This window comes from Vombatus ursinus, unplaced genomic scaffold (genome assembly GCF_900497805.2).
Source record: "Vombatus ursinus unplaced genomic scaffold, bare-nosed wombat genome assembly UNPS02014818.1, whole genome shotgun sequence".
Taxonomy (NCBI): Eukaryota; Metazoa; Chordata; class Mammalia; order Diprotodontia; family Vombatidae; genus Vombatus; species Vombatus ursinus.
In genome coordinates this window covers 4,769,398-4,831,542 of record NW_020954596.1, presented here as the reverse complement: position 1 = coordinate 4,831,542, position 62,145 = coordinate 4,769,398, and the positions used below count along the sequence as shown (strand labels likewise).

Here is a 62,145-nt window from a genome sequence, read left to right as displayed (position 1 = left end):
TTTCACAAAGACTGTACCTCAGGTGCCACCATTGAGAAGATAAAGAGAGACAGAGACAGAGAGACAGAGACAGAGAGAGACAGAGACAAAGACAAAGAGACACAGAGAGACAGACACAGAGAGACAAAGACCGAGACACAGAGACAAAGGCAGAGACAGACGGAGATGGATAGACAGACAGACAGACAGACAGAGGACAGAGACAGGGAGAGAATGCCATTAGACAGATACAGAGACCAAGAGACAGAAAGGGAAATGTGGAATCAGGGGTTTTTAACCTGGGTTCTATGAGGTTGTTTTTAAAAATATTTTGACAAGTATATTTCAAAATAATTGGCTTTCTGTGTATTTTATTTTATATATTTAAAGACATTATTCTGAGTAGGGGTCCATAGGCTTCACCAGGCTGTCCAAAGGGTCCATGGCGCAAAAAAAGTTAAACATGTTCGTACTAGGTGATTGTACATTTATGTGGATTTGGAAATTGTCAAATGGCTGGACCCAAAGAGCTGTCATTAATGGTGTTCTGTGATACCATGAAAGGCAGTCTCATGCAGAGTGCCCCAGGGATCTGTTTCTTGACCCTGTGCTGCTTAAAATTTTGGCAACAAAACAATGAAGGACGGAGGATGGATGGCTTACTTGTCAACTCTGCTGGTGACACAAAGAGGGGAAGTGGGATGACAGAATCAAGATCCACAAGGATCTCTGTGGGCTACAGTGCTGGATTGAATCTAAAAACATAAAATTTAATAGGGATAAATGCCAGATATTAAACCTGAGTTCAAAATATCAGCTTCACAGATATGAGACAGGGGAGATGTAGCCACATATCACTTCATGTGCAAAAGGCTTGGGAGTTTTAGTGGGCTACAATCTGGGCACAAGTCAACAGTGAATGCAGCTGTCAACAAAATCTAATGGGATCTTTTTGCTGCTGTTCAGTTGTGTCCAACTCTTCATGACCCCATTTAGGGTTTTTTTGGCAGAGATGCTGGAGTGGTTTGCCATTTCCTTCTCCAGCTCATTTTACAGAAGAGGAAACTGAGGCAAACAGGGTTAAGTGACTTGCCTAGGGTCAAACAGCTAGGAAGTATCTGAGGCCAGATTTGAACTTGGGAAGAGGAGTCTTTCTGATTCCAAGCCCAGTGCTCTATCCACTGTGCTATTTAGCTGCCCTCGATGTGATCATAAGCTACAGTAAGAAGTCTGGGGCTAAGTTTCACTGATCTCTATCTTGCTTTGACTCTAGAATAGATCATGTTGTATTCTACTCTGGATTCCATATTTTAGAAAGGCCTTTTATAAGCTAGAGAGAGGTCAGAGGAAGATGGTCTGGATGGTATGTATCCTGAGTTCATGACATATGAGGATCAGTTGAAAGAAATGAGGATTTTTAAGGTGGAGAAGAGGAAATTTAGGGGGAGCCTAATAGATATCATCAAGTATCTAAAGGCTGGCTATGTGGAAGAGGGGTTAGATTTGCTCTTCATGGCCCCAGAGAGCAGAAGAAACAGCAGCAATGCATGGACATTGCAGAGAGGCAAAGTTTTGTTTGACATAAGGAAAAATTTCCCAACAATTGGAGCCATCCCAATGTGCCCTGGTTTGCCTGTGTGAGGGGCAGCGACGACCCTTACCCAAATTAATCCAGAGGCTTCTCCAGGTAGAAAGTAGAAAGGATTTTATTCCAATCTGGCAAGAAAGGGTGACTCGCACCAAAAGGTAGTTTGATGCAAGACCATGGGTGGTATCGGCCAAGCAAGCATTTTTATAGGTTCTAACCGCAACCCCTCCCCAGCCCCCTACCTCTTATCCCATTGGCTGGGCTTCAGAGGGCACAATCTAAAAGCCCAAAACTACCCCAGCAACAGCCTTGGAAATTACAGAATCGTTACTTTGTTTTCACCTGCCTTCCCCTCCTTCAAGTATCCTCTTAGTACATCCTGTTTGTTCATTTCAGTTCCTGGAACAATTTGCGGTTATATTTGTCTTTGCAACAATTTGAACATATTTATCTGGGCTATTTACAAGCTTCCTGACCTGGATACACATATGTTATTATTAGGGGTCTTTATCTTATTTTACTCATTTAAGTTTAGATTTTATGGGAGGTCTTCACCAATCTCACTCACCTGGAAGGCTAAGTGGCTCAACGGAGGTCTTCAGGCAGAGAGCGGATGACCCCAGTCTGGGGATGGCATAGAAACAATACTTGGTCAGGTGCAGGTTGGACTGAAGTTCTTTCTAACGCTGAGATTCTGGGCTTCTTTCTAAGTACCCAAGTCCCACAAAACCACATGATATGCAATTTGTTGTAATGACAACTATGGTTGGGCAAATTATTGTTAAGACTCAGGAAATGAGTCTTGTGAGACTGTGGCTCTCTACCATTCAAAGATGGTAGGTACCCCATTTATGGAAGTTACATGTTTAAAACCTAGGATTTTGCAGTTTTGTACAAATGCAGCTAACATAGGTAAGTGGCTAGTGTACAAAGAAGATCAATTTGACAAGTTTGCCATTTGATGAACTCTGCCAGATTTAGAATATGATTTAAGGGTTGCTCTTGGATTTGTGGGTATCAGCTTTCACTCTCCTCCCACATTCTTTTGTCCAGAAGCCTTTAATTTCACCCCAAATATCATAGCTATTTCTTAGTAAGCACTGCAATGACTGAATTTGGAAAGGCACTCAAACCAGTTTAAGTAACTCCCTAGCTCTTTGGAGACGTTCTATGTCAAATTTATTTCAGAATCTGGATGACGAAAAGAGACAACTTGGTAAACCAAGTGTTAAAAAATTTTATCTTATTTCTTTTGCTCATCTAAGTCTTTTTTTTTTTAGAGCAGCATTCTGATCATCAGAGATCAGATAACCAACATCTCCTGACTAAAATGAATGATTTTTAGTATCAGGAGACATGATGGTAAAATGGGAAATATGGAGGATTTGAAGTCAGTGGACCTGGGGTCAAATCCTTACTCTCTTACTCTTTGTGATGATTAAAAAGTTCCAGAGACATAGTTTCTGGGTAACTTAATCATTTTATTAATAAGGCCAGCACATTTATTAATAAAACAATGGTCATTTGGCTGTCTCTCTCAGACCAAAGACCCCTCATGATGGTGGGCTCACAGTTCATATGCCCTTTGAAGAGTAGGTGTTCCTGAGGGGTGGCAATCAACTCTGGTTAACAATTAATGAGAAAATGAATATTACAATGAGAGGCTGGTCTATATTACAATGAGGGTCTTGGGATAGTGACTTGGATCACCCAATTCTTGGTCAAAGAGACATCAATTTCCATATCACCTGTCTGACGAAAGGGAAAACCAACACTTTCCCAGACCTGTCTGAGCAAACACAATGAGCAAGAACCTACCCATTAGCCTAAAATTAGAGTTTTTTTTTTATTGTCGTTGATTAAATCTTAGACATCCTAGCTGGGAAATCTCTGCCTAAGATTTTCCACATTGGTTGGTTTCTGGATGAGAAAGTAGAAAAGGGGAAAAACCTTGGTTCTAATACAATTATCAATTATTAAACACTAGAGAAATACTCATTTCTCACATCTGTAACCTTGGGCAAGCCTATTTGGGCTTTAGGTCCTCATCTTGCAATGGGTAAGGTATTTTTGAGTTCAAATTTTGCCTGAGACATTTACTAGCTGTGAGACCTTAATCTCTCAGCCTTAGTTTTCCTATCTGCAAAATGGGGATATCACCTATTTCACTAGGTTGCTGTGAGGCTCAAATAAAATTACATATGTTAAATGTTTGGAAAATCTTAAAGCACCATATAAATGCTACTATTATTATTATCTGAAAAATGAGGGGGTTAGAGTGGATGGCCTGTTAGATATTTTTTCAGCTCTAAATCTATGATCTACTAAGTTCAACAAATGCAATTGAACAACACCGCTTCCATCCACATAAACATACAAAATGTCTACTCTGTATTCACATATCCCTTTGCAATTATTGCCCTGGTATTGCTGGGGTAGAGATCTATTTAAACCCATTGCTCACAGGCTCACTCCACACCTCTTCATATCTCTTTACTAAGCCAAATACAAAGACAGCAAATTCAAAGTAAAGGCATTTAATGAAACAGAACAACAGGTAATAACATGAAATGAAATCAGGTATTAAACTGCTGGCACTCATTCCCAAATGGCTGTCATCCATCCCCTGATGATCTAGAGAGTACCAGTGTCACTCCCAATTAACCCATCAGTCTTCCTAGTACAGGGGGAGGAGGCACTCCAGGCTACACCAGGCACTCACCACAGGTGTGATGGGCCCCCCTTCAGCTCCTGCTCCTGCCCACCTGCCCCTGAGTTCAACACCCACATCATACCCAATGGTAATTACTGTATCCTATTTCATTTGCCCAACTAAGCAAACGACTATGGTCATACACAATATATACAGTGTAAATGGAAGGTCATTTCAGAGAGAAAGCAATAGAGGGAGGGAGCAGGAAAGATCTCCTGAAGAAGGTAGGGATTTCTGAATGCCTGAAGCAGAAACCTCCAAAGGACTTTGAGGGCAATTGAGTAAATTGCGAGATCTCCCTCTCCCCCTCCACTCACTGGGCATTGTGGTACAATGAAAAGGGTACTGGATTTTTTTTTTTTTTGAAAAAGGGAGGTGCTAGCTGCTAGGGGGATCCACACAGATCTCTTGGGAGAGGTAGCTTTTGAGCTTAGCTTTCAAGGAAACTTGCACTCCTCTCTTACCATGCTGTCTTGATAACAGGTTCAGAAGCCCAGTGTTTAATTGTTGTCCCAGACACTTACTTGTGTGACCATGGGCAAGCCATTTAGCCTTTATACCTCAATTTCCTCATCTATAAAATGGGAGTAGTAAAATGTAAAGTCCCGTCTTCTACAATCCTGTTAATTCGAGTACCCTTCCTCTGTTATCTCCCATAAATCCTATACTGTATATATCTATTTGTACAGTGTATTTGCACGTTGCCTCCCCAAGCAGATTGTGATATCCTCAAGAACAGGGACTATCTTTGCCTTTTTTCGTTATCATCAGCGTTTAGCACAATGACTGGTGCTTCATATTGTCAGTACCGCAGAAAACAGCGTGACTTTAAGTTCCTGAACTGACAATTTTGTTAGTGGGAGCTGCCTACACCTATGCAATCACGGGTCTAGATTAACCTTTTAAAGGTAATCTAGTAGATTGGAAGCTCCCTGAGGGCAAGTAACCTGGTTTAAAAAAAAACAAAACTTTGTACTAATAAAAAAACAGAGTACACACATAACGTCTGTGAACTTCCTTAAATACGTTTATTCTAACTCCAGCTCTCCCTACCCAACAGGGTAATGAATGTAAGTAGCTAGGTCAGCCGCTTAAAATGCTGCAGCGTTCCCCTGGGAGGTACCATCATTGAAGTGATTGGGGGGGGAGATACTGTGATAGGATAATTTCCCTACGACCTCTGTCTACACATCTGCCTCTGCAACTGGGACGACAGAATGATGCTCAGGAATTGTTTAATCTCCTTCCCCCAAGCTGGGCCAGAGAGGAAGGCTGTCATCGTCAGCCCTCCCCAGTTTAAAACCCACCCCCTTGGTTTTTCAGTGGGCACATCCCAACCTCTAGTCTCTCCCACAGGGAAGGGGCGGGGGAAAGGCCAGTAGTGCGCAGGCGCCGAAAGAGGTCGCGCCTTTTTCCCTCTTTTTGTCCCGAGCCCGGGCGCCATTGGCCGCTTTGTTGTTGCCGAGGCCTCAGACCGCGGCTTCCAGGCATGGCTGTCTGGGTGTTCTGCAACCGCTGTTTCCAGCCCCCCGGCAAGTCCTCCTCGCAGTTCAGCCTGACGAGCTGCGGCCACGTGTTCTGCCACCTCTGCCTCCAGCAAGGTAAAAGAGGGGAGAAGAGGAAGGGGAGGGAGGCTTTGGGGTGGGAGAGGCCTCAGCCGGGGTTGCCGGAAGTGACGTCAGAGGCCTGCGAGGCCTCGGAGCCCTCCTGTGATGGGAAGCGCATTATCTTCCCTGAAGGTTATTGTTGAAGGCGCTGCGGTCCTCCCACCCAGCGCCTTAGGCTCCCAACGTGGGAATCATCCCGGATTCCGCGCTGTCTCCTGCGGGACATCCCCAAACTGCTGACGAGGCCAGTCAGTTTCACTTTCGTAGCATCTCTTGACCGCACCCCCTTCGCTCTCTGACGCTGCCCCCATGATGGTGCAGGATTACCTCGATTACCGATAACCGCATTAGCCTGATGGTTTTTATGATCTTTTGTGCCCTCCTGGCTAGGAGCAAACAGGAGGGTGACTAAGATGGTGAAAATGTAAGATGAGGATCAGGCATAGCAGCTAGGAATATTTTTGCCTGTTATCCTTGGTCTCATGCCCTCCTGTCTCCTTCAAGACTTTTCTCCCCCAGTCCCTTCTTTATCTCCAGTCTTCCTCTCTACTGGCTCCTTTCCTTCTGTCTTCAAACATCTTCTGTTCAAAAAAGATCTTATTTTGGCTAAAAGCCTCTTAAGTCGTCACTCATTTGTCAACTCTTGTACTTTCTGCCCTTGACGCCCGACTCAAGTGACACTCTCGAAGTCACCAATGACCTGCATTCAATCACTGTACTGCATCTCTGCGGCTTAAAAAAAAAATTTATATTATTTTTGTTTTTTTTTTATCACCTTCATTTCCAAGCATATGCCTCCCACTTAACCCTACCTAGAGAGCTATTCCATGTAGAAAGAATGAAAGCTATTCAGCAAAACTAACCAATCCATTAACCAAATCTGACTAGATAGATATAGATGTCAATATTTATTTATCTGTCTGTCCATCCTCTTTTACCTATAATCCACCACCTCATCTCTGTGGCTTTTGACACTATCACATCCTCCTTCTAGATACATTCTTTTCCTTTGGTTTCTAAAGCACCACTTTCTCTTGGCTTTCCTCCTATTCCTCTTTTTCAGTGTCCTTCACAGGCTCATTCATTCTTTAATGTTGGTATTCTAGCCTTGGACATTTTCTCATCAATTTATTTCACTCCCTTGGCTGCTACTAACACTTGTACTTAGCTGACAAGCAGATCTACAATACAGCCTGATCTTTGCCTGGCGGTCCAGGTTTAAGTCTCAAACTACACATAAGAAATCTTTACTTAGATTTCCCTCAAGCACATCAAACTTAGCATGTTTCAAAGTGAACTTCTTATCATGCACCGAAATCTCCCTGTTTCACATTTTTCCTTTTTCTGGCAATGGCTGCAGCATTCAGCCACTCACCAGTTTTTGCACTTTTGGAATTATCTGACTAATTCTTTTCCTTACCTCTCACATCTTAGTTATCAAGTTCTATGCATTCTGCTTCTATTTCTTGTCATCCCCCACTGTCACCAGTCTCTACTGTAATTCCAGGCCCTATTTATTGCCTTCTTGGGGAATTTCAGTAGCAGCCTTAATTCCTTCATCCAGTCTTCCCTCTCTAATCCATTTTTCAGATTACTGCCAAATGAATATTCCTTATGCACAAATATGATTTTGTCACTTTTTTGTACGAAACCCTTCAATAGCTTCCTATTGCCTATCAAATAAAGTTAATATTCAACTCAATTCAAAACATTTATTAAGCACCTAGTATGGGCAGTTAGGTGGTACAGTGGATAGGATAGAGCACCTGGCCTGGAGTTAGAAGGACTTATCTCCCTGAGTACAAATCTGGCCTCAGACATTTACTAGCAGTGTGACCCTGGGCAAGTCACTTAACCCTGTTTATCTTAGTTTTCTCAAATCTGTAAAATGGGCTGGAGAAGGAAATGACAAACTACTCTAGTATCTTTGCCAAGAAAATCCCAAATGGGGTCATAAAAGGTTGGACATGACTAAAATGAGTGAACAGTGAAAGTAGCAGGCTTCCTAAAAATAGGACTTTGAGGTAGGACTGACTTGAAAAAAGAATAGGGGGAGAAGAGAGAGAGTTAGAGTTCAAAGTGGAAGGGAACGAAACAGTATGAACAAAAGTATGAGGGAACAATATAGAAGGTGGGATTTTACCTGAGACTTGAAGGAAGGCAGGGAAGCCAGGAGTAAGAGGTGAGGAGGAGAGAGCATCTCAGCCACGGGGGACAGCCAGAGAAAATGCCAGGAGTTGTGAGATGGGAAGGAACAACCTGGAGGCCAGTGTCACTGGATTGTAGAGTATGTGAAAGGGAACTCGGGGTGGTTTAAAGGGCTGTAAAAGCCATAGTAAGTAATGATTGGAATAATGTTTTATGTGGTTGTTGATGGCTGGCAATTCTTCTTTAGAAAGCTGTTCATAGCAGTCAGGTCAATAAGCACTTATTAAGTATCTTCTCTGGGCCAAGAATTGTGCCAGGCACTGGAGACATAAAGGCAAAATAAAGTTGACCTCAGGGAGGTTAGAGTCTGGCAAGGGAAACCCGCTGTGCACAGGTAAGTAATTCAGGCCTGGCCCTGGCTACAGAGGTGTTGCTGACAAGGCATAGTGGATGCTCTACTTGTATTTAGTCCCTTTTTTTTTTTCCACCCTTGTCAGGTGTCGTCCCTGTACTCTCACAAAGATGCCAGGGCACTCGCTGACATGTCTTAGTGGAAAAGACATGCACAAATTGATTGTGGGATACCTCCCCACCTTATATATCTGATTTAAAAAACAAATCATAGGAACATTGTCAGTGTTGCTGCTTTAGTTGAATTCAGAGTTATATGGATGACTTTGGTCATATTATTTTTAGCACTCACGGAGCATTGAAAATGTCGTGTTCTTTTTTTCCATGTTCATAGTATCATAGATTTAGAGCTAGAAGGGAACTCAGAAATTAACTAGGCCAATCCCTTAATTTTATATATGAGGAAACTGAGGTCCTGGGAGGCTAAGTGATTTGCCAAAGGTCATCCAGCTCAGGGCCTCTGACTCCAGACGTAGTGCTCTTTCCACCATACCATTACACTCATATTCCTAACCACAGTCCAAACATGGAGAGCAGTTTTTTGTGCCATATTCATTTGTGAAAAAATTTTGTAATTTCAAATCTAATTTTATATAGTCATGTGTACCTTAAACTATTAGCCAATTTTATACATACTGTAAACTTACCTTTTTTTATATAGGTAAAAAGGAAGAATGTTTGATTTGTGGCACTCCTTGCCGTATAATTTTACTTTCAAAACAAGTAAGTTATTAGTTTTGCAATAATGTTTACTTTTAAATATGAAGATTCTTAGTCACTCCTATATTAGAAACTAACATTTATTCTATCAGTTGTACTAGAAGATTTTATTAAAATTCTGAGTATCTAAAGAATATATATTAAAAAGCTGTGGGATAATTTTTACATTATTAAAATTTGTTGATTTATAATGTAGTTGATCTCCAGGGTGTTGAAAATTAGTTGTTTAAATAATTTGCATTAGAAAACAGTTCTTGAAGAGACTTCTGAGATTTATGAGAGTTCAGTTTGGAAAAAAGAAAAACCTCAGATATAGTTCTTTACGACATTACAGAGATTTAGGCTACTTCCCAATATCATATAAAATTAGAGTTATTTTTTTTTAAACCACCTAAATATGAGGCTAATTATTGGTGAAGTCTATCTAGTGCAGTAATTTTGTTAGGATTGTGTTACTTTGTTAGATATAAAGTTAATCCGCATTGTAAAGTAGCTTCGTTGTAACTGTGACTTTTTGTGCCCTTCACCTGGACACAGAGTCCTCCCCAGAGAAAGCTTGGGCAGTGACTTGAGTTTTACATATGTCTACTGTACATACTTACTGTTACCATGTTGAAATTAAGAAGAGAGTATTTTCAGTGGACAAAGTCTATCAAAGAGAGTCCTTTCGGGTGATGGCTTTTTTTTTTTTTTTTTGAAGTTAGAGGCACACAATTTCCGAATGAGCTTGATTTACCCATAGCCATATGGAATAAGTATAAAAACTGGGTACTCTACATTCTGCTCAGCCAGCCTTGAAAAACTGCCCCATGGTGTAATAAGCATTTGAATCTGTTAGGGTGATGTAGAAACAATCAACTTATTTTTTAAATCGAGATTCTTAACTTTTTTGTGTGTTAAAGGCCCCTTTTACAGTCTGGTAAAGCTTAATACTACTGTGGTTTGTTACTTACATTCATAATTGGAGGAAATGCCTAATTTCATTTAGAGATTAGTGAAAAATAAAGATATAATTTTTTCCTATCTACTTTCATAGATTTCCCTGAAATTTATCCACAGATCAGTTAAGAACCTTGCAAAATCAGTTTTTTAAAAACAATTTGCAAACTTACATCTTGAACAACCCTATCCTATATGTGGATAATCATTTTTGCAAACAAGCTATATTTAATATTTTGCATCATTCACTTTTCTTTTCCATTTTATGTAATAGAGTCATAGAATTTTTAAAATGAAAGGGACTTTAGAGAACATCTGTGCTCATAAACTCAAGTTTTATGTTTGTTTTCCCCAAAGATTGGTTAATCTGAGAAATGAAGGACTGCATAATATACTTTGTTGGGTCTAAAAGCAGCCTAGTGAGTAGGTTCTAGTAGAACCTTCTAATTTTCTAGTTGAGAAACTGAGGCCAAGGGAATTGAAGTGACTAGACCAAGGCCATGCAATTCTAACATTAAAATAAACAATATATGAAATACTTTTGCTTTGAAATTCAAGGTCTACATATTTTTCTAACATTTTGAAATAGAATTTTAATGTCACTCAAATCCTGTATTAGAAGTAGTAATATGTAGATAATATTTGTTTCCCTCTTCAGACTGATTTTAATATTCAGGCATTCTTTATGGGAATAGATGGATTATGCAAGAAATATTCAAAAGAAACATCACAGGTGAGTTATATATGAAATATTTTCTAAGACTGCCTGTCAGAATATAAGTCCTTTTGGGATAGTGACTTATGATTCTGGCTTTGAGATCCTCTGAGATATTGCCAGTTATGTCTAAAGAGGAAAATCTAATTAAAAGACTGAAAAATTACTTTCATGGAACTTTCTTGCTGTTTTACTTTGGTCCACTTATAGAAATAGAGTGGTGCGGTTTTAGGCTGAACGTTTTTATATCAATTGTAGCTGTGTTGATGTGGTAATAGAAATCTAGATTTCAGATATTTTTAGAAATTATAATTTTTATTTCCTATGATTATTATTTCATCAAAGACCTATAATAATTATTCTTTAGTTTACTTTGGTAGATCTGAGAAACTTCTGAATCACAAAAATTAGACTTGGAAGAAACTCGTGGTTAAGAAGTTCAGCCTGTACCTGACCCATCAATCTTCTCTACAGCATCTCTCCAAAATGTGTCTGACAAGTGGTCATCTAGCCTTTACCAGAATAGACTTCCAGTGATGGCAATTCATTAACTTAGGAGGCAGAATGATTTTAGTTTTGAATATTTGTGAGCTTTTCCTTATTGAGTTGAAATCTGTCTTTGCAACTTGTACAAAGGGTTCTAGTTCTGGACTCTGAATACAACTTTAATAAGTTTAATACCTTTCCCTATGATCCTTTTTCCTGAGTTTATGTCTCTTCCTAAGGCTTGTGTTCTCTAAGCTAAGCAGCCATGGTCCTTCGACTTATCAGGTATGATTTTTAGTACCCTTTATCCTCCTCATTTTCCAGCTCTTCATCTCCTTCCTAAGATGTGGTGTCCTGAATTGGTTATGATATTCTAGATGTGATCTGGCTGCAGAGCAGAGCTTGAATGGTTACTTATTAAGGATAGGGTAGAGGGAATTCTTGCTTTAAATATAGGCCATACTCTGTGATTTAGGAGATTTTTTCCTGGGATTTTATGATTTATTGAACTTTTTCCCTCTAGAAACATGCTACTGGATTATATGAGATACATTTCTTTAAAAATAGTCTAGGATTTAACAATTGAAAAATTCCTTCACTCTTAACAGGCAAACTTTAAATAACATTGTCCTAGGAAAATTATTGTGTAATAACATCCTTAGTAGCCCATAGTAAAATTCTGCTTAACAATTCAACACACATTTATTAAGTAAAAAATGATTCAAAAGTGATAATCTTTTCTTTCAGAAAGATTGAGGTCTGGGGTGGGGGCAGTATAGTTAAGACTAGTACACAATTATAAATTGGAATGTGATGGGGCAAAGGACATGTTAAAAAAGTTTAAAAATTTTTTTTTGTTTTGGCACTAGTTACTTCCCCTTAATTCTCCCCCATCGCACATATATTAAAACCTTTCTAATAACAAAAACATTTAAGGAAAACCAACCAACACAGTGACCATGTCTGACAATTCATATTCCACACCTTTCATCTCCTACCTTTCTCTTGAGAGAAGGGGTGTTTCATCACAAGTTCTCTGGAAAGATAATGGTCAAACTTGTCCTGTTGTCCCTCTTGTTTTGCCAGACTTCAGCCTTCTTTTACTGCTGCCGTCTGCCTTAGGAAGTCTCAGCCATGTTGACTGGGTTCATTACAAACTCATACTTCGAAGCCTTTCAACTAGGTCCTCACTTCAGCAAGACAGGCCTTTTATTATACCCCCACTGATATCCTATCTCACTCCCCACAGAAGTTATTTGGAACCTTAGTTTTCCTCCTCAACACCACCACACCCCACTTCTTCCTCCCTCCTCACTTGTAGCTGAGGACTGCTTCTTAATTTAGTGAAAAAATATTGAGGCTTTTCCTTGTGAGCTTCCCTGCTCTCTTTACCTCAAAACCCTTTGGCATCATCTCCCCCTCTCTTCTCCTTTTCCGCATTTGACAAAGAGGTGGCCTTTCTTCTTGCCAAGGCCAACCCCTCTACATGTGTACTTTATCCTTTACCCACTGTCTTTATCCTCAGTCATCCTTTCTTCCCAGTCTTCAGCCTCTTCCTACCAACTTGTTTCTTCCTTGTTGCCTTCAAACATGCCTAAGTCTTGCCTATCCTTAAAAACCTTTCACTAGATTCTACTTTCCTCTGTAGTTCTTTTCTCAGCCGAATTCCTTGAAAAAATTATCTATGCTCGATGCCTCCACTTCTGTCTTCTCATTTGCTCCCGAGTCCTTTGTAATTGGGCTTTTTAGTTTATTACTCAACTAAAACTGCTGTCTCCAAAGTTAACAGTGATCACCAAATCTGATGGCTTTTCCTCAGTTGTAATCCTTGTCTTGCGTCTGACACTGTTAAGTTATTCCCTTTAAAAAAATTATCTTTCTGACTTTAAGTGGTATAAAAGAATATCTCAGAATTTTGTTTTGTTTTGTTTATTTTTTGTTTCTTTTGCTAGGCAGGGGGTTTAAGTGACTTGCCCAGGGTCACACAGCTAGTAAGTGTCAAGTATCTGAGGCCGGATTTGAACTCAAGTCCTCTTGACTCCAGGGCCGGTGCTCTATCCACTGTGCCACCTAGCTGCCCCTAGTATCTCAGAGTTTTGATATGCATTTCTCTTCTCATTAGTGTTTTAGAGCAGAGTTTTCTATGGTAGGTGAAGGTTTATAATTTTGTTTTTGAAAAGCTTGTTCATCTTGTTTGCGTATTTGTTAGGGAATAGTTGTTGGTCCTAAAAATTTTTGTTCTCTCCATAGAGTTCATACAATATAGGATAGGGTTTTTTTGGAGTGGGGAGGGCAAAGACATTGCCCTTTCCTCTATCCTGTTTATCTCAGTGAAATTCAAGATCATGCCTGCTCTTCTTTTCACCATTTTTTAAAATTTTGTTATGTTTGTGTTTTTTAAAGGACATTTTCTAATGAGACTTACTTCTTAAGATCTTAATTCATGAAAGAAGCAGTGTTGTAGGACACAGTTTATTTCCTGGTCCTACTCCATGCCCCTTTGGTTATTAATTGCCTATCATAAGGACGTCATATATCTTTCTGTTCGCACTGGATGATGGTACTCTGGACATGTACTTTTCCTGGGTTGGGACATATTTCTGGGAAGGTTTACCTTTGTTTGGAGAAGGGGGAAGGGTGTCTTTTGAGTTATCCAGTCCCCTCTAATAATACCTATTATTGGGACCTTAGGTCCCTGTTGCTCCCCCTCTGCACACTGTGTAAGTGCACTTGAGGATTCCCTTACCTGTTTCAAAATGTGCTTCTTGGTTCCTTAAACCACATCCTTCACTTCCGCTATTCTTACTCTATTGTATCACATCCCTCTAGGCAAATCAGAGATACCATGGAGACCATTTTATCCTCTCTTCTCTAAGCCATGTTGAGCAGGAGTATATTTCCTACTTCCTCCTATCATTTGCTTCTCTTGCTTCTTGAGTGACTTTCCTCTGCATTAATTTACCTTCCATTCTACAGATTTTGATTGACTTATAAAGTCGTGTAGGTTTCAGTCTATGGAATGTTAATTCAGTTCTTCCTCCTTTTCTCCCCCTGACTCTTTAATCCCTCTTCCTTAAATCTTTGGTTGCTAAGCTCCTTTTCTCTCTATATTATCTAACCTTCAACTTTTTAACCTTCAACTCAGGTATTTTTGAAATAGTAGCCTTTTCTTGCCTTAGAATCATGAGAAAATTGATTTCATTATTTTGTCTTTTCATGTTAACTATAGTTATTTACTTTTTGTGTGTGTTTCTTTCATTTTAAGTGTTTGAAGTCAAATATCTTACTTTTCTCTGGTTTTTCTTGGAATAACAACTCTAATGCCTCACATTTTTCAAATGCCTATTTTTATTTATATCCTAATCTCCTTTGTTTTTCAGAATATCTGATTCCAATCTCTTCTCTGTATTCTTTTAGATTAGTAGTAGTCTTGGGCTATTTGAATTTAATTTCCTTGATAGCTAAAGGCTTTTTTCTTGGCTTCTTGCAATATTTGTTATTTGACATTGAAATTTTGAAGTTTAATCACTGTGTTCCTTAATGAGTAAAGCTTGGAGTCTAGGTTGATGATTTATGGATTCTGTCGTATAATAATTTGCCCTTTATTTTCAACATTTCTGGTCAACTTTCATGTGTTATTTCTTATAGTATTTAGGATTTTCATGTCATATTTTTTCTTGAAATTTGTGATCTCAAAATTATTTCGGTGCATTCTGTCCTGAAGGTCAATATCTTTCAGTTGTATAGAACTTCTGTGTTCTTTAAATAAGGTTTTTTGAAATAAATGTTGGTACAAAAGGGACATTCTTTGAAATTGCTTTGCTAATTTTCTTTAAGATCTTCATTTTTGAATTCCCCATCTGTCATTCTCTTTCAGAGGTTCATCTGATATGTGCTGTGAATCTCCTGATCTCTCATATATCCAGTTAACTTCTCTGAGAGGTCTCAGCTCTACCCTAATTGTACTAGATACTGAGAATGTAAAGACAAAAGTGAAATACTTCCTGTCTGTGAGGGCCTTGTGTTCCCTTGGCAGGGAGATGTCATGTATAAAGATAACTAAATATAAAATAATTTGAGGAGGAAGGGAGCACTAATAGTTGGGAACATTACAGGCTTCAAGAAGAATTTTAAATCCTGAATCCAGAATCCTGAATTTTGATGTCCTCAGTGTGAAGATCAGAAAAAAAGATTTTGGCAGTCATTCTTCCCATTTCTGCATCATGCCCATGAGGCCTCTCCGGAGACCCTGCTCTGAGCTCCTTTTGGCTCCTTTTGATTCTGAGTTCTTGAAGGTTCTACCAGTAGAACCCAGACTCCGTCAGGTCCTACCAAGCTAGAAAAGTCTGAGCATGGGCCCAGCAACAGCCTCTCGAGAGCCAGCCTACCTACATAGGGTCATCGATTTAGAACTGGCAGGAGCTCCAGAGACCATGTAATCCACATACAGAAAAACTGAGGCTCACAGAGGTTAAGGTGAATTGTTCAAGGTCATATAAGTAATAAGTGACCAAGGCAGAATATGAATCTAGGTCCTTTTATTCCAAAGCCAGTGCTCTTTCTACTACACCACACTGCCTTTGTGAAGGGACGCATCACCAGATTGATTATAGGGTGATTAATTTTTCAGGCAAAGCAGCTTTTACATACTGTCTAATGACAAATCCTTGAAGTATGTTTCATGGGGGCTTCTTAAACCAAATTTATTCTTTCACCTTGTTGCTTTTTGTCCTTTTGCTTTTTAATCAAATTTAGTTTTTTGTTTTTGTTTTTGTTTATTGTACAATAATATCTCACTTATCCAGAAGTCATTTATTCTGCTATTGCCCCATTCAAGAATCTGGACAGAAGCAAAAAAGAAAAAAAAAATCAGCCTCCCTCAATAGGTGTGTCATGAAGTTTGTGCATTAGCCTGTGGGTTTTGCTTATATGAGAGGCCTTTAGGCCTTATTCTTCTTAGACACTATTGTCAAGAAACTTGGTTATCTGCTTTTTTGCCCATAGCAAATTAATAAGTGGAAAAAGGTCTACTAAATATAAAGATTTGACAGATTATAGAGGGAGAAAAACCAGGAAAAACTGTTAAACCAGAAAAAGGCATGAGAATTAAAATAGCAAGTCAACCTGAGGTTGACAAGCAGCCTTCATCAAGACAGTACCTCCTAAAGTATATTGTACTATATCATAGCATAATCATTGATGCTCATAATGAAAACATCTGGTTGTGGGCTTGGCTTTGGTTCAGGCGTAGCATTAAAACGAAATGAGCCACTCAGACACAATCCAACACTAACAAAAACTAAATTTACTTAACAGTAGTGTGGAAAGGATAAAGGGCAAATATACAGCACTGGTTTAGGTAGACAGAGTCCCACTTTTCTTCAAGACATCTTCAGATCTGAGGGTCACTGATTCTTTGGAGGCTGACCTTCTTATCTCTCAGGCCCCAGGAAACTGGCCAGTAGTTCTTTCTCTAATACCTTGGACCAGTCAAGTCTCTGGGATTACTTCCATGTCTTTTAAGAGAAAACTAGCCACGTTCAAGGCTGGGACCCAAATAAATATTATACCTGCCACACCCTGAGGCATCAAAAAAATTTGTTTCCTTGAGAAGACAGGAGAGTGTGTCATATATTTTAGACAGATTTTCATCCCAAATAGCTCAATTGTTTAAAATTCATAGGATTTGTAGGATCATAGATTTTATTCTGGAAGGGGACCAGTGAAACCTTCTAGGCCAACCCCCTTCATTTTATAGATGAAGAAACTCTGTCCTAGAAAGGGCCCGAGGTCAGGCTGTGGTAGTCATTGGGAAAGCCAGGACTCAAAGTCAGGTCCTCTGACTCTAGTGCTTTTCCCATTGTACTACACCACCTCCATTAATTTTGGTGTTTAAAAAGTTAAATTTTAGTTATTTCAAAAATTGTAGGAATAGCTTTTTCCCTAGTTGAAATTAATAATAATAATAGCTAACATTTATATAGCTTTTTAAGGTTTGAAAAGTGCTTTACATATGAAAAATAATAATAGTAGTAACAATAGCTAACATTTATATTATGTGTAAGTCAATTCTGGGAGGAAGGTGCTGTTATCATCCCCATTTTACAGCTGAGGAAACTGAGGCTCAGAGAGGTTAAATGACTTGTCCAGGGTCACAGCTAGTTAGTGCCTATGGCAGGATTTGAACTGGTCTTCCTGACTTCAAATCCAGTCTTCTGTGCATAGCAAAACTAGCAGTCTAACTGCCTTATAGAATGCCAGATTAATGAGACATTACTGTATTCAATAAAAATCTCATTACGTTTTAGTCATGGTTAGACTTAAACAAATTGTTTTCAGTGAGCCTCCCATACTGAAACTGTGGGGCAATTTATATCTGCATTTGATTACATTTCATATAAAAATGTTACAAAAATGTTTCTGACTTAAATACTTTTCTTCAGACCACTTAATTACTGCTAATAAAGTAATAATGCTGATAAAGTAAAATGGGGCTTGTGGATAGGAACATATGTCAGCAGCTGAAATTTATATTTTATTTTTAGATATCAGAATTTCAAGAAAAACACAGGAGGAGGTTGTTAGCATTCTATAGAGAAAAGGTAAGTCTGATTTTGACTCTGAATGCCAGAGTTGCGATTTAAGGTTTTGTGCTCCCTGAGTGTTATGAAGCTGATGCTAGAATAACGGTCAGTAGGACAGAACCTTTGAATTGCTTTTTCAGTATTGGGAATGGGCTTGCCCTGTTCCATAGAGTCTCTTACATAGCTCCCCCCATATGCACTGGCACACATTTACATGACATCTAGCTGGGGCTGGGAATGTACTCTCTTATTTTTTTCCCCTAGAGACTCAGTATAATATAACCAAAGTGGACCAAATGTTTATAGTTACTGGAGGTACTGAAAAAGATTCTCACAGGGGCAGCTAGGTGGCGCAGTGGATAGAGCACTGGCCCTGAAGTCAGGAGGACCTGAGTTCAAATCCGGCCTCAGACCAAATACTTGACACTTACTAGCTGTGTGACCCTGGGCAAGTCACTTAACCCCAATAAAAAAAAAAATTAAAAAAAGAAGATTCTCACATATAATGTATTACAAAATTGGAATGGGCAGCTAGGTGGCACGATGGATAGAGTATTGGACCTGGAAGACTCATCTTTGTGAGTTCAAATCTGAACTCAGACACTTACTAGCCGTGTGAACCTGGGCAAGTCACTTAACCCTGTTTGCCTCAGTTTCCTTATCTGTAAAATGAGCTGGAGAAGGAAATGGCAAACCACTCCAGTATCTTTGCTAAGAACTCCATGGGGTCATGGAGAGTTAGATACAACTGAACAAAATTGGAATAAATAGATAGAGTGATATCACTTAGTATCAATGATACAAGCATCTTGGTTTTAAGTAAAACGACAAATGATTTTTAGAACTTTTATTCCCTATTTTATTGAGTTAGGATAGGTAAGGAATAGGAGGGCTTCTATGAATAATGACTAATTGATAAAAACATTTGAAAAAAGATGTCCTTACTCTATGTCAAGCACCGTGCTAAGTATTGGGAATACAGATAGAAAAAGAAGAATCTTTGTTCTCAAATGACTTACACTGTGATTGGGGGAGAGAACACATGTAGGAGCATGCAGCGTTAGGGTGGATGAAAAGGCTGAGGGTCCTAAGAGGCTGTGGATGGCAAGACTCAGGAGTCCTGAAGGTGCTGCACTGCAGCACGGTCCTGAAGCTCGGAGGGATTTGGAGAGGAGGGGAGTGGGCTGAAAGGTTAGAGCAGAACAGGCATTCTAGGTTCCTTCTGGCAGAGTGGGAGGGGGTTGGCTGCAAGTGAGAAAGGGATCATTGGCAGGAAGGTTGGGGGCGGAGAGAAAAAGGAGGTGTAGGGAAATGGGGCGAGAGCTGAATGGGCCCAGGGAGAGAGAGTGGGAGGCCATGGTACTTGGAGAGGGAGAAAGGAGCAGAGAGTTTTTGGACAGGCTGAGAGTGGGATGTGTCGGTGTTAAACTGTTCTTGTCTACTCTGCTCTTCACCTGGCTGTGAATGTCAGAGTTAATTACCAGGAGTTATCACTGGCCTTTGAAGTCCTGCAAAACCTCTTGTGTACAGCTTTTCTTTTTAGACTTCAAAGTGGATCTTAAAGCTCTTTTTTCATAGCTTTCTAAAGGTTTTTACTATATATGTGAAGGAATGACTTGGGTTTAAGAAATTTACTTTGGAACCTTAGAACTCTATCATCAATTTACGTAGCTATCAGCCTGAAAGTCCTTTTGACAGGCCCCAGACTGCCTCATCATTGTTCTTTCCTTCTTTGAGAAATTAGGCTGCCCCATTTCGATAGTGCCTAAGTATTACACTAACCAGCAGCCTCCATTAGATTCTTTCCAGGTTGTTGGAGTTAAGGTGACCTGAAATTTTGGTGCCTAAGGCAAAGAGGGGTGGGGGCTGGGGAAGAAAGACAAGACAGCTTCTAGAAGGGACAGCACAGAGGAATGTGTTGGTGATCTTACCTGAGAATACCTCAGGACCCTGCTTCACATGGGCCTTCACCTTCATTACCCATAGGTGGCTTTATTTCATTTGGTAAAGTACAACCTGTGCCCTGCACAGCAGAAGCCAGTGACCACTCATGATCCTCAAGGTAGAGGAGGAGGACATGCTATTTCACCCAGCCTTGGGCTACAGGGAGAAAAAGCAGATGGGAGCTACCTTCAGGGGCTGTGACTTGCCTAGGGGAGGAAACGGTAGTTGCAGTGGAAGCAGGGCCAGTAGCGTGGAGTCGTGTGGGGAGCCGGTGGCATTTGAGAAGCTGAGGCCCTCAGTTTGTGCCCTAAGCCCTTAGCTACCCTTCCCTGAGCTCCAGACTACTTGCCCTTCCTCACCCTTCCAGCCCCAGTTTTCATGATACTTTCTGGCTGAGGTATCTTGGAAAGAATAGTGTTAATACTGAAACTTTTGAAATTATTTTAGGAATTATACCTTCTCAGTCCTGGAGGTTGGGAGTTTTAAGAATTTTTTTTTAATGTAGAAGTCTTTGTCTTTTGTAAGGACAGTAGTTTTCATACCTGAATTGTCTGTACCCCATTGCCTAGCTAACTGATCTGGCAAAGGGCAGTTAGTTGAAGTTGAGAAGTGACTATTGTAACTTGTTTGCTGACCTCCAAAAGTTTTACTGTGAGATTTTTCTGTAAAAACATGTTTGTTTGTTTGTTTGTTTTGTGTTGGGCTGCTAGTGGAGAGAAAAATAGTTTTAATGGTATTCAGAGCAGAAGTTAGATCCCTAAGAGGAAGCCTCACCCACATCAGATTTGATGTTTCGGAAGGATAAAGACAATTCTCTTAGTAATTGGGCTGTTTTTACATATAATGCCAGGACCTAAATTGTCACTGGGTGATAGAGGGAAAGGATGAGGAAATGACGCCCTTCTAAATTTTTGTGCTTGGGTAAAAGCCCTGCTGTGGACTTCTTGTTTTGAAGCCAAATGAGGGTTAAAGGTTTCATGCTTCTTCTGGAGATATTTTCAATCTGGATTGAGCAATGTTGGCAAAAAAGGGAACATATGGGGCAGGGTACACAACCTTTTGGGGAAGGGGGGTTCTGTGTCATTTGTCAGCATTCTCAGGGTGGCTGTATTATTGATCTGTAGAGTTATGTCCCTGGGGTGGGGGTGGAGGGAGCAGGAGAAGGAACAGCATTGCCTAAAAATACTGGTAAACCTCAGGCTGCATCCAGCTTGGAATCCAGAAGGATTCAGGATCTCCTGGTACATCAGACTCTCCTGGTTAGGGAACCCTGACAGAGAATCACAGAAAGGGAGCTTAGACATCATTTAGGTCGAGCCCTTCATTTCACAAAGGAGGAAGGGGGCTCAGAGGTGAAGGGATTTGGCCAAGGTCACAAGGTAGAGAGTAGCATTCTTTATATATTATAATTTGTATGTATATTTTATCTCTCGTGAGAGAATTTAAGCTCCTTAAGGGTAAAAATTGTTTTATCCTTTGTATTTGTATCCTCAGCAACTAGTCACTGCCTCATGTTCAGTTGTTTTTCAGTCCTGTCCAATTCTTTGTGACCCCATTTGAGGTTTTCTTGGCAAAGATACTGGAGGAGTTTGCCATTTCCTTCTCCAACTCATTTTACAGATGAGGAAACTGAGGCAACCAGGGTTAGGTGACTTTCCCAGTGTCACACAGCTATTAAGTGTCTAAGACCAGATTTGAACTTAGGAGGATGAGTCTTCCTGACTCTAAGCCCAGTGCTATGCAGTAAACCGGCGCCAGATCATGAAAGGGCTTTAAAAGCCAAGCTGAGCAATTTGTGTTTGATCCAAGAGGTTATAGAGGACCATTGGAGCTTTCTGAGCAGGGAAGTGACATGGTCAGACCTGTGCTTTAAAAGTATCTGTGACTAAATTGGACAGAGGAGACAGACAAGGCAGAGATGCTAATTAAAAGTCTGGTGCAGTGGTCCAGGTGAGAAGTTAGGAGGGCCTATATGAGGTGGGGACCATGTGAGTGGAGAGAAGGAGATGGTTGTGAGAAATGCTGTGGAGGTAAAATTGACAGGATTTGGCAAGTTATTAGATGAATGAGATCAAAGAGAGTAGAAAGATGAGAATGATTCCAAAGTTGTGAACCTGGGTGACTAGAAGGAGAGTGGTAGTGTCCTCAACAGAAATAGGGAAATTAGGAAGAAGAAGGAGTATAGATAATGTGTTCTGTTTTTGATGCCTTATAGAACGTCCGGTTGGAACAGGAGGAAGAAAGTGGTCAGATTCAGTTTGAGAAAAAGCACACTGGTTTCAACAATCCCAAGCTGCTTCCTGATGAGAAAACCCAGTTTTTTAATTCTTCTTGTAACATTCTCTTGGTAATGCTTTATGGTTATGAATTCTGTAATCCTGCAATCTCCAGAGAATCAAAATAAAGCCAGGGGCCGTAGGCAGACTCGTAATGGGAGTAAAGTAGGTTGCAGTGATGACCTCTATGCAAAAAGCAACATAAGGAATATCATCACATAAATGTGTTATTAAAAAAACAGATAGTCCAGTTAGGTAGTGAGAGCAAGGAAGAACAAGTGGACGCCTTGAATGTTGCACTGGTATTCACGAAAGGTTGACAACTTTGAGGAAATCCTCCAGGACTTGAGTAGATTTTATGTTGTAAGAGTTATAAGAAATTATGGATAAAAATCTTACATGAAAAGTGGCAAATAGGTTGGGATCTACACTGATAGAAGGAATATCCATATCGAAGAAGTCATGGATGCATGTGCAGATGCTATTGTGATTAATAAAATGTACCTTTGTTTAAATCATTATCAAATTCATCATAGCTTTTTTCATCATGTATTTTCTCATCGTCTCTTAACAGTACCATTGTTATTATGGGGGAGGTCACTGAAATTTGTTGGTGTTAAGAAGTGGTCCTCATAATAAAAAAGTACAAACATTGTCCTGGGTTAGCCTAGTGCTATTTCTGAAAGAATTATTTGTAATATTAAGGTAGCTAGAGAGTGTCTCTTTTTGATGCTTGGGATGGAGCTAGTTTTTTTAGACTGAAACTTCCAATGAGTGTGATGTGGTTAATTTTATTTTGAGCACATATTATCTGGAGTCTGACCAATTTTTTTCCTGAGATAATTGATTCGAAGTTAAAATGGCAAGAAGATCGAGACTTTATATTAGCCAAACCACTGTCCATAGAATATAATATTTTTCAATTCCTAGTCTTCAAAGCAAATATTTTCTAAATAAATATGTAAATTTATGCCACTTATTAAATATGCTAATATATAGCATAAATGCTCATTTTATGTAACTTTGATTTTGTTATGTAGTAACAAATTTAACTGTCAAAATGTATTGTTAATTAATATTGGCATAGCTGGTATATTCATTCTGATACATGGGAATCGTTTGATTATATTTAGATTTCAAAATTAGAAGAATCTCTTAAAACATTAACACAGCAGATACAGCAGATTCAAAGGTAAGGTGAAATTAAGCTTTTAGTAAGTCTTCAAAAGTAAATTGCAGTTATGTAGCACTTTGAAGCTTACAAAACATTTTCCTTACAACCACCCTGTGAGATAACCAGGGCAAGGATTATCAAGATGAGTAAACTGAGGCTCAGATTGTATAGCCCATGTCTGAGCAGGAATTTGAACCTAGGCTCTTGACTGCAAGTCTGGTGCCCTTACTGTGAATTTTGTATATAAACTCTGCAATGACAGCAGCAACCATTTTAGTTGTTGAACCAGTATTCATTCACCAACCCAGGCTCTCATGTTCGTTATCTCAGTCTTACCTTTAACCCTTCTTCTGCATTTCTCATATCAAATTAGTTGCTGAGTTTTATTGAGTCCTTCTCTGCCACCACCACATCTCTAGCATCCTCTCCTTTTCATCACTCTAGTGAAGACCCTTATTCCCACCCACATGAACTATGGCAGTAGATTCCTCATGGATCTTCCCCTGCTCTTCTCTTCTTCTTCCAAACCATTCTGCACACCACTGCCAGACTTTGCTTCTTTTTTAATCTACTGATGTCACATTTCTGTTCAAATCCCTTCAAGATTTTCCTTTTGCATACCAAGTAAAGTTCGGCTTCTTTGCCTGATGTTCTTCCATTGTCTGGAGCTGTCCTACCTTTCCAGTCTTATTTAATCCTAGTTCCCTCTACGCATTGTATATTCTACCCAAACTGAACATTTGCTGTCCCTGACATTCACCCTGCTCTTGTCCCCATCATTCCCTTGCTCATACTGCACTTGGTTTAGTAACTCATTTGATCTTCTTCCATGTCTGTATATACACTACGCTGCCCATTAAGTTCTTGCCTGCCCTTTAAAACAGAGGTTATTAATCCTTTCTGTGTCATGGACCTCTTTGGTAGTTTGGTGAAGCCTATGAAATTAAAAAAAAAACATAGAATTACATAGGAAACCACATATATTGAAACATGTATTAAAAAAAAAAGTTCAGAGACCCCAGATTAAGAACTCCTGCTTTCAATCCTGATTGAAATCGTGAAACTGTCCTTGATCCTCCCAGTTGGTAATGATTTTGTCCCCTTTGGATTTCAGGTGGCACTTTGTTGTACATCTCTGAAGACACTTCATATATTTTACTGTCTTCTGTAGTCATTTGTGCATGAGTCATCCCTTCCACCCATTGGATTATAAGCTTGCTGAGGACAGAGACTATACCTTATTGAAATATCATATCTCACCTAGGACTTAATATAGTATTTTTCATACAGTAGGCCCTTAAAAATTATTTGTTGAATTAAATCAAGTGCCCTCAGAGAGCTCTTGTATAAAATAGAGCCCTACTATCCCGAAACATTTAATTTATGCATATAAATAAATGATTTAGTAATTATATTAGCTTATCCTGGTATGATGGAAAGAGCACTGACATTGGAGTAAGAGGACCTGAGTTCAGATGTTGCCTTTGGTACTTGTTACTTGTGTAGCATTGGGTAACTCAGTTACTTTACCTGAGCCTCACTTTCCTCCTTTATAAAACGAGACGGTTGTTCTGACATCCTATTCAGCTCTGTATCTGTGATCCTGTGGTCATGAATGTCCTGAAACTGGCCATTTCAACAGGAATAAAATGTTCACAGTGGGGCAGCTAGGTGGCGCAATGGATAGAGCTGAGCTCTGGCCTTGGAGTCAGAAAGTCCTGAGTTTAAATCCAGCCTCAGACACTTGACATTTAATAGCTGTGGCAAATCACTTAACCCTGATTACCTCACCCAAAAAAAAAAAAAAGTTCACAATGACAGTTCTTTTGATGACACTTAAAAACATAGTATGATGGGTTAAGTAGCTGTTATTGTTACTTTTTTTATTTCATGTGGACCAATTAGCCTGAAATTTACCAATAATAATAATTATTTATGTAGCTTTCTGTAGTTAATGTTGCTCAGCAGTGCAAGTATTATCCCCATTTTCCGGATGAGGAAACTTAGGTCCAGAGAGATGAAGTGACTTGCCAAGCTCCTAAGTAATAACAATTTGGTAAATGAGTGAAATCACTAATGATGGTTTCGTTGTTTCCCCATAGTTTTCCAAATAACCACCATGCCAGGCAGGGAGGCAGAAAAGTGTTTTGAAATACTTTTTTTTTTTCAGAAGCATGACTTCTATAAATAAAACTTATTTTCAGAAGTATTGCTGTTTTTTAATTGTATGGTATTTTGTACTAATTTAAATGAATCAATTTATTCTGAGTTTTTAATGTTTTAATTTGGTTTCTTTTCTTACCCCTTTTTAGTAAGGGGTCATCTCAACAAACTGTGCAGTTATCTGTTTCTAAGCCAGTAAAAAACTCAGTTTCAAGTAAGTATAATAATGAATAAAGATGCATAATTTTAAAGTATATGTCCTCCAAGTCCACTAAACAAGATCGTGACATTAAATTTACTGTTTATCACAGCTTCTTCAGCAAAACCAGTTGGATATTCATCATATTCATTCTTGCCAGCTTACTCATCAACCTCCAAAATGTATGTATGTATCTGCTAACAGGGAAAATGAGTATTTCTCCCACAGAGTTGGTAGTGACTCAGTTTAGCCTTACAAAGAATTTGGGGAAAACTTTAATTTGACCTGCAGAATTTATATAAGCCCTTCCTTTCTCTTTTTCTCCTTTTGTCTTGTCAGAAAGACTGCATACCTTATATACACTTGCATATAATAGCTACTTCACTATCTTCCCTTCCTTAAGACTTCCCATCTGTTGCTGGTGCCATATTTGAAACCTTTCTAGTTTGGTAGAGCCTTAGCATATTGTATGGTCATCTCTACACCAGAATGAAGCTTCAAAGAAGGGCCTTTATGGATGTTTTGAGTTTTAGGCTCAAAAAATCCTTAGATAAAATGATCCACTAATTTAGAAGTTAGCTACTCTTGATAAAAAGGTGCCATTAATTGGCACATAAGTATTTGTTGATATCACTTTCCACCATATGCAACCTTTTATTTTTCTCTTTCCCTTATGGCATACAGTGCCTGTGGTTCTGTAATAGGCATTTTATAACTATTTGGTTGAGAGATTGGTTGCTTTTTTTTCCACTTTCTTTTTCTCTGCTTTCTTTCTTATTCTATATTCTTATTTTTCTTCTCCCTTTCTAATTTTTCCTTAGACATTCTATGCAACACCTAGGCTAGTTAATTCAGGTTTTTTAATATTGTTGTTAATATATTGTTTTGACAATTTTTAATAGAGGCTTAGTCTGATCCTTCATTGTAGCATGGAGGTGAGACTTGGGGCTTTCAAAGGTCATGCCAGTGGATCACAAGCTCTGGCAGGACCAGCCAATTTTGAAAGCTTTTAAATATGGAACCAGTGATGGAGTGTTGTCTGAGGACCAAGCTAGGTTTGGAGAGACTTATCATCCTGGTGTGGGCCCCAGAATATGGTTTTCTGGGAGCAAAGCAACTCATTAATCCCCCTGAAAGAGTTGCTTTATGTGTTAGTAGGAGGAGTACCAAAATAGCTAAAATCATGGATCCTTGAAATATTGAAGTTTACTAGTTAAATGTAATTCAGTGCTGGGGTTAATTCATATGTTGTATATTTACCAGAGTGGAGTCAATGGACATTGATCTTTCACCTTCCCCAATGAGAAAAGTAAGTTAATTTATTTGACATCCTTTATCTTTATACGGGAACTTAATAAGCTCCATGAAAGTGAACCATAGGTAGTTCCACAAATTCTTCCAACTTTGTGATTGACAACATTTTTACTTGTGTTAGGCTGTGTCTGACAGATTTGGTGGTAGGTTCACAAAATACCTTCTCTCCTCTAGATACCTTCTTCCCCTGTCATCTCTGCCAAGTGCCTGAGCTGAGGTGATAAAGTCATCAAATAATAATAGTGCCAGGAATCCCAGGTTTATGTTTAGGAGTGTTCAGCAGTTAGGGAAGGTGGAATGTTATAGACCTGTATTAAGAGTATAACCCTTGGTCTAATGTAGTAAATTGTCTCTCTCCGAGGATGTCAGAACTAGTGTTAATAGCCATCATAGAGGTCCAAGATTCAGCTACATGAGGTTGCCAAAATACTTGAGGAGATGAATGCAAGCAGTTCAGTGATTGTAAAGTGTGGCTATAGATTACTTTATTTAAACCTTTCAAATGAGAGACTAAATATCTCTATCTTAAAATAGATTGCTCCGTGGGCCCAGGTCTGGATATTTAATATTTCTTCTAGATGTGTTTCTTTGATTCAAACTCCTTTGCCTGACAATCACGGTCCTCCCTAATTTGGCACCAGTCTGCCTTTCCTGGTTTATTTCAGAATACTCCCCTCCACACAGCCCACTTCAGCCGTCCCTCAGACATGTGCTGTACTCCTGTGCCTCCACAGCCTTGCCTTATGAAATAATCCTGCAAACTACTAGTGTACTCTCTAGGTCTAGAATGTGTCCTTCCTCTCCCTCCCCCTCTCTACTTGTTTTGTTCCTACTCATCCTCTAGATTCTAATTCAAATTTCATCTCTAGCATGAAGCCTTCCCTGATTCCCTGGTCATTAACTAAGGACCTTGCATCTCAGACCCTCACACAGTACCTTGTTTGTGCCCCTCTAGGACCCTTCACATGTCACATTATGTGGTAGCTATTTATGTTGCTGTCTTGTGCTCTGACCCAGTGAAGGCAGAAGCAGGTCTTACCTGAAGTTGTATCTCCTAGTAATAAGCACCCTGTTTGAACCATCTTTGAAACAGATTTTTTTTTTAACTGGCTCTGTGATTCCATCTGTGAAGGGAGCTCTGGGGAGGCCCTTACTGAGAAGTTAAGGAATTTGCACAGGGTCCTAGCCGTTATGGATCAGGGCTGTCACCCATGCACACCCCAGGCTATCTCTACCCATTGTGCTGAGTTAAGGCATAGACTATAAAATTAATGCTCAATTAAGAATATGGAATTTTAGAGTGGGAAAGGGCCTTCAGTATTTTGTTGAATTAATTTTTTTTTGCTTTTTGGTGAGGCAGTTGAGGTTAAGTGATTTGCCCAGGGTCACACAGCTAGTAAGTATTTGAGGCTGGATTATTTTTTTTAATTATACAGAGATAGGGATGGGACTTGTGGTTTCATTGGTATAAGATGATCTTGGGTGAGCAAGCTCCAATTAATGCAGGTCAGCATCTTCTCTGAAACTTAGAGTTGCAGAGAGTTGCCTAGAGCATTGAGAGGGGAAGTGATCTGCCCAGGGTCACACAGACAGCACATGTCAGAAGCAGGACTTGAACCCAGATCTTCCCGGTTTCTAAACCAACTCTCTATCTCCTATACCAGCTTACCTTATGAGGTAATTATAATTAACCTTTATATTTCTCTGAAAAGGAATTTGACTATGTCCAGGGTAAGAAACTTGGATTGCATTCAGTGTACAGTAAGAAGTCATTAAATATTTCTGAGCAGGGTAGTGGCATGATTATATCTGTGTTTGATGGACTAGAATGGAACGAGACAAAAAAGTGAGGAGGTTGTGGTAGTGGTTCAGGTGCAAGGTGATGAGAAAGAATCTGAGTCTCTTGTTCATAGCCCGATCCTCTGTCCATTATTCCTGGGGTGTTAATTTAATGTAAGATTGCAGTGTCCTTTCTCAGAGATTTTCAATAAAATATTTAAAAAACCCAAATCTCAATATCATCTTTGCTATAATCACATTCTGCTTTGTATTATAGAAGTTTTTATATATCTTAGAACACTCCCATACTTTAGATTGTAAGATTCTTGAGAGCAGGTACTATGTTATTTTTCAACTTTGTATCCTTAATTTATAGCACAGGGTTGTGAACATAGCAGGTGCTCAATAAATATTTCTTGAATTGAAAAAAAAATTTTGATTCTGAAATCTTTTGTACTCAGTCTCCAAAAAATTATCAATGAGCTCACGTAAAATATATCAATTATGCTGTTGATCTTACTAAAATATTTGTAATGGAAAATATTGATTTTATAATATTTCAAATTTTTTAAACATTTGACTTAGCTTGAGACAGCAGCAGGCCCTGCAAGGCTCTCACTGATCAGTCCACCTCAAGATGGACGTATGGGTATGTAAAAATATCATTTTTGTAGTTTCATTCTAAATTATTTCATACACACATATGTACACATATATACACATACATACATACACACACATATATATATACATACATATACACACACGTATATGAAATATAATTCTAATCTATAGCCATTGTTAAGAACAATTTTGGAACTCCTCTTTTGGATTTGACTTCAGGGCCAGTTAACAAGTCTCACAACAAAATCAAACTCATGACTTTATATTCAAATTGGTTTCGACCAAACATTTCTGTTATTTAACTTGATCCCTTACCTTATTCAGTGTACTTGGTTCCAAATGGTGGTTTCTAGAAATCAGCTCCATATCTCTGCCATCATTACTTTATCTCATTGTGTAGGATTTTGTGTAGATTTCGACAGAGATGGAGATAGAAGGAATAGCATGAGACAGAACTTGGGGTTCAGAGAGCTTGGCACATCTCTGGGTGACGGGAATATGAAGACTTAACAAAAAAGCAATAATTGCCCTCCAGTATTTAAAAGGCTGTCACACAGAAGAGAGAATAGACTTGTTCTGCCTGCTCTGGAGGGGTGAATTTGGAACTGTGGGTGGAGCTTGCAAAGAAGCAGGCTGAGGCTTGATACAGGGAGAAGCGTCCGTCATCACAGTCTGTCCAAAAGTTGGGCTGGGGGACCTCCTTCACTCGAGGTCTTCATTGGCTTCCTCTCAGCGTGAGCACTGGACAGCAGAAAGAACACTGGGCCTTGAGTCAGAGGAGCCAGGTTTAAGCCTAACCTCACTGCTAATTAGATGTATGACTGTGACCAAGACACTTCTCTCTGGGCCTTAGTTTCTTCATCTGTTAAAAGAAGCAGTTGGAAAAATCTGAGAGGACATATGAAATAATGCAAAGTGAAGTGAGTAGAATCGGGAAACACTATACACGCTATCAAGAATATTGTAATAACCGTGAAAGACGCAGGTCCTCTGATCACTGCAGTGATCCATGGCAGTTCCCAAGGACTCATGATGAAGAACTGCTGTCCACCTCCATAGAGAGAGCTGATGAACTGTGACTGCATTTCTTTCACTTTCTTTTCTTCCTCTTTGTTACAACATGATTGATATGACAATATGTTTTTTATAACTTCACATATATAATGGATATCCTGTTGCTTGCTTTCTCATTGGGTGGAGGAGGAGCTAGAAGGATGGAGAGAATTTGGTACTCAAAAAAGGAATGTTTAAAGTAAAATATTTAAAAATTAAAACATTTTTTAAAAAATCATTGAAGTTTATCTAGAAGATCCCTTGTAATCCTTGAAACAATCCTGTACATTATTGATATCTTTGTCTTCCTAAAGTTCACGTGTAGTAACCCATTCCTCTGCTCAGAAACTTTTAAGTGGCTCCCCATTGTCTTATAAATGAATTACCCATCCCAGAGCCTCATATTCAGAACCCTCTACAACCTAGACCTCACTTCCTTTTTACCTTCTACTCCCACTATTTTGTATTCTTAATCTTTTTTTAATTAATTTATTTTGATTTATCAACAATCACTCCCATATGCTTTTGAGTTTAAAATTTTTCTCCCCCTTTCTCCCCACCACGCTCCCCAAGACGGCGCACAATCTGGTGTAGGCTGTACATATACATTCCTATTAAACATATTTTTACATTAGTGCTGTTGTAAGTAAGAATTAGAACCAATAGGAGGAACCACCAGAAAGAGGAAACAAAACTCAACAGAAGAAAAAAAAATAGCAAATAGTATGCTTCAGTCTGCATTCAAACTCCATAGTTCTTTCTTTGGATGTGGATAGCATTTCTATCACGAGGCCTTTGGAGATGTCTTAGATCCTTGTATTGCTGGGAAGGGTTAAGTTTATCAATATTAGTCATCGCACAACGTGGCTGTTACTGTGTACAACGTTCTCTTGGTTCTGCTCGCTTCACTCAGCATCAGACCATACAAGTCTTTCCAGGTTTTTCTGAAGTTAGCCTGTTCATCATTTCTTATAGCACAATAGTATTCCATCACATTCATATACCACAACTTGTTCAGCCATTCCCCAGTTGATGGGCATCCTCTCAATTTCCAATTCTTTGCCACTACAAAAAGAGCTGCTATAAATATTTTTGTGCATGTGGGTCCTTTTCCCATTTGTATGATCTGTTTGGGATATAGCCCTAGAAGTGCTATTGCAGGGTCAAAGGATATGCACATTTTGATAGCCCTTTGGGCATAGTTCCAAATTGCTCTCCAAAATGGTTGGATCGTTTCACAACTCCACCAACGATGCATTAGTGTTCCAGTTTTCCCACATCTTCTCCAACATTTATCATTTTCCTGTTTTGTCATGTTGGCCAATCTGATAGGTGTGATATGGTACCTCAGAGTTGTTTTGATTTGCATTTCTCTAATTAATAGTGATTTAGAACATTTTTTCATGTGACTATAGATTGCATTCTTAATCTTAACCCCAGCCAGAGCTGTAACTGGAAGAAGATGGTCAACAAACAACTACTGGGACTTTATGCTAATGTAGCAAAAATGAGAGGACACTTAAAACGCTTTCAGTCTTTTAGCATTTTAGAAACAACTGAACTTTGTGCCTAATTAGCTTGAATAATTATCTAAAATAGGAAACTCCCAGGGTAGCTCCACGTTTCTGCCTACCATCTCTGCCGTACCCTTCTCAAGTAAACTCCTTGGCCCTCCCTACCTCCCTTCTCTTCATCTAATGTTTTCCCAAGATCCCACCCTAACTCCCACCCCTTTAATAATGCATATCCCAAACATGCTTGCTTTGGGTTATAAAAGTTGCTCATTTTTGTTTTGCCTGTAGTAGTAATTCTCAATGATTTTTGGTTCCAGGAACCCCTTTCAGTAACAACTACAAAAAGTGTGTTGGGAATCCCCGGAGTAATTTAATATTCTACTCATAGTATTTTTAGTTTTTATTCATTAAATGTTAACAATATAGTTAATTTTTGCTCCCAAAAGTTTCAAATTTAAAATTAAAAAATTTTTCTGCCTAAAAATTTAAAACTAAGTATAAAATTTTAAAATTCAAATGATAAAATTATAAAATTCAAGTGATAAAATCATGAATATTTTATGGGGGACATTCCATAAGAAATAAAAGAAGTAATACAGCCAGACCTCATATCTTTATTATGATGATTTGTAATACTTCATATTGAATTTCTTTAACAAATTTTGTTAAACATAAATAACATTTTAATGCAATAAATTTCATCTTATAAGAAACTTTACATACTATAATAATCATATGTAAACTTAGTTTTGGTGGACTTTTTTGTTTGGGCAAAAGTTTGAAATATTTGGCTTAATAGTAGTCTTAAAGCTAGTTTTTCTTCGAGTTTAATTCTGTATTTTTATTTAAAACAAGAATAAAATTAAAATGCTCATTCACCCAAAAATATGAGTAGTACGAAAATTTTACTAGTTCTCTTGCTGAGAAATGGAACTTAATTTTTTTATTTTTAGCCAAAAATGTATAAGGCTATCAATTTTGAATGATGTTTATGGTCCCAAATCCATTGAAAAAAATCATTTTTCTTTTTCATCTATTGTCAGTTCACCAGCCCGAGACCTAAAAGACTTGTCAAATGGGTTGTGAATCCAATTTGATTTATTAGAAATTTCTGGAAAAATTGTTTTATTAATCGAAAGTCACTTCTAAGAATTTTAGATGCTCCCCGATGTCTTTCTTGACAGTCTGATCCAAGGCTAGTTCAGAGATAGTTCCAAGGACAGAGCTAAAGCTCCAAGGATAGTTCATTTTGTAATCAGAGATGATGTAATGTCACAAAGCCTGCAGCACTGTTCCCAATTGTGTAGTTCCAAAATTTTAGTTTCTTAGTCACATCTTTTACCTTGAACATTGAAAGTTTATATTTGTACCCTATAATAGTGTGTTGAGCTCATTGATTTTTAAAAAAGATACTTGCTCAACATGATAATCTTCTTAGTCATATCACTGGTACATTCAGGTGAAAAGGATGGTCAGTGAAGGTGACAACCAACTCGTTTTTCAAATCCAATAGATGAGTAGTAATTCGACTATGGGAAAGTCACCCAAAATCTGTCTGTTAGAAGTGTAACCTGCTTGCTACCCAGGTGTTTACACAAAATGATAAATAACCAAGTAGGTCTTGACTTTATAAAATCAGTTATTGTGGCTATCTGTTCAGTGCCAGTGCTTGTCTGTGGATGCTTTAGTGTGTCTGTACTATATTTGCATTCATTTTTTCAGGACATGAACAGCACCCCTAAATTGCTGAATCATCAATTGTGCTCTGTCTGTACACATTCCACAACAAGAGGACCAACTGATTTGTTTTCCTTCAAAGTATGAATTAGGTTAAAAATGGTTTCTCCTTCTCTTAATGATGACAAAACAGCATATTTTCCTCTACTTTACCATCCTGCAAATATATCTTACAAATATAATTAAAATTGTTGGATTACAAGCATCAGCTGTCCCATCTAATTGCAGAGCATAAGTGTTCTTTTTGTAGGTTTTTCTCCAGTAACTGTTTCAGAACTTTTTGATGCAATAGTATCCAAAGTTAAACCTGATAATTGCTTTGGCACATGTCAGAATTAAGTTTTTTATTTATTTTATTTTTTGCAATTTGATAACTTATTAAATATGAAGTTCAAAGTTCTTTTTTTACTTGTTCATAGAAAAAAGTGAGTCAGTATTGTGTGTTTTCAGATCTTGTTCTGTCCACTTAAAAAAACCAACAGGCTTATCAACATTGCTTTCATGTTTTGATTGTAAATAGCAAAACAAAAGGAAAAGTTTTCAGCTGCTATTATGCAAGAACTCCACAAATTATACTTTGCGATCATGGATAGTCATTTTATCCAATAAATGAGGAACCAAATTTAATGGGTTCTTCATTGTATTTCCTCTTTATCATTCTTGTTGTAATTCAGGTATCTCAAGCATCTTTGTACATTATTCAGAATTATGATTTATCCATTGACTTTTACTAGTTTTTGGATTATAGTATACTGAATTTGAGTGAATATTTTGAGATTCCTTATTAACACATCTTAAAGCATTCTTTTTTTTTTATACACTTCTAGTCTCAATCCAGTGATTCACTGGGACTGTTATAATTTTTTTCAAATAAAATGAAAATATTCCTACAAAAATTTCATTTTTGTATTCAATAACTTATTAAATATATATATATTAATTCTATGCTAATACAATTGATATAAATGTATTCCTGTGTGTTTCCAATAGACAGGCATTAGGACACTTATGCAGCTAAACACTACTGTCACATTTATACACAGACTCTAGAATATATGGCTACTTAACCAGTTAACAAAAATGAGTAGCTAATTATAATATGAAGGATTTACTTTTCTACTGGCTAATGACAAATGCTTTATGAAATGATAAATGTACCCAAAATTTAGTTGCATATATTGTTTTAACAGTGTTTGTATATAAATTAACAATTGTAAGAAAAGAATCTCTTCAGAATTAACTTTCTTCCTTTTATCACTGATACACGGGCTATACATTCATAGAAACTCTACTGAAAGGCTGACCAGTGTCACCAACCAGATTGAAAATCTGCCAGATAGAAGAATACTAGCATAAACAGGAATAAGTTTAAATTGGAAAACAGTCTTAATACTGCATTGAGAGGCTATGAGCTTTGTTTCTGCCAAGCCACGATAATGAGAATAAGGGCACTACTGTGGTGCAATGTACAGAATGCAAAAGAGGGTATGCACATGCTTTGGACCATTTTTTTGGGAAACAGTTTACATCACATGTTGAATCCTTACGGTATTATGGAAACAATTTGATGATTGATTGAGAAACTATAAGAATACATTAAGCTTAGAAGTGGTCAGAGTTTGATGTAATTGCTGCAAGAACACCAGTAGTTGTGTTCATGATCATGATGGTTCTAGATCACTGCAGAAACTAACCTATAATGTTCAAAACACACACATTCTTCTTGTCATATATATGTGTGTGTAGATACTTTATATATATACACATATGTATATGTATTATAATTGGACAAGTGTTTACTGATTAAGAAACCATTAAAGAATTTTTAGCGTGAACCCTTTTTGACCATCACAAACCCCTACTGGGGGGGTTCACAAACAACTAAATGGGAACCACCGTCTTACAGTAAGGAAAGTACAGGCTCAGATAAGAATAACAGCTCACGTTACCAAGTTTATAAAATGCCTTACATATTTTTTTAGTTGTTCCTCACAACCACCTTGTGTAGGTATAGGGACGGGCACAGAATCACAGATTTTAGAATCAGAGTATTCAGAGCTAGAAGGGAGCAGAGATTATTTTGTTCACCCTTCTCATTTTACAGATGAGAGAATTAAGGCCTCCAGAAGGAAGGTGACTTAACTGAGGCCATACAGGTAGAATATAGCGGAGCTGGATTTTGAACCTACTTCCTCTGACTCCATGTGCAGATCTCCTCCTCCAATACCACACTATCTATGATATCCTACAGCTTTACATTCTGTGAAGTGAGAGAGCCAGAACTGGAGCCCAGGTTTTCTGGATACACACACAAACACACACACACACACACACACACACACACACATACGTACATGTGTATGTGCATTGTTCAGTCATGTTTGTATATACTCAAGTGTATGTTTGGCATAGGAGTTGCATGCTTGTGCATTGTGGGGCAAGAAAGTTGTGTCCTAAATATTAATGCATTAAGTAACATTTATTTGAGGAAAAAATGATAAAAAAAAAGTAAGTAGAATCAGAGCAAATTGTTTTATCTTTCTAAAAAGTGTCTTATTGAAGCAAGAAGTATGATATTTTAAAACATTATTTCACAGGAAGTGTTTCTTACAGAGGGCCCCCGCAAGTTGGACTTACCTCAAGTCAGAATAGCATGTCAAGGTCTGTATAGTGATTTGTGTGTACATAAAGGAGGAGGATATGTTATATATTTAATGTTATCTTGTAATCGTTTTGTTGTTAGGAAATTGTTTACTTTGTATTTTTCCTTATTGAATATATTGTATATATAGTTTTATTTATTTATTCTTGTAACATTAGGAAATGTTGAATCATTGTCTTGGAACTTTGCCCACTAAAGTGTATTGTTATTGTGTGTGATCATCAAAGAAATATGTTAAAATAAGAATTTCTGTTATGGCATCCAAGGAAATCGGAAAGGCTAACATTTTAAAAAGTAAACATGAAAGTGAACACCCTTGCTTGTTTCAAATTTCATCATCCAGAACTGTGGCTCTGCTTGTTTCTTTTTTGGTACCATTAGGTTTGATAGCTCAGTAGATAGAGAGATCCCATCCACTTTGGAAGTTTTATTTATTTTTTTTATAACTCATCTCCATTTTCCTCTAGGATCAAAGTATAAAATCCTTTGGCTTTTAAAAATCCCTTCACAAACTGGCCCTCACCTAGCTTTCCAACCTTTTAAAATATTCCACTGCACACTCTTTAGTCAAAGTCAAATCAGCTTTACTGGATCTCATCCCTAATACTCTGTCTGCCATCCCTTTGCCTTTGCACTGATTTTCTTCCATTCCTAGAATGCACTCCCTCCTTATCTTTTCTTCTTCCTTCTAAATTCAGCTCAAACACCACCTGCTTTGTGGGACCTCCAGTACCACTACAGCCCCCCTTCCCTACAAATTACCTTGTATTTTTTGGTCTCCCCCAGTAGGATATAATGTCCTTGAGAGCAAGGAGGTCAGTCTACTGGTCTAGCTTTATCCAGTCCTATTCCTTTTCCCATATTTTGTGTACCACCCACACCAGACTTTTCTTCATTTCCTTTCTGGCTTTCCTCCTCTGTCTACAAACTTTTACCTACAATCATTTTCCAAGCCTGGAATGACTTCCCTCATCTCTTTTTCTCCTCTCTTCCTTTAAGATTTCTACTCAGATGCCTCCTTTTCCATGAATCTTCCCTTGCCTTTTTCTGACAGCATTTTACCTGTACCTTTTCTTAGCCTTGTACCATAGTCGTTTGTGTTCTTTCCATAAAATTATAAGTTCCTTGAGAATGTATGTTTGTTTTTCATCTGCCCTTGTACTCCTAGAGTCTGACCCAATGTTTGCTCTTTAAGGTAGAGATAGGGACAAACCTAGGATTTCATTGGTATGGAGAGTTTTCAGACAAGAAAACACTCTCTGCCCCTGTTAGCGAATCTCTTCTCAATCACTTCAGATTTTAGCATTGCCTGGAGCAGGGCTATCAAATGTGAGTAGAAATGGGGGCTACTGAACCCTTCATGAGGATCCCTATGGAAGCAGAGTGACTTAGAAAACAACATGAGTGTGTATGTGTGTGTGTGTGTGTGTGTGTGTGTGTGTGTGTGTGTGTATATCCAGATAGATACAGTAACTAATACGTGCAGCTATTCTATGTAAATAACTATAGGTGTACATATGCACATGGACGTGCACATACACACGCATATATACATATATAATTACTATTCATCCATGTGCATATGATAGCAGAGACAAGCACCCTCTTCACTGGGCTCAGGCTGCTTGCAGGAGTGTGCCTGGGCTGCTGAGAGGGGAAGGGATTTGCCCCAGATCTCAAAGCCAACAAGTGACAGAGGCTTGATTGGAGCCTGGGTCCTTCTGACTTCAAGCTATCCCTCCCTTTGTATCTTCCATATGATTAATATTTATGTGTTGAATTAAATTAACAGTCCTTTATATGCTCTCCCTTTGCTGCTTCCACTTCTTATTTTTTAATCCCCTTTTTGGAGGGTCTAGACCTGTGTGGCACAGGGGAAAAGGTGCTGGATTTGGAGAGGACCTGGGTTCAAATCCTTCCTCTGCCGCTTTCTTGGTGCCTCTGTGACTTTGATTGAGTCACATCACCTCCTTAACTATGAAGGGAAGGAGTCGGAGCAATTACCTCAGAGGTCCTTTCTAGTTCCCTATCTATGATATGAAACTGACATTAATTGTTAATGATAATCTTTAGGTCAGGCCATTCACCCAGTTTTAAAACCACCCAATTTTATTATCAAATATCCTGTACATCTCTATCTTTTCCACAAGAAGAGCATAAGAGATTTTTGTCAAAAGCTTTGTTAGAATCTAGGTAGACTGTGTTGCTGACATTCTTTTGTTCTACCTATCTTGTAATACTATCAAAAAAAAAAAAAAAAGGAAGGAAGATTAGTGTAGCTGTAGCATGACCAGCTAACACAAAGTAGGTGCTTAATAAGTGCTCACTTGATTTCTTGACTTGTTCTTGATGAGGCTTTGCTGGTTTTATCTATAGTCTAGCCATGCCTCTTCCCATTTTTGTGCATATGTACAGTTTGCATTTTAAAATCCAGGTCTGGGGCTTTCTGTTTATCACTGTTAAATTTCATCTTGGTTTGCCCATCATTCTAGCCATACATGAATGAGAATGATTAGAAACAGCCTAACTTTCATGGGCATGAGGGAGCCTCCTTGTTCTCTTGGGAGCTCTTGATATCTGCAGATGACATGAAGCTGGGAGGTACAGCTAAAACTTTGGGTGACAGAGTCAAAACCCAAAAAGAACTCAGCAGATGAGAAGGTTGCATGGAATCTTAATAATATGAAATTTAATGACGACAAATGGAATGTCCTACACTTATGTTCCCCAAAATTAACTTCATGGGGACAAAATTGGATAGGAATATCCAGAGAGCAGTTCATGTGAAAAAAGATCTTGGTGAACTCTAAACTAACATTGTGAGATAACAGTACAAAACAGGGGCCAAAGGTAAGAGGTGTGGTGTCCAGGCCTTGGGAATTGATAGCTTCTCTTTGTTCTGCTCTAACCATACCGTAGCTCAGATGCCATCCTATATTCTGATGGCATATTTTAGGATGGGCTTTGATAAGTTGGAGGACCTCTGAAGGAAAGCGTAGAGCCCAGTGGATGATCTTGACATACAAAGATTTGGTGACACATAAGTTGGAAAACAGGAAACATACATGATAGCTTTCTAAAATGCTTGAAAGTGGGGCAGCTAGGTGGCGCAGTGGGTAGAGCGCTGGCCCTGAAGGCAGGAGGACCTGAGTTCAAATACGGCCTCTGACCAAACACTTGACACTTACTAGCTGTGTGACCCTGGGCAAGTCACTTAACCCCAATTGCCTAAAACAAACAAATAAAATGAAATGCTTGAAGGAAAGGGAGTTAAATTGTTCTGTTTGGCCTCAGAGGGAGCAACTAGGACTAATGGATGGAAATTTCAGGGAATCATTTTTAGTCTGAATAAGGAAAAACTTCATAACAATTAGAGCTACCTAAAAGAAGAACAGGCTGGGGGTCACAGATTCCCCTTCACTCGAGTTCTGTAAAGAAGAATGCATTCATTGTCCTCTTGTTGAGGATGATGCAAAGGTGATCTCGGGTGTAGGCTGAACTGCATGGCGTTTGAAGTTGAGGTTCTGTGATTCTCCACTCCTTATTCACTTTCATATAGAACCCACGCTCCCCGAAGGACACACCTGCTTCCTTTTTATTGGTTATTTGGTTATTATCAACATATGAATAATAAGCTCCTAGAATTCAATGATATCACTTTTTAGGAGGTAAAGTTTTCATATTCTCATTTATTCTAATCTTTAAAAGTTTATTGTCACTGGTATGGTAAGGTTTTATACAGTTATTTGAGAATAAGATGAAAATGATAAAGCTGATTGATTTTAAGTTATCTGATAGACAAGACCCTAGACAGCAAACCACTTAACTACTCAATGATTGAGGCAATTGTTTAAGACTCTTAAGTGCGGAGAAGGTATAGACTTGTATTAGTAAAGGGAGTTCCCTCATCAGGGAATTCTCCATCACTGAAATCATAGGTCCAGTTTTTCAAAAAGAGGTCACATGAGTCTATTATCTGTAAGATAACTTTTAGCATATTCTATACCTCACATTGGTGTATAATATGCTTCCTAGTTATATGAACCATAAATAAAACCTTGATTATCTGCATAATCATGTGTTAATATGTGGAATAGTAATTGTATATGTGCAAAAATTATCTATATGTAAATCATGCACTTTGATAAGTAGTTATATTAAACTAAGGAAAATATGAGGAAGGTAAATCTGCTGCCAAAGGTAAATTATAAAACCAAATTTAAAAGACTTGGGCTAATCTGCAGTTGATTTCATTATTTAGTATGTATAATCAATAACTGAATATCATGTTGTTAAAAGAAATGTGTTAATGATTATATTGGGTTATGTTAATAGGACGCCACCGGCACAGATTCCTTATAATGGACCTTCACATGCTCTGTCATCTTCCTTGCAAAGTAGAATAGGAATGTGGGATACTTCTGGCTTCAGAATTCCTCAGTTTACACCTCCTCCATCTCAGTCTTCAGTGCCAAGACAGCCAATTAGCATATCTAATCTTCTACAGAGGCAATGTTTAGGCAAGTGAATGATCTAATTTTAAAAATTAATTAACTAGAAAAGTACTTTAGTTCTTGTATGATAAAGTATTAATTCACTTGTATTCAAGAGTTGTATTTATGAGAGAATTTATTTTAAAGAAAAGCTACCAGTTGAGAAAATAGTGAATATTCATAGGAATTCTGTTTCTAATCTTTCATGTAGATAATGTAGCTAAAAAATTTATTATTGATTTTTTTTTTGGAACTTGTGCTCAGACTTTGGTCTACAGCAGTGATTTTATATATATATAATATATATATATATATTTTTGGTGAGGCGACAGCTACAGCTTTATCCACTATGCCACTTAGCTGCCCCTTTATATATTGGTTCTTTATGAAAGACTTTAAGTACTCTGGTTCTCTAGTGTACTTGAAGAATGGGAAATCTGAATTTTAAAAATGTGTTCCAATGTGTGTTTCTTGTACTTCCCTAAAGGATGTGTTTATTTCAATGTACAGAGACTGATTTTATTTCCATTTTTCTCAAATACACAGAATTCCAAACTTGTTTTAGGTAACTATATGTTTTTATATGCACTTAACTATAATACATGTGGATGCAGGCAGATATATATATTTCATATATACTTATTCTTTGTTACAGGATCTACTCTTCTTGGAGGAAGCACACTGGGAAGATGATTGTGGTTTTTGTGATGATTCAAGTGGATTCCTCTGTCAACATTTGTCTATCAGCCTTTGCATGTTGTGCCTGTTTTTCTCGATGCTACAATTAAGTGGATAATATCATTGAATAAAGAATATTTTTCTTATTTCTTGGAGGAACAAGCGTCTTTTAAAAAAACTTTTCACATAGTAAATTATACCCCTTTAAAATATTAGTCTTGGGGAACAGGTTTAACAATTTAGCACCTACTCTATCGTCTGTATCTATACTGTATAGATTCTTCTGTGTGTGTTTCATTTTGAGGGAATGTGATTTGGTCTCTGCAAACAATGGCTGTTCCCATTTTGGGTCATCTTTGCTAATTTGCTGATTACAATATGATGCATAGGTGCTTGATACGTCTTTATTGACCTGGACTAGAACAAAAAGAACACAGAATTATTGCCCAAAGAGTCAGATTCTAATCCTGGCTCTCTTATTTACTGCCTCTGTATCCTGGGGCACATCATCTAACTCCTCTGAGCGTGTGTTTCCTCATTTTGTACTGTGTGAGACTAGATGATGTGTGAAGCCACTTCCAGATCCTGAATCCTGTGAGCTACTAAATCAACTGGAAAATCAAAAAGGAATTTAGTTTGGTCGGTTAAATCTATTTGGAAGGGATGCTAAAAGTTAAAAAGGTGATTTGATGCATTTGTAAAGACAACCCAGTGTTTTGTCCAAATTGGCTAAATGTTTCACTTTTTATGTGTGTGCTATTACTATCGTGTTGATGATATATAGCCAAAAGTCACTTCCCAATAGATAGGTGGTCATGAGCATACAGTTCTGAAAAGAATTGCAAGCTGCCTAAAACCATATGAAATAAAACTCTAAATTACTAATGAGAAGAGGAATACAGATCAAGATAGGCTTGAGGTTCCATAGCATAACCAGCAAATTTACAAAGCTGATAAAAAATGGGAATAGGCATTGTTATCAAGTGCGTTCATACCAGGCACTATGGTAGTAGACATTGGGGATAGAAGTATGAAGAATGAAATACTCCATGCTCTCAAGGAACCTATGTGGAATCATGAATTGGTCCTGCTATTCTGGAATGAAGTTTGGAATTTTGCTAAGAAAATGACTAAAATGCTTATACTGTTTGACCCAGAGATCTCATTTCTAGGAATATACCCCAAGGACTTCAGTGATAAAAAGAAAGGTTCTATGTGCACCAAAATTTTTGTAGGGTCAAAGAACTAGAAACAAGGTTGATGCACAACATTGATTAGGCACAGCACTTCTTAAACTGTGGGTCACGACCCCTTGGGGGGGTCACAAAAAATTTGGCAACAGTAAAAGGTTTTTGGACACACAACAACCGAAAATTAATTCAAAATCAAATACGTAATGAATCCAAGGTATTTCTGGTAGCTTTTCCCATGTTGCATCTGCAGCCTTGGTTCTGAACACAAAGCATGTGCACTTTGCACTGCGCATGCCTTCAGGTCATGCCACCCCAACCAATGCTGCTGAAAGGTGAAAAGGGATCATGAGTGGAGAAAGTTTAAGTTGCCCTGGTTTAGGTAATAGCTAAACAAGTTGTGATTTGGAACACAATGGACTATTACTACTGCTCAGTAAGAAATAATCAATGGAGGGGCAGCTAGGTGGCACAGTGAATAGAGTTCTGATCTTGAAGTCAGGAGGACCTGAGTTCAAATCCAGCCTCAGACAATTATCACGTACTAGCTGTATGACCCTGGGCAAGTCACTTAACCCCAATCGCCTCACCAAAAAGCAAAAAAAAAAAAAAAGAAAGAAAGAAAAAAAGAAATAATCAATGGAGAGAAGCATAGGAAGACATATGTGAACTGAGGCAAACCCAGACAGGGACTACAACAGCATAAATGCAAACAGCAACAAAACAGAAGCTGAACGTTGAGGAATTATATAGACCAGGCTTTTTTATATAGGCCAGGTTCCTTTGCCTGGAGGAAAAATGAGAATGCATGTCTCCCTTCTTTACAGAAGTGGTCCCAGAGGATAGGTGTGAAACACCTATTTGGAAGGTATAGGGGTTTTGTTGAACTGTTTCCCCCATCTTTTTAAAGTTTCCATTGTTTAAGAAACAGTGAAATTGTATTTAAAATGCACCTATGAGGGTTTTAAAACTCCAGATGTTATTTTGCTCATCTGTTAAAAACCAGATAAAATCTTTATAAGACAAATCTTGTGAAAAGTGATTAATAATAATGCAGGTACTGGAATACAGGGTGTCCCGAAAGTCTAAGTGCAGCTTAAATTTATTAGCACTTATGTCATATAAAGCAAAACTGAAGTCCAGTTATACAAACTATTTCATAGGCAAGCTCATTCCTGTTTCTTTTCCAGAAAGAAAATTTACAGTATATCGTTGGTACACTAGAGGGCGCTCTGCCCCCAATAAACTCTACCTGCAGTAAAAGTAGAATTTCCCTTTACAACAATAAAAAGCTACCTATCCATGGTTGCCTTTGTCACAGTTTGCAAAGGAAATAGACAACACTAATGCAGATTAAGAACTAAGAAGATTAAATATTGTTATCATGGGCAACTGTGAGACTGAGGAAGGGAACTCTGAGTCAAAAAAATTGACCAATAATAAGACTATAACCAGTCTGTGCACATATATACGTATATCATAGAGGCAGCTAGGTGTGGTGCCTTGGACAGAGGGTTGGGTCTGGAGTCTAGATGACCTGACTTCAAATCCTGCCTCAGACAATAGCTCTGTGGCCTTGGGCAAGTCACGTCACCTCTGCCTCAGTTTCCTCAGCTGTAAAATGGGATAATAACAGCACCTGCCTCTCAGGGTTGTGAGGATCAAACGAGATTTGCAAAAGAACCTGGCACAGGATCTGCACCCAGTAGGCTCTGTATAGATGCTAGCTATTTAGCTCTTTGTGTGGTGGCCAAGAATTGGAAATTGAGGGGATGCCCATCTAGTGGGCAGTGGCTAAACAAGCTGTGGTATATGAATGTAATGGAATACTATTGTGCTATAAGAAATGATGAACAGGCAGACTTCAGAAAAACCTGGAAAGACTTGTATGGACTGATGCTGAGTGAAATAAGCAGAACCAGGAGAACATTGTTCACAGTTAACAGCCATGTTGTGCGATGACTAACGTTGATAAACTTAGCCCTTCTCAGCAATGCAAGGATCTAAGACATTTCCAAAGGCCTCATGATGGAAAATGCTATCCACATCCAAAGAAAGAACTAGGGAGTTTGAATGCAGATTGAAGCATACTATTTGCTAATTTTTTTCTTGTTTTGCTTTGTTTCCTCTTATGATTCCTTCTATTGGTTCTAATTCTTCCTTGCAACATGACTAATGTGAAAATGTTTAATAAGAATGTATATGTATAGCCTATATCAGATTGTGCGCTGTCTTGGGAAGGGAGGTGGGGAAGGAGAGGGAGAAAAATTTAAAACTCAAAAGATTATGGAAGTGATTGTTGATAAATCAAAATAAATTAATAAAAAATGCTAGCTATTGTTATCCTTTTGTACTCTAAAGAATATAAGTGAATCACTATTGCTTGCTATTGAATATATACATACATGTACACATTTATGGATGAAAATATTTATAACCAGGGCTTTTCTCACTTGTTAGGACTTTTATGTATTGGAAGTGTGTTCCTTCTCCTTTACTGAAGCTGAGTTAACCTATCACATGTACAATCCCAAGGGAAAAACAAAACAAAACAAAACTGTAAATTCTTCTAGGAGGCCTTTGATTCCTCACTTGAAAATGCAATCAAAGGCCCTTCTCCTGGCACTTGCCAGAAAATTGGCATATATTCTGTATTACTCATTCCTTGCTCTCATCCTCCCCTCCACAAAACTAGCTGAGCTATCCCCACTTTCCTCCCAATAACTTCATAGATAAAATGTCCAACTGGGTCCTCATGATGGCATCTTAGATAACATCCTCCATAATGCCCTTGTTGGCCTTGGATAAGTCAGAAACATACAATGTGGGGATATGCTTATTACCTAAGCAGTGGTGTATGGCAAGCAATTCCTTTAAAAAAAGTTATTTGCCATTTCATCCAAAAATAAAATTACAACATTCTCATGTGATAAATTATTTAAGATGACTTGAGTGAAGGGCTAAATTCTGAGAATAAGAGGTAAATAAAAATTCTGACATATCTGCTTATCATAAAGTAACCCTCCACAATGACTTGTTCTTTTTAAATATTTGAAAATATTAGTACTTAGAAGACATATCAAGAACTTACTTAAGTAGCTGTCTGAGCTCATGTGGAGAGAGTTTCATAAACATTAGTTAATGGCTCCATTACACATCAGAGACCTCTGAGAATAAAAATTAATTTTCATGGTTAAAATGCTTCTATTTCAAAAAATATATTAGAACAGATGTTATTTTAAAACTTTTTTTCACCATAAATTAGTCAACATTTGGGATTCACTAAGGTTCCTAGAAACTACTTAGATGTAAATGTGCCTAAATGTTCCTATTTGAAGGGAAATTTTCTTTTTTAACACTGCTATTTTAGTGATATATGACTGCAAATCATCCATCACAGCAGTCTCACAAGAACAAAAATTATGGGGGACCCAAAAGACAATGAAAAATTCATGGCAATCGCATATTGCAAATAATCACTCTTTGTGATACTTTGTAACACTTTGTAACACTTTTCAAGTGTTAGAAAAGACATTTTTCGTGACATCTAGAACCGAAAAGGGATAGGGGATGGTTATGTAGCCAGAGTGACCAGAACAGATGGACATTCTGAGGGCTGCTGATAGCCATCAAATAGCAAAAGAACCAGGAAAAAAAGCCTCCACTGTAATGGGCAGATACTCTATGGAGAATTTATGGAAAGAAAGAAATAGACAAGAATTACTCGGGATGAGAAGGAATGGTGGGTTTGCAATGTATACAGAGGAGGAGAGTATCCATTGAGAATATACCATGATCTGGTATTTAAGCATTTAAAATGCTGAGAGGGTCAACAAAAATAAATTCTGTATTTTTTGAATCATACCTTTTTTTGGAAGGTGACTGCAAGTTGGTTTCAGTTACTATGGAAACTGTACTATCCTCTCTACTTTCAGTGACAATACTAGTTCTACATCAGATAACATTTTCTTGTAAATCTTTTTGGAAAAGATTTGCTTATTTAATAACATCACATATATGACTTGGATTATAATATGTAAATTTTTTTTAAAAATATAACAACATATGAAAACATCTTTGATTTCATTTATTTGCTAGATCTTTGTTGTCACTTAAAGTTTGCTCTAATTTTTCTTAAAAGAAGCGTTGACCATGTATGGTATTTGAAAGAGTACATGTAAGAAGTCAGCTGTTAACTTGTTTAGTCTCTTAGCTACAGTATTTAAATCATCACTTGCCAAATAGCATTCTTTGCATTCAAAATAATTAAGCTGCCAATTGCTACTTGTTGATTTCTGCACTTGGGTTCTGAGGCTGATGGAGGACACTCATCGCACATACCATCAGCAAGGCATTTAGATATAATGCAGCAATCTATGTTCCAACATTCTTGCTCCTCATTTGTCACTTCAAAGCAATGTGAGATGCAATAGGTCCTGCCATTTGGCAGAATACGGTTTCAGTCTTAGAACCACCATGGATGAAAGAAAGATCAGTCAAGGACAGCAAAGGGGAGGGAAATATTTCTCCTTATCAGTCCTGCCTTGGCCCAGGATTTATTGGAGACTCCATACTCTTCTTCAAAGTGAGGGATTATTTGACAAGCACTATTTTGTCAATGTTAAGTGAAGTATTATAATAACAAAAGATTCTACTAAATAAATTGCCATCAGATAATTTACTCAAAGGAATCTGTAATCTCATGAATTCAGGATTTGCCTCCAGTGATTCATACTGCAAGCCATCCAGAGTTTTGACTCTCCAAGAGAGTTGCCTGTCTTGTACAATTCTCCATATCTTTCTTATGGAGAGCCTGATAGTAGTATTCTAGAATATTTCACTAATTTCTTTACAGTACACTGCAGTACAGGGCCAACAAAACTTTTAACTGCCACAATGTTTTCTATAATCTCTGGTCTCTTTAGAGCTATACCCCTTGATTTAATTAAGTCAGTATATGGTTTTGCTTCCTAAAATTATGTAACTGCAGCAACTGTCCTAGGCAGCGTAGGTGACATCGCCTAAGGTGGATCCCTTCAACATGTCAGAGGTCTTCCTCATTTTCTCCCAGCCTTGGAAGGTACCAGTAGTTAATTCTCTCACCCATTTTCTAGCCCATCTTCTCTTTCTGTCATCTTTTACTCCTATTCTTTGTTGAATTTAATGATATTTAATTCAGTATTTAGATCTGATTCAATAATGTTTCAATATATTTGTTCCTAACTTGTCACTTCAAGGCCGTGTTAGTCAGAAGCTTTGCTCAAACTGTGGTTTCAAGATAGGAAACATTGGTCAGCAATGGCTGCTTGTGTATAAACTTATTTTTTCATGTAACATTGAGTACTTAGGCTTTGTCCAAATTATATGTCTTATAAATCATAGAATCTTAGTGAAATCTGTGATGAGAAAAAATGAGATTCTTTAGTAAATTTATGATGAAAAATGAGATTATTCTAATATTTGTCCATAATCGATTCCATGTAGATCAATGATCCAAATATTTTTAAATCATTTTGAAAAATTAGAAGAAAGTGGAATGGTTTATTGTAATTGAGGAGGGGGGATTCTTATCTGTTGAACAAATAGAAAAAACATTGGAGTCAAAATATATTGGATTACATAATAAGAATTTTTGCATAATGAAAACAAATGCATCCAGAATAAAAATGAAACAGATTGGAAAAATATTTTGGATGACATTTTTCATATAAGTACATTTATTTATGATACAAATGTGGTATCTAAAATCTATAAGGTATTTACATATATTTATAAGAGCAAAATCCAATCTTCCAGTGGATAAATGGTCAAAGAAGATGAATAAGCAGTCCTTAAAATGAGTAACACAGATTATTAATAACTACCTGGAAAGAGTTTTAACTCTCTATTCAGATAAATACATGTTAAAACAACTGTGAGATACTTAATGCCACTTACTAATTTGGCAAAAGATTAAAAATAGCATTCAACTTTGGAGATGACAGGGAGGAATGGATTGATAGAGCTATGAATCTTTTTTCAGATTTTTTTTTACTATTAATTAACACATATCAACATCCATATTCAAATAAGAGCAGAAAAAAGATGATTGTATGTGAAACTATAACAAGTTTTTTAAAGTGTATATTAAATTTAATACCATAATTATAAAGCTGCCCTGGTTGTCTATATCCTATTTTAAACCTCTTTCTATTCTCTTTTGTGCATTTTGAAAATGTTTCATTGATCCTCTTTTTTTTTTCATCACTGTCCCTGTTCCCCCTTCCTCACTCTACAATTCTTTCCTATCTCAAAATAAATGACCTCCCTTGTCTCTAGGCAACCTTCTAAGAATCAGGACAATATACAAATGCTAAAAAACAAACAAATAAACAAACGTTTTCATAGCTTTTGACCGAGGGAGTTCACAACTACTAAAATGATGCCCTAAGGGGTCATTGAAAAGGGGAAAAAAACCTCGCTAACAAAAATATTCATAGCAACTCTATTCAAAATAGCAAAACACTGGAAGCAACCCATATATAGAGCGATTGAGAAATATTTGAATGAATTGTTGTACATTAACATAATGGAGTATTGCCCCATAAAGAGTGTCATGAGTACCAAAAAAAGGGAAGACATATGAAGTACTACTGCATGAACAAAGTAGGATTAGACCAATTATATACATATCGACTATGACTACATAAAATTAATAGCAACAAAATCATTAAAAATGCATAAAAGGGAGAGACCAGAAGGAGATGCCAAAGAAATTGGATGTTTTTGTTATACAGTTTAAATGTAAATTACAAATAATTTGGAATTTATGACTTTATGTCTTAGCATTTTTATTTTATTGTTGTGCAAATTTGTTTATGTCAGTGGTTATTAACTTGGGAATTTTTTTTTCAATTATAGAATCTTAGACCTGAAAAGGATCTAACTAGTACAGTACTACCAGTACCTTAAGCATGAATCCCATACAGGACATCCCCACATGCAATCGTTCAGTCTCTACTAGAAGATCTCTGTGGTAGGGATCTCAATACCTTCCAAAGCATCCCTTTGCACTTTGGGTCATCACCGATAAGGAAGTCCTTTCGTTTATTGGGTCAAAATCTGTTTCCCTGCAACTTTGATCTGTGGGTCCTAATTCTGCCACCAGTGGCCACAAGAAGCAGATCTAATCCCTCTTCTATGACAATTTTTCAAGTGTTTAAAGATGATACTAATGGCATGGCTCATTTAATTTTGAGACAGCATTATCATGTCTTCTCTTAACCAGCCTAAATATTCACAATTCCTTTCCATGACAAAGATTTAAATCCTCTTATCATTTTGAATGCCTTCCAGCTTCTCAATGTCTTTCCTCTAAATCGGTGATCAGAACTGAATACAACTTTGCATGGAGTCAGTTCAGGATAGAATATTTAATGGAATGGTAATTTTCCTTCCTCTCCACACTTTCTGTTAATGCAGGTCAAGATCAAATCAGGGTTTGTTTGTTTGTTTGTTTGCTTCTTTTTGATGACTGTATCACACCCGGATTAAATTTGCAGTCCATCAAAATCCGCAGATCTTTCCTTCTCCTTAACTCTCTAACTACATTTCCTCCATTTTGCATTTGAACAATTTTTTTGGACCAAATTTCTCCCTGTTAAATATTATCTTAATCCACATAACGTCTTCTTCCATTCCTTTAGCCTTTCTGGATCCCTTTGATTTCTCTTGTGGCAATCAACATATTAATTATTTTCAGTCCCTGTCATCTGCTGATTTGGTGAGCACACATAGAATTTATGCATTCATCTAAGTCACTGATGAAAATGTTGATTAGAATTGGACAAAGGATCAAATCGTGTGGTACGTTGCTTGAGACCTTTCTATACTTGACATTGATCCACAAATCACTCTTCTTTGGGTCTGATAGTTCAGATAGTTCTGAACCTACATGACTATACTGTCATCTATACCACATCTCTCTCCTTTGTCTATATAATGGGAGATTTTGTTAGATGACTCAATAAAATCTATGTATATTCATTCTGCTGACATCATTCCTTTGGTCTTGTTTTGAAGGGTTTTTTAAAATAAATTTTATTGATATTTTTGTTTTTATGGTCACAAAGTTTCTCCCAGTATCCTTTCCCTCAACCCTCCCAGACAGCCATCCCATATAATAATAATAATACCCAGAACTTACTGTGTGCCAGGCATTGTTCTAAGAGCTTTAAATTTAAAAATAAGTAATATTTTTAAAGAAAAAGAAATCATCCAAACTAATCAGTACTTTAGAAAAGATATGCAATGTTCTACGCTAGTGGACTTTCCGAAGGAGCAGAGTGGGAGGGGTCTTCTTATATTTCTTCTTTTGGTCTTTTTTTTCCTTGTAATTTTGTATTTACTTTTGCTTGTCATATGTCCTTTCTGTTTATACTGTTTTAATCATTGTGTATATTGTTTTCTTCGCTGTGCTTACTTGACACTGCGTCAGTACATGTATGTCTTTCCATGCTTCTATATTCCCCTGATTTGCAAGTCTCCTAACCTTGTCAGAAAAGGAAATGAAGTTGGTAAGGCACATTATTTTTTAAAATTCATTTTATTAGTGTCTTTTGGTTTTTCACTTCATCTAAATTTTCCCCAATGTCCCCCCTCCCAGAGATTGATCCCATATAAAAAATAACATTTTTAAAGAAAAAAAAATCAGCAAAACTGATCAAGGAATTAGAAAAGTCAGAAACTATGTACAATGTACCACACTTGTGTATCTTCTACAAAGGCATAGGGTTGGGGGTGTTGTTTTGTGTCATTTTCCAACATTCACTTTTGATGTTTTGTTGTGGCTCTGGAAAGAACCATTGACATTGCTGGAGTAATTGAAATGCAATATTCTTAATGAATTTATATGCTTTTAGTGATCACTGAAAGGGCAGCTAAGTATCACAGTGGATAGAGTGCCAGGCCTGGAGTCAGGAAGACTCATCTTCCTAAGTTCAAATCCAGCTCCAATTACTAGCTGTGTGACCCTGGGCAAGTCACTTAACTCTGTTTGCCTCAGTTTCCTCATCTGTAAAATGACCTGGAGAAGGAAATGGCAAACCACTCCAGTATCTCTGCCAAGAAAACCCCAGATGGGGTCATGAATAGTAAGACATGACTGAGAGGACTCAATGACAACAAAAGTGATCACTGCTTTTTCAGGTATTCAGACACCAACTTTTAAATAATCCAGCCTAGGCTTTTTGCTGTTGTTGCTTTTAAAATGGATGTCAACTCCACCAGCCTTAGGTTTGAAGTGTTTGCCATTTTTGAAAATCGGGATATTTACCTGTCTTCTGTCCTAGGACACCTCCTTATTCACACCCCAGGGTTTCTTAAAGATCTTGGACAGTAATTCAGCAGTCATCCCTAGACATTTGTTCAGCACCCCAGAATGTAATTTGTGTGGAGTCAATGGGCTTGCATTCATTGAGGTCAGACATGTTGTTTAGTGGAAAGCACATTGATTGCATTTTGAATTTTAGGAGAGTTTGGTTGAATTATGGCCCCCTCATTTGCTACGTGACCTTAGGCAAATCACTTAACTTGTTTCAGTGTTGTTTTCTTCATAGGTAAAGTGATTGGATTAGATAACCCCCAAAGTGCTTTCCAGCTCCATACTCTGGGATCTTTCTTCCTATCTCTTTACTCATCTTAGGTTTCACTTTCCTTTAAACCAGAAATTCTTAAATTTTGTATGTGTCGTGGACCCCTTTGGGAATCTGGTTCTGCTCATTTCACTTTGCATCAGTTCATACAAGTCCTTCCAGGGTTTTCTGAAATCTGCCTGCTCATCGTTTCTTGTTGTACGATAGTATTCCACTACACATATACCTCAACTTGTTCAGCCATTCCCCAATCAATGGGCATCCTCTCAATTTCCAACATTTTGCCACCACAAAATTTATAGCACATGCATTATTTTTGCACACGTAAATCTTTTTCCCTTTTTTATGATCTCTTTGGGATACTGATATAGGGTATTTATAAGCAAGAGAGAGAATTAGCTATTCAGTGAAAGCACAATAATGCCATCTTCTTGAAGGCACTATGGCTGGAGAAAATAGTGAAGCTGATAACAGCTAGCTTGGGTCGGGATAATGGCTAGGGAAAGCATCAGAGCCAGCCGCCACTGGGCTGACTGCTAATGACGTGTGTGTGTGTGTGTGTGTGTGTGTAAGTAAAACTGGGAGATATAAGGAGATGGTACCTGTTACCAATAGTCAATTACACGGAGCACAACACGGAACCTTTGGTGGATTTTGTTATTTGTTTACAGAGAGAGCTTTAGATGCCGGATGCTTAAGAAGGGTATGGTTGCCTTATTTAGGGTCCTTAGGTTTCCCTAATGTTGGCATGTTGTTGTCTCTGAAGACTGATGTGACCTTTTGTCCCCCACCAGGTGGTGACCTAGAGGCCCCTGCTTTATTCAGACCCTCAGGCACCCTCCCCATTTCCCAACTTTCAGATCTTGGGCTGTGGGGGTGGGATCGGTGCAGACATGGATGCTCACAGCTTGGATAAGCAGTGTGTCATCAACTCTAATCTTTCCAATAAGATAGAAGACCACCAGGCCTTATCCTCTGACCTGCCACTGTGTCCTCTAAATCCCATCTAGACCCATGTTATCTGACGTCCCACTACTCCCTGAGGACCACTAAGCTTTTCTATACATCCTATAGGCTTAACTCTATTTGTGTTGACTCCAGTTGAAATCTGAGCTCCTTGGAAACAGAGCCTATCTCATTTTCTATTGGTATCTACGGTGTGTAGCACAGTGCTTGGCATATAGTAAACAATAAATGTTTTCTCATTCATGCATTCATGTCTTCCTCTGAGCGTGCTGGCTCGTGAAAATATGGTTAGGAAAGCAGTTTGGGGCAACAAGTTTGGGGCAGCTAGGTGGCGCAGTGGATAGAGCACCGGCCTTGGAGTCAGGAGGACCTGAGTTCAAATCTGCCCTCAGACACATAACATTCACTAGCTGTGTGACTCTGGGCAAATCACTTAACCCCAATTGCCTCACAAAAAAAAAAAAAAAAAAAAAAAAGGAAAGCAGTTTGGTATCATGGAAAGGACCCTAAATTCGGAATCAGAAGACCTCTATGCCTTTGGCCAAGTCCTTTGGTTTCTTTGGGCCTCGGTGTCTTCTGTTAAATAAAAGGATTAAATTAAGCTGCCCCGCCCCAACCCTAAAGTATGAGTTTATGTTCTGATTGGTATCTTCCTTGCTATTGTTGCTCTTCTTATGAACTCTCCAGCGGTGAAGTATCAACTTCCTGGTCCAGCTAAATCTGTAACAGTAAAAGCATTAAAAAGAAAAAAAACCTGCTTTGTGCCACACTGTGTGCTAAATGCTGAGGATGCAGAGATAAAACAAAAACAGTCTCTACCTTCAAGGAGCTCATTTTATTAGAGGTAAGTAAGCACAAAATCATTTTAAGGAGAGAGAGAGAGCGTTAGCAACCCAGGAAGTCTGGAAGGCTTCTTCTAGGAGGTGGCATCTAGATTAAGGCCTTTCAGAGACTTCGTTTCTTCATCTGTAAAATGAAGTAAATATTTGAACCATTTACTTCCTAGGGCTGTTGTAAGGCACGAATGAGACAGTGTGAAAAGTGCTTTGTGAACTTTAAAAAGCCATATGGTTTCAATTAAATTCAGCAAATATTCATTAAGCACCTACTGTCTTCAAGGCATTGTGCTAATCCTACAAAAGAATGTTGCTCTCTGTTCTTGGTAGGGAAGGTGTTTGAGAAGGTGCATTAATTCATTCAGGCCAGTAGGGGACTGTACAGGTTAAAAAAAACACCCAACAACAAAATATATACAAAGGTGGATTTACTGATTCATAATCAATAGGGTTGTATATCTACTTAGTATTTGATACTCTTCCCTAGTGATGGGGTTGGTTTTTCAATGATATGTGCTCAGAATTCTTTGTGATGAATATTCTGATGTTGCTCAAACCTACCTAGCTTGCCCCAGACTTTCTGTTGACCTCCAGTGTCACATTTCCAGCTGCTTTTGAGACATCTCCAGATAGATGTGCAATAGCCATGTTAATTCAGTGTGTCCAAAACCTTTCCTCCTGAAGCTTTCCCCTTTCCAGACTTCTCTATTACTGTGGAGGGCAACACAGATCTCCCATTCCCCCAGGCTCACAATCTAGGAGTCATTCTGCACTCACTATCTCTCACCCCGCCATATCCCATCTGTTGCCAAGGCCTGACAATTTCACCGTGCACCCTTCTCTCCTCTGACACTGCCACCCCTCTGGCACATTCCCTCAGCTCATGCCTGGACTATTGCAGTAATCTTCTGGAGGGTCTGCCTGCCTCGAGTGTCCCCAAACTATCCTCCATTCAGCTGCCAAAGTGATTTTCCTGAAATGCAGGTCTACGTCGACCTTCTGCTCTATAAACCCCGTTGGGTCACCTTTAGAAGCAGATATAAAATCCCGTTTGGCGTTCAAACCCCATCATAACCGAGCCCCCTCCTACCTTTCCAGTCTTCTTACTCCCTGACATGTAGTCTTCCATCCAGTGATACTGGTCTCCTGGCTGTTCCACATAAGACGTTCCGTCTCTTGGCTTTTTCTCTGACTGTCCCCCATGCCTGCACTGCTCTCCCTTCTCATCTCTGCCTCCCAGCTTCCTTCAAGTCCCAATCAAAATTCTGCTCCCGCAAGAATTCTTTCCCAATCCCTCTTAACTCTGGTGCCTTCTCCTAGTCCTAAACATCATTGTTTGCTAACTGTCTCCCCCATTAGATCATGAGCTCCTCGAGGGCAGGGATTGTCCTCTGCATCCTTTCTTTGTATCCCCAGTGCTTAGCACAGTGCCTGGCATCATGGTAGGTGCTTTATAAATGCTTATTGTGACTGTGATCAAAGATGGGGAGTTTTTCAGAATAAGCACCCAAGTTTTCTCAGAGCCACAGTATTGCCATTTTGAGGAGGGAAACAGTGCAGTGAGGCTAGAATTGGGAGACGGGATTAACTCATCCAAGACCACGTAGATTAATCAATCAATAAACACGTATTAAGTGCCTGCTATGCGCTTAGTGCTAGGATTCATTGAGAGGAAACAGCAGAGCTGGGATTAAAACTCAATGACCCCAAGACCACATTTCCTCATTTTGCAGATTCAGAAATGGAGAATCAGACAAGTGTTGTGACTTGCCCAGGGTTACTCAGCTAGTAAGGATAGAGCCAAGCTATCTTCAAATAACTAGCTTGTGGAAGAAGGATCGGTTGCCGAGGCTTGAGGTAAGGATATATTTCCTCATTTCTTCAGCCCAAGGTGGAATAGGCTTTCCCAGGCGGGAGTGCCTCCCCCTCCTCACTTTGAGCACAATTCAGATGAGCACTTGGTGCAGACACCGTAAAGGAATCTTGTTCAGTCATGGGTTTGTCTGGATGGCCTCAGAGGGCCCTTCTAAATCCAAGACTCTGTGACCACCTCCAGACCATCATGGAAGGCATCGTGGAGACTTCAGTGGCATGTACTGCCTTCTACCAGCAGGGGCTTCTCATTCCCAGCTTCCACCTTCCCAGTCTTTCCTTCGGCTCCCTGACCCTCCCAACCTCCCCTACCCTGGCCATTTACCTCCACTGATTGACCTTTTTTTTTTTCCCCCAGCCGATATTGAAGCTCATTCACACTGAAGTGTTACCTGTGTCTGGTGTTTGCATTTTAAAACTTCCCTCCCAGATTGTGGAATGAGGACTTTCCCTTATTTATGGTAATTCAGGCACTTTGTCTTGCAGGTGGAGATTTTTTCTTTTTTTTGAGGTGGGAGAATGAGGAAGGCTCTGATAACACTCTAGGCCTATTGGCTTAACCCAGAAGATAAAGCAGATAAAGTCTTTTAGAGCAAGATTTCTTCACTTTATTTTGTATCTGGGCTCCCTTTGGCAGTCTGGTGAAACCTAGGGACCCCTTCCCAGATTAATGTCTGAGACCTAGTTTCAGAATTGAAGGAACATTCATAAATTTCAGTTAAAGGTTCATAAATATAAAGATAATTTTATATAATTATATATTATATATATATTTATATATATAATATAAATATAAAGATAATTTTCTTTCCTATCCAAGTTCCTGAAATCTATCTGCTGATCCCTTGGGAGTCTGTGGACCCATTGTTAAAAATCTCTAATTTAGAGTGACTGCTGTGTGGATCAGAAGGAGTCTGCCCCAACATTGGTATCCTGGGATTTTTTTCCTCATGATTTCCTGGGAAGTTTGAGCAGGGGGTGGTCTTGCTAGACACAGGGGAACCTATGTCCCTTATTATCAGTTTATTCTCAAACTCAGTCCCACCTCCCTCCCCAGCACAAGACTGCCAGCAGGCCTTTGATTTTGTCTGAGCACAGTTTGGTCTCAGGCTACATCAGCCACCTCTCCCCCATTGAGGGGGATGGGGCATCATATGTCTGCCTGGTCACTAGCCTAATAGTCTTGTCAATTTCTGTGGTGTCCTTGCCACTTCTTCATGCTCATTTTGGATTGGGTTATTAGCCTCAGATACACTAGCCAGCAATTCCAATTTTCACTTATAGATGTCCCAGGCCAACTGGTGTCATCTCCAGAGCCTAATGAGTCAAGAAGTCTAGGTGGTCTCTGTTTGGGGAAGGAGTGGGGGTGGGGCTGTGCAGCTACAGAACCCAGTAGGAGAGGTTCAGGCCTCACCCTGCCTACGCAATGCTCTCTTAGGCTGGGGCTCTCTTAGAAGGCTTATGCAGCCCTCAAGAGGGTACCAACTTGCCGCTTCCTCTGCATCCAGAAGCTCCATGTGGGCCATCATCTGGCACCAACTGTCTATCTACAACTCATGGATAGGTTTCCCCTGGATATCAAGATTTTTTTTCACAGGACTATATCCCCTGGCTGGAGTTCTTGAAAGCAAACTTTTTCTATCACACTCTTACTTCTTTCTGAACTCTTCTAAGCTGATGTTGTGATGAGATTGTAGGTCTCCTTTAACTTAACTCTCAATTAAACGATACACTAGTCTGGAGTCTCTACTTTTCCATCTTCCAAGACTCCAAAGCACAGATCAGCGGGTAACTTTGACTCTCATCGAACTTTCAGCCGAGCATGGGATAAAGCCTGTGACAGTATTCCTGGTGGCATTACATGCCTGGCCAGGAAGGCCACATATGGACTCCGCTGAGCCTACCGCTCGTGCCTCTGGATCCCGAGCATATTCGTCAATGCGTAGTTAAGATGTTCTAGCTGTTGGGCTGCTTGAAAATGGTAAGAATTCTTGATTTCTGCAAAGACTAGTTGTGCCTTGAGAAACTTGCACATTTCTGATATCCAACCCTTCCTTCCAGTTACCACCTTAGTTCAGACCCTTATCCCCTCTTGTCTAGATTATTGCAACAGACTTCTAACTGATTTCCCTGCCTCAAGTCTTTCTCCTTGCTCCAGTTCTTCCTGTACGTTACCACTGACGTATTTTCCTCAAGTACAGATGCGACTTTGCTGCTCAGCCAATTCCAGTGGCTTCCTATTGCCTCTAGGACAAGACGTAAGCTCCTCTATATAACTTTGAAAACTCTACCCAGCCTGGCACTTGGGGCTTCAGGATAAGCAATTCTGCTTGCAAGTGGATTAAACCTGTCCAAATAACTGTCGGTAAGAGCAGAGGACAAGGTACAAATTCCTTGCTCCTCCATGTCATCCTGGCTTTGGTCTCTTGCTGACCTTCTTCCCGGCACCAAGAGCCTCTTGTGTTATCCTCTTCTGTCCTCTAGAAGCTCTCTCACAATGAATCTCAAACTTGGGGTTAACCCACGAAGTAAATCCTGAGACTGACAGAGACATGCCTCTCTTCTTTGATTAGACGTCTGGGTTCCAGTATCATGTTGCCCAGGACATCTCCCTTCTCTCACAAGAAGTCTAGATTCTGGAACTCTTGAACCTGGGGCTGCTAGAGAAGCAATCCTTAGGCACCTTCGGGAAATCTACGACTGATCTGGCTGCCACCATCTCTAGCACCAGGAAAGTCTACTCTCGTTTCTCGGCTCTGGCCTGTGCTGCAAAAAGCGGGGAAGAGGAAAAGGCAAAAAGCAAGTAAGAAATTAGGGTTTAGGAACCCTCCTCTTGAGCCACTGGGATGAGAAATGTTCATCCCTGCCATATGCCTCTCCAGGGCCTCTTGAGGGTCTGTTTCTACCCTAGCTTCTGCTATCTCTTTGAGCTGATTTAGTATACTCTCAACCCGACATGTTCAGAAAGAGAAAAATGAAGGAAAAAACAAGCAGCCAGGAATTTAAGATAGAAGAATTCTCCTCTTAAGTCATTCAACTCACCATATGCCTTTTCCCAAAGCTGCTGTTAATGGCTCCCAGGGGAGTGGAACAAGTGGTATTCATACTATGCTACCCGGATCTCTGTGGAGGTCAGGAAAAGGGGGGGAAAGAGACACCAAATGGTGTCTATAGTCTCTCTCTTATAGGCTTTTATAGGTCTTACTTACCCTTCCCCAAATAATGGGGAACTTCAGAATATCTGTGAAAGCCAGTCAATTCATTTTATGGGCATCACGTCAATGAAACCAAGGGGCACAAAAGGGCAGTTCCAAAACAACTAATTGATCTTTGGGATCATCCCCAGTCACTGAGATTTAATCTGGAGATGCTTTTAGTCCTCTCAGCAAGGTCCAGTTGGGCATGTCCACACCATTCATTGGGAGATGTTTTCAAAAACACTCCATGAAGGCTCCCTACTTGTAAGCTCATCAAGTCAATGTGGGAACTCTCTTGATCAACCCCTACTTTTGCCTTTTAAACCTATCTACTGCCATCTTATTTGGGTAGAACATGTTCAGCACCACCTCCATAATTTTCTCTTGGCCTAAGTATCCAGTGTAATCATGGAATTCTTTTATAACCAGGGATCAGTAGGCTTGAGACTTTCCTTGCCAACTTTCCCAGCTATACTTCCTGGTCTGAGGCAAAACCCATATTGCTAGTGAATGACTTCCTAAGGGGCAAGGTGATGATGCTGGATCATGAGCTACTGGAAAGTGGACGCTACCTTTTAGTTGACCCTTAGTTCACCCTGTTCTCATCATGAGGGTTTTAAACTTTCTCTCCACCTCTTGGTCAAGAGTGGGGAGGCTAGTAATGAATTTCCAAGTCTTCCCCACCCAAACCCCAGTTTTCTCTTTGTGAATTTGAGACTCCCCCTTACTTTGAGGCAGTTCACACAGTACAGCAGTGACATTGCCTTCCTTCTTGCATATTTTATTCTGTGCTTTACATGCCCTCAAAGATTCCAAAATGGGGCATCAAATCCTTTCAGTAGCTCATCACACCAATATCGGCAGTTCCTAATGAAGCTCTAGTCCCACCCCTGAGCACCAGTTCTCCAATACCTTGGCAGTTGCGGTGTCTTTTCATCCCAGAACACAAGTATCCAATGGTACTTCAACACACACTTTAGTATAGTGCACTTCTGTGCATATGCAACAAGGGACTGAGATTGGCCAATAAGAGTCTAGTCCTTATCTATATGTGCAGCATGAATAAGATTCAGATTTACCTGGATGGTCAGCAAGGATTTCGTGGAATAAGCTGCTTCCAAAACTAGCAGCCTAGCCTAGACCCACTTTTTTTTTCTTTCAAATCACCATAGTGTAAGTTCCAAATGTTAATGTACCCAGGCTTTTAAAAATGGCAACACAAAAATCAGTAGATCCCCACAGTGCTAGAGAAGTGAGTTTTTAAATCGATCTAATGTTCTATAAGCACTCTTAGATGATCAGTTAACAATCCATAACTAATTTATAATTTATAAAGATCCTAGACAATGTTACAAATTTCCAAATTTGCCAGCTAGCACCAGGCTGTTGTGGACTTTGGTTCATGTTTTTGGGTGGCATTTTCTGCTAAGTTTACCAAATATAGCTTGAGCTCCCGCTCCAGTAAGAAACTGGGGACGCCAAAACTCAGTTCTAGATATTCAGTTCCTGCTGTGCTTGCAGAACCCTAAGCAAACAACAGAGTAGAAACGGCAAGAGGCATTTCATTGTAGCAGAAAAGGAATTTTAAAAAAATAGCACCAGAAGTACTCTCAGTAACCATTCTCCAAATGTCAGTGTAATCTGAAGAAGCTCCCCCAGACCCACACCCTATCCCAGCATGCTGCCTGACAACTGGGGAAAAACTATCTAACATCTTGGCAACCTCGAGCACCTGCTGCTCTTAGCTCTTAGCCAGCCACTCTGCCGAGCATCTACACACCCCAGGCAGACCCTAAAAGTTTCTGAGGCTTAGCCAGCTCACCACCTCATAACTCAGCCAGCAGCCTTCTTGCCTGGTCATTCTTCAGCTCCAGTTCTGGTCAATTCTACTTCCTACTCCTGTATACTTGCTGTGACAACCACCATCCCCTTAGTGGCGGTGTGTCATCCCATGGGAATTTGAAGTCTCTGTCCTTGATTCTTGGGGCCAGGAGAGGCACAGGAAAGTAGTCCCTGATCAGATAATCATGTTCTTGTTGTGTGGCACTCTAGGCAATAGGAGCTTCTTCTCATTGGAACTTCCAAAGGAAGGCAAAATCAAAGAGTCTCAGTATTAGAAAAGACCTCGAGGGGCATGTAGGTCAACTTGTGACTGATCACACCATTCATGTAAAGATTATACCATTCCTAATAGAGGGTCATCCTGCCTCCTCTTGAAAACCTTTAGTGGTGTTTATAAAACCATCCCACTTTTGGATAGCTCCAGTTGTTAGTAACCAGAAATCTATATCTAACATCTTCCCTTTGGTTCTTTCCTTTGTGGCCAAGCCAAACAAGTCTCTCCCATCTTTCTCATAACATGCCTTAAAATATTTTGTTATAGGATCCAAAAATTTAGAGGTAGAAGGGACCTTATTTTACAGATGATCCAACTGAGGGCCCGAGAGGTTGAGTCGTGGGCCCATGGTCACACAACTAGCACAAGGCAGAACAAGGATCTGAATGCACTTCCTCTGATTTTAAATCCAGTGATTTTCCCTTTGACCACATGGCCTCCGGGAAACAATGAGGAGGCTCCCTTCAAAGATGCCTCTCTTTCAGACTAAACATCTCCACTTCTTTCAAAACATGCTACCACTTGGGGGTTGCTCTAATTGTTACATTTTGTTATTGTTGTTATTGTTGTTCTGACAATGAACTGGATTCTTTTAAGGCAATTTCCCCTTATTGTTTCTGGTTCTGCCCTCTGGGGCTGGGCTTACTCTTCACCACCACAGTCCTTCACATAATCAAGGACAACAATCATAACCTTTTGAAAAAAAGCTATTTGCATTTTCCTCTTCATGGTCCTTTTTTACTTAAACCCATGAAAGATTTTTTTAAAAATGTTTACAAGGGATCTCCGACATCAAAGGATGTTTTTGGTCATCCCAATAGCATTTGGAAATGCAT

At 38.8% G+C, this 62,145-nt stretch overlaps 1 protein-coding gene across 1 annotated transcript; it reads left to right on the top strand.

The window, feature by feature from the left end:
- Positions 1–5,769: 5,769 nt before the first annotated feature.
- Positions 5,770–56,330, top strand: RNF212 (ring finger protein 212). The gene is made up of 10 exons (XM_027836272.1): positions 5,770–5,881; positions 9,108–9,169; positions 10,764–10,838; positions 17,852–17,908; positions 23,244–23,302; positions 26,910–26,955; positions 29,325–29,388; positions 36,265–36,328; positions 41,478–41,538; positions 56,181–56,330. Exons 1-10 carry the CDS (start codon positions 5,770–5,772, stop codon positions 56,328–56,330), a joined length of 750 nt encoding a protein of 249 aa, XP_027692073.1.
- The last annotated feature ends 5,815 nt before the right edge of the window (positions 56,331–62,145 follow it).

Excerpts from the sequence above, each read along its gene's own strand:
- RNF212 (XM_027836272.1), top strand. The coding sequence starts at position 5,770 with ATGGCTGTCTGGGTGTTCTGCAACCGCTGTTTCCAGCCCCCCGGCAAG. Across the intron at positions 9,170-10,763 it reads TAATTTTACTTTCAAAACAA|ACTGATTTTAATATTCAGGC; the intron begins GTAAGTTATTAG and ends TTCCCTCTTCAG. Across the intron at positions 41,539-56,180 it reads TGGTTTTTGTGATGATTCAA|ACCATCATGGAAGGCATCGT; the intron begins GTGGATTCCTCT and ends GACCACCTCCAG.